This window comes from Zea mays, chromosome 2 (assembly GCF_902167145.1).
Source record: "Zea mays cultivar B73 chromosome 2, Zm-B73-REFERENCE-NAM-5.0, whole genome shotgun sequence".
In the NCBI taxonomy this organism is placed as follows: Eukaryota; Viridiplantae; Streptophyta; class Magnoliopsida; order Poales; family Poaceae; genus Zea; species Zea mays.
The window spans coordinates 7858541-7910832 of record NC_050097.1 but is presented as its reverse complement, the minus strand read 5'-3'; the positions used below and the strand labels follow the sequence as shown (position 1 = coordinate 7910832).

Here is a 52292-nt window from a genome sequence, read left to right as displayed (position 1 = left end):
CTAAGTGTCCATAACTTGGGTAGAACAATTCACTACTTTCACTGAATAGAATCAACGGTGAGCAGGGAGATCTGGGTGTCGATGATGGACGGTTGCGCGCCGCGCCAGCGCGAGAGCTATGTGGTAGACGAGATCGATTTACTTCTTGTTATGACAACAACATTTTCATTTTCATTTTCGGAGTAACAGAACAACAACACATGATATCAGTATTCTATATTTATTTTTATCTTATACTTCAGCTAAAATTGTTAAGAAATCACCAGGCACCAAACAATATAGAAGATGGGAACATTGAGAAGGTATATGCTCGTGCGTTGCCACGAGACGGAGAAGCGGGTGGAGCGGCGCCTAGACTGTAAATATAATTATTGTTTATTTTTAAACACTAAGATACATGTGGTCTCGTGGTTAGCCCCAAATTTCTAGAGCAAGGGACGTGGGTTTGAGTGCTCGTTCTGCACTATTTTTTGCGCGTGCTGCGCGGGCGCTAGACGTGGTGAGGGTGAAGCCGTGGTAGCACCAGGTGCCCACATTAGGTTCTTAATAGATAAGATAATGAGTTGCCCGTGCTAATGCTACGGCCTAATTTGATAAAACGTTAATTAAATACGTGATATATTATAATTGGTCATCGTGCTTCTCTCATGGTGCTCGATTTGTCTTGGTGCTAACTGCAATTCACCTCCCAAAGCTTTTATCAAGCCATTACTCAGAAATTGGCCAGCAGGTAGTCAGACAGCTCATCTGAGGCGGCTTCGGCCGCGGCGGCTGGGAGGGTGCCGATGTGGATGACGGGCGCGTTGACGGGCAGCCCCGAGCGGAGCTGGTACACGACGGTGCCGGTGTCGACGAAGAAGGCGAACTCGAAGGGTGCCGCCGAGTCCGGCGACGCGCGGAGTGGCAGGCGGTGGGAGACAATGACGCGGCGCGGCGGGGCGGGCGCGGGCGGCGAGGTGGGCGAGGCCAGGGACGCGACGGACATGACGCGCGGGAAGCGGAGCGGCGTTGGCGACGGCAGGGGCACCTCGTCCTCTTGCCGACAAGCCTAAAGAAGAAGCCGTCGGCACGGAGACGTCCATGCCTTGCAAGTGACGGCGCAGGGGATGTGGAGTGCGCGTAAATAGGCGGCACGCTAGGGTTCAGCACCAGAGGCGGAACCAAGCATGGGTGGGCGCAACGGACTCCGCGGCGAAGGCGAATCGGAGCTGCGGAGGGTCGGGGACTACGGGGGAGAAAGAGGAGGCGTCGGCGTGGTTTGCGGCGGACATGGCTCTCGCGGAGGTTTGCGGAGGCGGGGTTTGCAGAGGTCGGGCGGGCGGAGGCGGGGCGGGGGCAGTCTACAGTAAGCACTTACGGGCAGTAATTCCAATAGGTTCTGTTGATGGCAGCACAACTAAGCAGAACCCGGCAAGTGCCCCCTGTAACATAAATCGGCACACAAGATGATCAGCTGCTAGCCTGCTACCCAAAAAAACCATGTGACTACCTATCTACAACTATGTAAGGCCTCGATCATAAAAGGATCGCTCATTAAATCCCAAGAACTTGTATCTGAATCCCCTCTCCAAACAGGCCGTCCAAAACTAACTAAAGCATTTTTTCTAGGGGTATATGGACTAACGAGTCATGCAAACTAACTAAAGCATTTTTCAGCACATACTTCAAAAAAATGGCAATATGAGTACTTATGTTAGCAATGTTGTGCATGTATGCTTTAAATGTAAAAACTCAGATCAAGTTATAATATATCAGTATGTTATGGATGCAAGCTCCACTGAGCCACATTTCCATTCGGGAGCTTAGATTTGAGTCACTTGACAGCAAAAAGGACACATTTAGTATTCACTTGACATGACTATCCATCATTCACAAATGATGGATTTCGAGTATGGTTATTTTTCCTTGCCCAACAAAGTGGATATACCTGTTTGTCATTGATAGTCGCCTAGAGGGGGGTGAATAGGGCGAAACTGAAATTTACAAAATTAATCACAACTACAAGTCGGGTTAGTATTAGAAATAAAATCGAGTCCGCGAGAGAGGGTGCAAAACAACTCGCAAGCAAATGAAGAGTGTGACACACGGATTTGTTTTACCGAGGTTCGGTTCTTGCAAACCTACTCCCCGTTGAGGAGGCCACAAAGGCCGGGTCTCTTTCAACCCTTACCCTCTCTCAAACGGTCCCTCGGACCGAGTGAGCTTCTCTTCTCAAATCAAAACCGGGAACAAAACTTCCCCGCAAGGGCCACCACACAATTGGTGCCTCTTGCCTTGATTACAACGGAGTTTTGATCACAAGAACAAGTGAGAAAGAAAAAAAGCAATCCAAGCGCAAGAGCTCAAAAGAACACGGCAAATCTCCCTCGCTAATCACTAAAGCCTTGTGTGGAATTGGAGAGGATTTGATCTCTTTGGTGTGTCTAGAATTGAATGCCTAGCTCTTGTAAGTGGTTGAGAAGTGGAAAACTTGGATGCAATGAATGGTGGGGTGGTTGGGGTATTTATAGCCCCAACCACCAAACATGACCGTTGGTGGAGGTTGTCTGTCGTATGGTGCACCGGACAGTCCGGTGCACACCGGACATGTCCGGTGCGCCAACCACGTCACCAAAGCCGTTGGGATTCGACCGTTGGAGTTCTGACTTCTGGGCCCGCCTGGATGTCCGGTGGCGCACCGTACATGCACTGTAGAGTGTCCGGTGCGCCAGTATGGGCGTGCCTGACGCCTGCGCGCTCTGGCGCGCATTAATTGCTGTTGCAGGCGACCGTTGGCGCGAAGTAGCCGTTGCCCCGCAGTTACACCGGACAGTCCGGTGTACACCGGACATGTCCGGTGAATTATAGCGGAGCAGCCGTTGCAGTTTCCCGAAGCTGGCGAGTTCCTGAGGCCGCTCTTCCTTGGAGCACCGGACACTGTCCGGTGTACACCGGACAGTCCGGTGAATTATAGCGGAGTGCCTCTGGAAATTTCCGAAGGTGGCGAGTTTGAGTTGGAGTCCTCTGGTGCACCGGACATGTCCGGTGGCACACCGGACAGTCCGGTGCGCCAGACCAGAGGTGCCTTCGGTTGTCCCTTTGCTCTTTTGTTGAACCCAATACTTGGTCTTTTTATTGGCTAAGTGTGAACCTTTGGCACCTGTATAACTTATACACTAGAGCAAACTAGTTAGTCCAATTTATTTGTGTTGGGCAATTCAATCACCAAAATTATTTAAGAACTAGGTGTAAGCCTAATTCCCTTTCAATCTCCCCCTTTTTGGTGATTGATGCCAACACAAACCAAAGCAAATATAGAAGTGCATAATTAAACTAGTTTGCATAATGTAAGTGCAAAGGTTGCTTGGAATTGAGCCAATATAAATACTTACAAGATATGTATGGATTGTTTCTTTATTTTTACCATTTTGGACCACGCATGCACCACATGTTTTGTTTTTGCAAACTCTTTTGCAAATAGTCAGAGGTAAATGAATACGATTTTATGAAGCATTTTCAAGATTTGAAATTTTCTCCCCCTGTTTCAAATGCTTTTCCTTTGACTAAACAAAACTCCCCCTAAATGAGATCCTCCTCTTAGTGTTCAAGAGGGTTTTGATATATCATTTTTGAAATACTACTTTCTCCCCCTTTTGAACACAATAAGATACCAATTGAAAATACTCTTTGAAAAACTAAGTTTTTGAAATTGGTGGTGGTGCGGTCTTTTTGCTTTGGGCTCTTATTCTCTCCCCCTTTGGCATGAATCACCAAAAACGGAATCATTAGAGCCCTATCAAGTTACTCTCTCCCCCTTTGGTCATAAATAAATGAGTGAAGATTATACCAAAGATGGAGTCCTTTTGCTTGGTGCTCATGCTTTTCTCCCCCAAAAATGGAGAGTTGTTTGGAGTGACGGCGAAGGATGAGTTACGGAGTGGAAGCCTTTGTCTTCGCCGAAGACTCTAATTTCCTTTCAATATACCTATGACTCGGTTTGAAATGGACTTGAAAACACATTAGTCATAGCACATGAAAGAGACATAATCAAAGGTATATAAATGAACTATGTGTGCAATTTTAACAAAATAAGTTCCTAGAATCAAGAATATTTAGCTCATGCCTAAGTTTGTTAAAAGTTTGTTCATCAAGTGGCTTGGTAAAGATATCGGCTAATTGATCTTTAGTATTAATGTAAGAAATCTCGATATCTTCCTTTTGTTGGTGATCCCTAAGAAAATGATACCGAATGGCTATATGTTTAGTGCGGCTATGCTCGACGGGATTATCCGCCATCTTGATTGCACTCTCATTATCACATAGCAAAGGGACTTTGGTTAATTTGTAACCGTAGTCCCGCAGGGTTTGCCTCATCCAAAGCAATTGCGCGCAACAATGGCCTGCGGCAATGTACTCGGCTTCGGCGGTGGAAAGAGCGACCGAATTTTGCTTCTTTGAAGCCCAAGACACCAAGGATCTTCCCAAGAACTGGCAAGTCCCCGATGTGCTCTTCCTATTGATTTTGCACCCCGCCCAATCGGCATCCGAATAACCAATCAAATCAAATGTGGATCCCCTAGGATACCAAAGCCCAAACTTAGGAGTGTAAGCCAAATATCTCAAGATTCGTTTTACGGCCGTAAGGTGAGCTTCCTTAGGGTCGGCTTGGAATCTTGCACACATGCATACGGAAAGCATAATATCCGGTCGAGATGCACATAAATAGAGTAACGAACCTATCATCGACTTGTATACCTTTTGATCCACTGACTTACCTCCCGTGTCGAGGTCGAGATGCCCATTAGTTCCCATGGGTGTCTTGATGGGTTTGGCATCCTTCATTCCAAACTTGCTTAGAATGTCTTGAGTGTACTTCGTTTGGCTAATGAAGGTGCCTTCTTGGAGTTGCTTGACTTGGAATCCTAGAAAATACTTCAACTCCCCCATCATCGACATCTCGAATTTGTGTGTCATGTTAAATTCTTCACATGTAGACTCGTTAGTAGACCCAAATATGATATCATCAACATAAATTTGGCATACAAACAAGTCATTTTCAAGAGTTTTAGTGAATAGAGTAGGATCGGCCTTTCCGACTTTGAATCCATTAGTGATAAGGAAATCTCTAAGGCATTCATACCATGCTCTCACTACGAGAATTCTATTGACTCTCGTCGGCCAGATTAATTCCCGTCGGCCAGTGTAAAAGCCGACGGGAATTAAGTAACTCCCGTCGGTCGTCAACTAGCTGACGGGAATTATTTTAATTCCCGTCGGTCACGTCACCTAGCCGACGGGGTTAAGTAATTCCCGTCGGCTTTGTCCCTAAGCCGACGGGGGTTATTTAATTCCCGTCGGCCACGTCATAGGCCGACGGGGATTAATGGTTTTAAAGCCACGTCCGAGCCCGCGCGGACTCATTCTTCCTCCTCTCTCTCGTCTGAAACTGACGAGCCGCCATCGCCGCCGCCGCCCGTCCGAGCCGCCGCCCGCCCGTGCCCCAACGCCGCCGCCCGCCCGCGCCCCAACGCCGCCGCCCGCCCGCGCCCCCAACGCCGCCGCCCGCCCGAGCCGCCGCCGCTCGCCCGAGCCGCCGCCCGCCCGAGCAGCCGCGTGGCCGAGCTCCTGCGCCGCCGGGCCGCCGAGCCGCCACGCCACCGCGCCGCCGTCATCCGAGGCCCGCCACCCGAGGCCGGAACGGCGCCCCCGAGGCCGCCAACGCCCTCAGCTCGTCCCGGAGCGCCGTCGTCCGCCCGAACGCGGCTTCTAGCCCTCGTCGAGGTATAATCCTACCTATATGTAAATACATGTGATTATTTTCGTCGGTTTTTTATGGCCGACGGGAGTTAGCTTTAATGTGATTAGAGTGTGATTATTGTTTATTTTCGTCGGTTTTTATGGCCGACGGGAGTTAACTGTAATACGATTACAATTTGTTAGTTTAATATCACATGTTAATTTTCGCCGGTTTTAATATCACATGTTATTTGTTAGTATGATTTGACTTAAAATTGGATGTTGCAATATTGTTAATTAATTATTATCATGTTAATGTGATGAAGGTGATGTTATGTATGTATATATATATATATATATATATATATATATATATATATATATATATATATATATAGTTTTACTACTTACCTATAGATATATGTGTGACGTGTAGAAACATAAATGTCTCACACGCACTCTTTACTCGTACACACAGCCGCAATAATGGGTGATAGACGTGATTGGATGTATGAAGGTTTCAAGAAGGGTGGGTGTCATACAAGTGAATGGTTTGTCAAGACGCAGATGTTTCTGGACCATGCAGCTGCTTTGTCACAAATAGATAATATTAGGTGTCCATGCAATAAATGTAGAAATATGACGAGCCACACCAAGAGGCAGGTCACACTACACCTGTGTTCGCATGGTTTCGTGCCAGGCTATAAGGTCTGGTATCTCCATGGTGAAGATGTTGAACGAGCAGCAGAAGTAGAAGTTGATGATGGTGAAGATGATGTTGATAGGATGGACCAGATGCTTGAGGATCTGCAGCCTGAACTGGCACCAGATCATCATGATTCACCTACACCGGAGGTTCAGAAGTTCTTCGACCTACTCAAATCGTCAGAAGAGCCTCTTCACGGGCACACTGACGTGACCGTACTGGAATTCGTGACCCGGCTGATGTCAATCAAGTCCAAGTTTGCATTCTCAATTAATTGTTACAAGGAGCTTGTGGATTTGATTAGCGAGGTTCTTCCTACGGGTCACAAGATGCCCAAAGACATGTACCAGTCCAAGAAATTGCTTGAAGGTCTTGGTATGGAGTATGAGAAGATTGATGTTTGCCAAGACAACTGTATGCTTTTTTGGAAGGAACATGGCAGAGAACAGAAATGCTTAAAATGTGGGAAGTCGAGGTACGTGGAGCTTGTAAATGAAGATGGGGAGAAGGTGGTGACAAAGGTTGCACATAAACAGCTTCGGTACATGCCTCTCACTCCTAGAGTGAAACTTTGTTTCTCTCGAGGAAGACCGCTATGCAAATGAGGTGGCATAAAGATTGTACGGACAGACAAGATGGGTTAATGGTGCACCCGTCAGATGGTGATGCATGGAAGGCTCTTGACAAATTTGATCCAGATTTTGCCAGCGATGCAAGAAACGTCTGTATCGGCTTGGCAACTGATGGTTTCACGCCGTTCAATATGACCGCTGCGTCGTATTCATGTTGGCCTGTCATTGCCATACCGTACAACCTTCCACCTGCTCTATGCATGAAATAGGAGTTTATGTTCCTATGTCTTGTTATACCTGGGCCTGAGCATCCTGGCGTACGCCTCAATGTGATGCTTCAACCACTGATTGAAGAGTTAAAGAAGTTATGGCAAGGTGTGGAAGCCTATGACTGCTTCAAGAAGCAGAAATTCAATCTTCGTGTTGCATATCTGTTCTCGGTTCATGATTTTATGGCGTATGGTATTTTCTCTGGATGGAGCGTGCATGGTAGATTGACGTGTCCTTATTGTGCTAAAGATACAGATTGTTTTCGTCTTAGTGCTGGTGGCAAGATATGTTACTTTGATTGCCATAGATGTTTTCTACCCTTCAATCATCCCTTCAGAAGGCAGAGAAAGGAATTTAGGAAGGGCACCATTGTCACGAAGGGACCGCCCAAGCGACGTAGTGGGATAGAAATTACAGAAGAGCATATGAAACTTGTCCTAGACGAGAGTGGGAAAGGTATCAAGGTTTTGGTGAGGAGCATAACTGGACTCACATATGTGGCTTGTGGGAGCTTCCTTATGCTAAGTCATTGATTTTGATGCACAACATCGACGTCATGCATCAAGAGAGTAACTTTTGCCAAGCCCTCATAAATATATGCATGGATTTCCCTGATAAAACGAAAGACAATGACAAGGCACGCATGGACTTAGCAGTGATATGTGATCGTCCAACCCAAGTGCTTAGAGAAAACGGAGGCAAACCAAAAGCTGACTATTGTCTGAAATCTAAGCAACGGAAAGAAGTGATGAAGTGGATGAAGGATATTAAATTTCCCGATGGTTATGCCGCTGGTTTTAGAAGATCTGTGAACTTGAAGACAATGAAGATGAATGGACTGAAGAGCCATGACTTCCACATAATTATGGAGAGGCTCATGCCTGTAATGTTTCGTGGGTACATTTCCGAAGCTGTGTGGAAAACGTTAGCTGAAGTTAGCTATTTCTACAGACAGTTGTGTGCTAAAGAAATCAGAAGAGGGACCGCCCAAGTGGTGGTTATCTCTAAACACTTAAACTTATGTTTGAAATGTCGTACTCGTTGGTGGATGTTATGTTTCAATACTATGTCGTACTCGTTGTTTGATGTTGGTGGATGCTATGTTTGAATACTATGTCGTACACGTTGGTGGATGTTTTAATTATAAATGCAAGTGTTTATGTCTAAATGCATGTGTTTGTGGATGTCGTATCTCTATATGTGTTTGTAATGTGGCTGTTATATGTGATTATGTTTGATATATGTTATGTGTGCAGAAATAGTGACATAATTTAGTGCTGTTTTTGTAGCAGTATAGAGTAATTCCCGTCGGCCCAGTTAATTCCCGTCGGCTATGGTCGAATCGACGGGAATTAATTACTAACTCCCGTCGGCCCAGTTAATTCCCGTCGGCCACGCAGGGCCGACGGGAATTAATTACTAACTCCCGTCGGCCCAGTTAATTCCCGTCGGCCACGCAGGGCCGACGGGAATTAATTACTAACTCCCGTCGGCCCAGTTAATTCCCGTCGGCCACGCAGGGCCGACGAGAATTAATTAATAACTCCCGTCGGCCTGGGGAACTGACGGGAATTAATTATTAACTCCCGTCGGCCAGCAGAACCGACGAGAATTAGCCGTAATTCCCGTCGGCCGCTATCTAGCCGACGGGAATTAATTATTCCCGTCAGCCGCCGACGGGGATAACCTTATCCCCGACAAGGGATGCCCGTCAGCCTGCAACCGACGGGAATAAGCCCTAAACCGACGGGAATTACTTATTCCCGTCGGTTTAGGGCTTATTCCCGTCGGTTTCAGGCCGACGGGAATTAAGTGAATTCCTGTAGTGTCTTGGGGCTTGCTTGAGCCCATAAAGCGCCTTAGAGAGCCTATAGACATGGTTAGGGTACTCACTATCTTCAAAGCCGGGAGGTTGCTCAACATAGACCTCTTCCTTGATTGGTCCATTGAGGAAGGCACTCTTCACGTCCATTTGGTAAAGCTTGAAGCCATGGTAAGTAGCATAGGCTAATAATATGCGAATTGACTCAAGCCTAGCTACGGGTGCATAGGTTTCACCGAAATCCAAACCTTTGACTTGGGAGTATCCCTTGGCCACAAGTCGAGCTTTGTTCCTTGTCACCACACCATGCTCATCTTGCTTGTTGTGGAAGACCCATTTGGTTCCTACAACATTTTGATTAGGACGTGGAACCAAATGCCATACCTCATTCCTAGTGAAGTTGTTGAGCTCCTCTTGCATCGCCACCACCCAATCCGAATCTTGGAGTGCTTCCTCTACCCTGTGTGGCTCAATAGAGGAAACAAAAGAGTAATGCTCACAAAAATGTGCAACACGAGATCTAGTAGTTACCCCCTTATGAATGTCGCTGAGGATGGTGTCGACGGGGTGATCTCGTTGAATTGCTTGGTGGACTCTTGGGTGTGGCGGCCTTTGTTCTTCATCCTCCTTGTCTTGATCATTTGCATCTCCCCCTTGATCATTGCCATCATCTTGAGGTGGCTCATTTGCTTGATATTCTATTTCATCAACTTGAGCTTCATCCTCATTTTGAGTCGGTGGAGATGCTTGCGTGGAGGAGGATGGTTGATCTTGTACATTTGGAGGCTCTTCGGATTCTTTAGGACACACATCCCCAATGGACATGTTTCTTAGTGCGATGCATGGAGCCTCTTCATTACCTATCTCATCAAGATCAACTTGCTCTACTTGAGAGCCGTTAGTTTCATCAAACACAACGTCACAAGAAACTTCAACTTGTCCAGTGGACTTGTTAAAGACTCTATATGCCCTTGTGTTTGAATCATATCCTAATAAAAAGCCTTCTACAGTCTTAGGAGCAAATTTGGATTTTCTACCTCTTTTAACAAGAATAAAACATTTGCTACCAAAGACTCTAAAATATGAAATATTGGGCTTTTTACCGGTTAGGAGTTCATAAGATGCCTTCTTGAGGATTCGGTGTAGATATAACCGGTTGATGGCGTAGCAGGCGGTGTTGACCGCCTCGGCCCAAAACCGATCCGAAGTCTTGTACTCATCAAGCATGGTCCTTGCCATGTCCAATAGAGTTCGATTCTTCCTCTCCACTACACCATTTTGTTGTGGCGTGTAGGGAGAAGAGAACTCATGCTTGATGCCCTCCTCCTCAAGGAAGCCTTCAATTTGAGAGTTTTTTAACTCCGTCCCGTTGTCGCTTCTTATTTTCTTGATCCTTAAGCCGAACTCATTTTGAGCCCGTCTCAAGAATCCCTTTAAGGTCTCTTGGGTTTGAGATTTTTCCTGCAAAAAGAATACCCAAGTGAAGCGAGAATAATCATCCACTATTACAAGACAATACTTACTCCCGCCGATGCTTATGTAAGCAATCGGGCCGAATAGATCCATGTGGAGTAGCTCAAGCGGCCTCTCGGTCGTCATTATGTTCTTGTGTGGATGATGGGCTCCAACTTGCTTTCCTGCCTGGCATGCGCTATAAACCCTGTCTTTCTCAAAATGAACATTGGTTAATCCTAAAATGTGCTCTCCCTTTAGAAGCTTATGAAGATTCTTCATCCCAACATGTGCTAGTCGGCGATGCCAGAGCCAGCCCATGTTAGTCTTAGCAATTAAGCATGTGTCTAGTTCAGCTCTATCAAAATCTACCAAGTATAGCTGACCTTCTAGCACACCCTTAAATGCTATTGAATCATCACTTCTTCTAAAGACAGTGACACCTACATCAGTAAAGAGACAGTTGTAGCCCATTTTGCATAATTGAGATACGGAAAGCAAATTGTAATCTAATGAATCTACAAGAAAAACATTGGAAATAGAATGGTCAGGAGATATAGCAATTTTACCCAACCCTTTGACCAAACCTTGATTTCCATCCCCAAATGTGATAGCTCGTTGGGGATCTTGGTTTTTCTCGTAGGAGGAGAACATTTTCTTCTCCCCAGTCATGTGGTTTGTGCACCCGCTATCGATGATCCAACTTGAGCCCCCGGATGCATAAACCTACAAAACAAGTTTAGTTCTTGACTTTAGGTACCCAAACGGTTTTGGGTCCTTTGGCATTAGAAACAAGAACTTTGGGTACCCAAACACAAGTCTTGGAGCCCTTGTGTTTGCCCCCAACAAACTTGGCAACTACCTTGCCGGATTTGTTAGTCAAAACATAAGATGCATCAAAAGTTTTAAATGAGATGTCATGGTCATTTGATGCACTAGGAGTTTTTTTCTTGGGCAACTTAACATGGGATTGTTGCCTAGAACTAGATGTCTCACTCTTATACATAAAAGCATGATTAGGACCAGAGTGAGACTTCCTAGAGTGAATTCTCCTAGTTTTGCTCTCAGGATAACCAGCAGGGTACAAAATGTATCCCTCGTTATCCTGAGGCATGGGAGCCTTGCCCTTAACAAAATTAGACAACTTCTTAGGAGGGGCATTAATTTTGACATTGCCTCCCTGTTGGAAACCAATGCCATCCTTAATGCCAGGGCGTCTCCCTCTATAGAGCATGCTTCTAGCAAATTTAAATTTTTCATTTTCTAAGTCATGCTCTACAATCTTAGCATCTAGTTTTGCTATATGATCATTTTGTTGTTTAATTAAAGCCATGTGATCATGAATAGCATTAACATCAATATCTCTACAACTAGTACAAATAGAAGTGTGCTCAACGGTAGATGTAGAGGTTTTGCAAGATTTTAATTCTACAACCTTAGCATGCAATATATCATTCTTAGTTCTAAGGTCGGAAATAGTAGCATTGCAAACATCAAAATCTTTAGCCTTAGCAAGCAATTTTCCATTCTCAATTTTAAGGCTAGCAAGAGAAACATTCAACTCATCAACCTAGCAAGTAAATCAACATTGTCATCTCTAGGATTGGAAGTTGAAACATTACAAATATAAGAATCAACCTTAGCAGTTAATTTGGCATTTTCATTTCTAAGGTTGGTAATAGTGTCATGGCATGTACTTAGCTCACTAGATAATTTCTCACATTTTTCTATTTCTAGAGCATAAGCATTTTTAACCTTAACATGCTTTTTATTTTCCTTGATTAGGAAGTCCTCTTGGGAGTCCAAGAGATCATCCTTTTCATGGATGGCATTAATTAGCTCATTTAGTTTTTCTTTTTGTTCCATGTTAAGGTTGGCAAAAATGGTACGCAAATTATCTTCCTCATCACTAGCATTATCATCACTAGAAGATTCATATTTAGTAGAGGATTTTGATTTAACCTTTTTTCTTTTTGCCGTCCTTTGCCATGAGGCACTTGTGGCCGACGTTGGGAAAGAGAAGTCCCTTGGTGACGGCGATGTTGGCGGCGTCCTCGTCGTCGGAGGAGTCGGTGGAGCTCTTGTCGGAGTCCCATTCGCAGCACACGTGGGCATCGCCGCCTCTCTTCTTGTGATAACTCTTCTTTTCTCTCCTCTTGCCCTTCTTGTCGTTATCCCTGTCACTGTCACTTGATAATGGTCATTTAGCAATAAAGTGACCGGGCTTACCACACTTGTAGCAAACCTTCTTGGAACGGGATTTGTAATCCTTCCCCTTCCGTTGCTTGAGGATTTGGCGAAAGCTTTTGATGATTAAAGCCATCTCCTCGTTGTCGAGCTTTGAAGCGTCGATTGGTTGTCTACTTGGTGTAGACTCTTCCTTCTCCTCCTCCGTTGCCTTGAATGCCACCGGTTGTGCTTCGGATGTGGAGGGATCATCAAGCTCGTTGATCTTCTTTGAGCCCTTGATCATACATTCAAAGCTTACAAAATTCCCGATAACTTCCTCGGGAGTCATTAGTGTGTATCTAGGATTACCACGAATTAATTGAACTTGAGTGGGGTTAAGGAAGATGAGTGATCTAAGAATAACCTTAACCACCTCGTGGTCATCCCATTTCTTGCTCCCGAGGTTGCGCACTTGGTTCACCAAGGTTTTGAGCCGGTTGTACATATCTTGTGGCTCCTCCCCTTGGCGAAGACGGAAGCGACCGAGCTCCCCCTCGATCGTTTCCCGCTTGGTGATCTTGGTGAGTTCATCACCCTCGTGCGCGGTCTTGAGTAGATCCCAAATCTCCTTTGCATTCTTCAACCCTTGCACCTTGTTATATTCCTCTCTACTTAGAGAGGCGAGGAGTATGGTTGTGGCTTGAGAGTTGAAGTGCTCGATTTGGGCTACTTCATCCTCATCATAGTTTTCATCTCCTACGGATGGTACCTGTGCACCAAACTCAACAACATCCCATATACTTTTGTGGAGTGAGGTTAGATGAAATCGCATTAAATCACTCCACCTAGCGTAATATTCACCATCAAATGTTGGTGGTTTGCCTAATGGGACGGAAAGTAAAGGTGCATGTTTAGAAATGCGAGGGTAGCGTAGGGGAATCTTACTATACTTCTTACGCTCTTGGCGCTTAGAAGTGACGGACGCCGCGTCGGAGCCGGAGGTGGATGTCGATGAAGTATCGGTCTCATAGTAGACCACCTTCCTCATCCTCTTTTTCTTGTCCCCACTCCGATGTGACTTGTGGGGAGAGGATTTCTCCTTCTTCTCTTTGTGGTGTGAAGAAGATTTCTTCTCCTTCCCTTTGGAGGAGTCCTTCTTCTTCTCCTTCCTCTTGGTGCGAGACTCTTCCGGTGAAGTGCTCCCGTGGCTTGTAGTGGGCTTTTCGCCGGTCTCCATCTCCTTCTTGGCGTGATCTCCCGACATCACTTCGAGCGGTTAGGCTCTAATGAAGCACCGGGCTCTGATACCAATTGATAGTCGCCTAGAGGGGGGGGGGGTGAATAGGGCGAAACTGAAATTTACAAAATTAATCACAACTACAAGCCGGGTTAGTATTAGAAATAAAATCGAGTCCGCGAGAGAGGGTGCAAAACAACTCGCAAGCAAATGAAGAGTGTGACACGCGGATTTGTTTTACCGAGGTTCGGTTCTTGCAAACCTACTCCCCGTTGAGGAGGCCACAAAGGCCGGGTCTCTTTCAACCCTTACCCTCTCTCAAACGGTCCCTCGGACCGAGTGAGCTTCTCTTCTCAAATCAAAACCGGGAACAAAACTTCCCCGCAAGGGCCACCACACAATTGGTGCCTCTTGCCTTGATTACAATGGAGTTTTGATCACAAGAACAAGTGAGAAAGAAAAAAAGCAATCCAAGCGCAAGAGCTCAAAAGAACACGACAAATCTCTCTCGCTAATCACTAAAGCCTTGTGTGGAATTGGAGAGGATTTGATCTCTTTGGTGTGTCTAGAATTGAATGCCTAGCTCTCGTAAGTGGTTGAGAAGTGGAAAACTTGGATGCAATGAATGGTGGGGTGGTTGGGGTATTTATAGCCCCAACCACCAAACATGATCGTTGGTGGAGGTTGTCTGTCGTATGGTGCACCGGACAGTCCGGTGCACACCGGACATGTCCGGTGCGCCAGCCACGTCACCAAAGCCGTTGGGATTCGACCGTTGGAGTTCTGACTTCTGGGCCCGCCTGGATGTCCGGTGGCGCACTGGACATGTACTGTAGAGTGTCTGGTGCGCCAGTATGGGCGTGCCTGACGCCTGCGCGCTCTGGCGCGCATTAATTGCTGTTGCAGGCGACCATTGGCGTGAAGTAGCCGTTGCCCCGCAGTTACACCGGACAGTCCGGTGTACACCGGACATGTCCGGTGAATTATAGTGGAGCAGCCGTTGCAGTTTCCCGAAGCTGGCGAGTTCCTGAGACCGCTCTTCCTTGGAGCACCGGACACTGTCCGGTGTACACCAGACAGTCCGGTGAATTATAGCGGAGTGCCTCTGGAAATTCCCGAAGGTGGCGAGTTTGAGTTGGAGTCCTCTGGTGCACCGGACATGTCCGGTGGTGCACCGGACACTGTCCGGTGGCACACCGGACAGTCCGGTGCGCCAGACCAGAGGTGCCTTCGGTTGTCCCTTTGCTCTTTTGTTGAACCCAATACTTGGTCTTTTTATTGGCTAAGTGTGAACCTTTGACACCTATATAACTTATACACTAGAGCAAACTAGTTAGTCCAATTTATTTGTGTTGGGCAATTCAATCACCAGAATTATTTAAGAACTAGGTGTAAGCCTAATTCCCTTTCAGTCATTAAATGGCAAGATAGGATTAACAGCTTGCAAGCTCTTTGAAAGTCGCCTAGAGGGGGGGGGTGAATAGGGCGAAACTGAAATTTACAAATATAAACACAACTACAAGCCGGGGTTAGCGTTAGTAATAAAGAAACAAGTCCTCAAGAGAGGGCGCAAAACAAATCCCAAGCGAATAAGCAAGTGAGACACAGAGATTTGTTTTACCGAGGTTCGGTTCTTGCAAACCTACTCCCCGTTGAGGAGGCCACAAAGGCTGGGTCTCTTTCAACCCTTCCCTCTCTCAAACGATCCACGGATCGAGTGAGCTTTCTTTTCTCAACCACTTGGAACACAAAGTTCCCACAAGGACCACCACAAGATTGGTGTCTCTTGCCTCAATTACAAGTGTGTTTGATTGCAAAGAATGGATCAAGAAAGAAGAAAGCAATCCAAGCGCAAGAGCTCGAAAGAACACAAGCAAATCTCTCTCTCTAGTCACTATGGCGTTGTGTGGAATTTGGAGAGGATTTGATCTCTTTGGTGTGTCTAGAATTGAATGCTAGAGCTCTTGTAGTAGTTGGGAAGTGGAAAACTTGGATGCAATGAATGGTGGGGTGGTTGGGGTATTTATAGCCCCAACCACCAAACTTGACCGTTGGCTGGGCTTTCTGTTCGATGGCGCACCGGACAGTCCGGTGCACACCGGACAGTCCGGTGCCCCATGCCACGTCATCACTGCCGTTGGATTCGACCGTTGAAGCTTCTGACTTGTGGGCCCGCCAGGGTGTCCGGTGCACACCGGACATCTACTGTTCCTTGTCCGGTGTGCCGGAGTGGGCGCGCCTGCCATCTGCGCGCGCAGAGCGCGCATTAAATGCGCGGCAGAGAGCCGTTGGCGCGAAGATGACCGTTGCTCCGGAGTCGCACCGGACAGTCCGGTGCACACCGGACAGTCCGGTGAATTATAGTGGACTAGCCGTTGGAGTTTCCCGAAGCTGGCGAGTTCCTGAGGCCGACCTCCCATGGCGCACCGGACACTGTCCGGTGTACACCGGACAGTCCGGTGAATTATAGCGGAGACGCCTCTGGAAATTCCCGAAGGTGGCGAGTTCGAGCTGGAGTCCTCTGGTGCACCGGACACTGTCCGGTGTACACCGGACAGTCCGGTGCTCCCAGACCAGAGGGCCTTCGGTTGCCACTTTGCTCCTTTTGTTGAATCCAAAACTTGGTCTTTTTATTGGCTGAGTGTGAACCTTTTACACCTGTATCATCTATACACTTGGGCAAACAAGTTAGTCCAAAGATTTGTGTTGGGTAATTCAACCACCAAAATTATATAGGAACTAGGTGTAAGCCTAATTCCCTTTCAATCTCCCCCTTTTTGGTGATTGATGCCAACACAAACCAAAGCAAATATGGAAGTGCATAATTGAACTAGTTTGCATAATGTAAGTGTAAAGGTTGCTTGGAATTGAGCCAATATAAATACTTACAAGATATGCATGGATTGTTTCATTCTTATATAACATTTTGGACCACTTTTGCACCACATGTTTTGTTTTTGCAAATTCTTTTGTAAATCTATTTCAAAGTTCTTTTGCAAATAGTCAAAGGCAAATAAATAAGAATTTTGCAAAGCATTTTTAAGATTTGAAATTTTCTCCCCCTGTTTCAAATGCTTTTCCTTTGACTAAACAAAACTCCCCCTAAAAGAGATTCTCCTCTTAGTGTTCAAGAGGGTTTTGATATATCATTTTGAAATACTACTTGCTCCCCCTTTTGAACATAATAGGAAACCAATTGAAAATTTGGTGGTGGTGCGGTCCTTTTGCTTTGGGCTCACTTCTCCCCCTTTTTGGCATGAATCGCCAAAAACGGAGTCATTAGAGCCCTCGAAGTGCTATCTTCCCCTTTGGTCATAAATAAATGAGTTAAGATTATACCAAAGACGAAGTCCGGTCTTTTTGCTTTGGGCTCATTTCTCCCAAAGACAAGGTCCTTTTGCTTTGAATTCTCCCCCAAATGATGGAGAGAAGCGCGGAGTGACGGCGAAGGATGATTTACGGAGTGGAAGCCTTTGCCGAATTCCCTTTCAATATACCTATGACTTGGTTTGAAATAGACTTGAAAACACATTAGTCATAGCATATAAAAGAGACATGATCAAAGGTATACAAATGAGCAATGTGTGCAATTTAACAAAAGAAGTTCCTATAATCAAGAATATTGAGCTCATGCCTAAGTTTGTTAAAAGATTGTTCATCAAGAGGCTTGGTAAAGATATCGGCTAATTGATCTTTGGTATTAATGTAAGAAATCTCGATATCTCCCTTTTGTTGGTGATCCCTCAAAAAGTGATACCGAATGGCTATGTGTTTAGTGCGACTATGCTCGACGGGATTGTCGGCCATTTTGATTGCACTCTCATTATCACATAGTAAAGGGACTTTGGTTAATTTGTAACCGTAGTCCCGCAGGGTTTGCCTCATCCAAAGTAATTGCGCGCAACAGTGACCTGCGGCAATGTACTCGGCTTCGGCGGTGGAAAGAGCGACCGAATTTTGCTTCTTTGAAGCCCAAGACACCAAGGATCTTCCCAAGAACTGGCAAGTCCCCGATGTGCTCTTCCTATTGATTTTGCACCCCGCCCAATCGGCATCCGAATATCCAATCAAATCAAATGTGGATCCCCTAGGATACCAAAGCCCAAACTTAGGAGTATAAGCCAAATATCTCAAGATTCGTTTTACGGCCGTAAGGTGAGCTTCCTTAGGGTCGGCTTGGAATCTTGCACACATGCATACGGAAAGCATAATATCCGGTCGAGATGCACAAAGATAAAGTAATGAGCCTATCATCGACCGGTATACCTTTTGATCCACGGACTTACCTCCCGTGTCGAGGTCGAGATGCCCATTAGTTCCCATGGGTGTCTTGATGGGCTTGGCATCCTTCATCCCAAACTTGGTTAGAATGTCTTGAGTGTACTTCGTCTGGCTGATGAAGGTGCCCTCTTGGAGTTGCTTGACTTGGAATCCTAGAAAGTACTTCAACTCCCCCATCATAGACATCTCGAACTTTTGTGTCATGATCCTACTAAACTCTTCACATGTAGATTCGTTAGTAGACCCAAATATAATATCATCAACATAAATTTGGCATACAAACAAATCATTTTCAAGTGTTTTAGTAAAGAGTGTAGGATCGGCTTTACCGACTTTGAATCCATTTGTAATAAGAAAATCTCTAAGGCATTCATACCATGCTCTTGGGGCTTGCTTGAGCCCATAAAGCGCCTTAGAGAGCTTATAGACATGGTTAGGATACTCAATGTCTTCAAAGCCGGGAGGTTGCTCAACATAGACCTCTTCCTTGATTGGTCCATTGAGGAAGGCACTTTTCACGTCCATTTGATAAAGCTTAAAGCCATGGTAAGTAGCATAGGCTAATAATATGCGAATTGACTCAAGCCTAGCTACGGGTGCATAGGTTTCACCGAAATCCAAACCTTCGACTTGAGAGTATCCTTTGGCCACAAGTCGAGCTTTGTTCCTTGTCACCACACCATGCTCATCTTGCTTGTTGCGGAAGACCCATTTGGTTCCTACAACATTTTGGTTAGGACGTGGAACTAAATGCCATACCTCATTCCTAGTGAAGTTGTTGAGCTCCTCTTGCATCGCTACCACCCAATCCGAATCTTGGAGTGCTTCCTCTACCCTGTGTGGCTCAATAGAGGAAACAAACGAGTAATGTTCACAAAAATGTGCAACACGAGATCGAGTAGTTACCCCCTTATGAATGTCGCCGAGGATGGTGTCGACGGGGTGATCTCGTTGGATTGCTTGGTGGACTCTTGGGTGTGGTGGTCTTTGCTCTTCATCCTCCTTGTCTTGATCATTTGCATCTCCCCCTTGATCTATGCTGTCATCTTGAGGTGGCTCATTTGCTTGATCTTCTACTTCATCAACTTGAGCCTCATCTTCATTTTGAGTTGGTGGAGATGCTTGCGTGGAGGAGGATGGTTGATCTTGTGCATTTGGAGGCTCTTCGGATTCCTTAGGACACACATCCCCAATGGACATGTTCCTTAGAGCGATGCACGGAGCCTCTTCAATACCTGTCTCATCAAGATCAACTTGCTCTATTTGAGAGCCGTTAGTCTCATCAAACACAACGTCACAAGAAACTTCAACCAGTCCAGAGGACTTGTTAAAGATTCTATATGCCCTTGTGTTTGAATCATATCCTAGTAAAAAGCCTTCTACAGTCTTAGGAGCAAATTTAGATTTTCTACCTCTTTTAACAAGAATAAAACATTTGCTACCAAAGACTCTAAAATATGAAATATTGGGCTTTTTACCGGTTAGGAGTTCGTATGATGTCTTCTTGAGGATTCGGTGTAGATATAACCGGTTGATGGCGTAGCAAGCGGTGTTGACCGCCTCGGCCCAAAACCGATCCGAAGTCTTGTACTCATCAAGCATGGTTCTTGCCATGTCCAATAGAGTTCTATTCTTCCTCTCCACTACACCATTTTGCTGAGGTGTGTAGGGAGAAGAGAACTCATGCTTGATGCCCTCCTCCTCAAGGAAGCTTTCAATTTGAGAGTTCTTGAACTCCGTCCCGTTGTCGCTTCTAATTTTCTTGATCCTTAAGGCGAACTCATTTTGAGCCCGTCTCAAGAATCCCTTTAAGGTCTCTTGGGTTTGAGATTTTTCCTGTAAAAAGAATACCCAAGTGAAGCGAGAATAATCATCCACAATAACTAGACAGTACTTACTCCCGCCGATGCTTATGTAAGCGATCGAGCCGAATAGATCCATGTGTAGGAGCTCCAGTGGCCTGTCGGTCGTCATTATGTTCTTATGCGGATGATGAGTGCCAACTTGCTTCCCTGCTTGGCATGCGCTACAAATCCTGTCTTTCTCAACATGAACATTTGTTAATCCTAAAATGTGTTCTCCCTTTAGAAGCTTGTGAAGATTCTTCATCCCAACATGGGCTAGTCGGCGGTGCCAGAGCCAACCCATGTTAGTCTTAGCAATTAAGCAAGTGTCGAGTTCAGCTCTATCAAAATCTACCAAGTATAGCTGACCCTCTAACACTCCCTTAAATGCTATTGAATCATCACTTCTTCTAAAGACAGTGACACCAATATCAGTAAAAAGACAGTTGTAGCCCATTTGACATAATTGAGAAACGGAAAGCAAGTTGTAGTCTAAAGAATCAACAAGAAAAACATTGGAAATGGAATGGTCAGGAGATATAGCAATTTTACCCAATCCTTTGACCAAACCTTGATTTCCATCCCCGAATGTGATCGCTCTTTGGGGATCTTGGTTTTTCTCATATGAGGAGAACATCTTTTTCTCCCCAGTCATGTGGTTTGTGCACCCGCTGTCGAGTATCCAACTTGAGCCCCCGGATGCATAAACCTACAAAACAAGTTTAGTTCTTGACTTTAGGTACCCAAATGGTTTTGGGTCCTTTGGCATTAGACACAAGAACTTTGGGTACCCAAACACAAGTCTTGGAGCCCTTGTGCTTGCCCCCAACATATTTGGCAACTACTTTGCCGGATTTGTTAGTCAAAACATAAGATGCATCAAAAGTTTTAAATGAAATATTATGATCATTTGATGCACTAGGAGTTTTCTTTCTAGGCAACTTAGCATGGGTTGATTGCCTAGAGCTAGATGTCTCACCCTTATACATAAAAGCATGATTAGGGCCAGAGTGAGACTTCCTAGAATGAATTCTCCTAATTTTGCTCTCGGGATAACCGGCAGGGTATAAAATGTAGCCCTCGTTATCCTGAGGCATGGGAGCCTTGCCCTTAACAAAGTTGGACAATCTTTTAGGAGGGGCATTAATTTTGACATTGTCTCCCCTTTGGAAGCCAATGCCATCCTTGATGCCCGGGCGTCTCCCATTATAAAGCATGCTACGAGCAAATTTAAATTTTTCATTTTCTAGGTTGTGCTCGGCAATTTTAGCATCTAGTTTTGCTATGTGATCATTTTGTTGTTTAATTAAAGCCATATGATCATGCATAGCATTAACATCAACATCTCTACATCTAGTACAAATAGATACATGCTCAACAATAGATGTAGAGGGTTTGCAAGAATTAAGTTCAACAATCTTAGCATGAAGAATACCATTTTTATCTCTAAGATTGGAAATGGTAGCATTGCAAACATCTAGTTCTTTAGCCTTAGCAAGCAAGTTTTCATTTTCATTTCTAAGGCTAGCAAGAGACATGTTTAATTCTTCAATCCTAGCAAGCAAGTCATCATTATTATCTCTAGGATTGGGAATTGAAACATTACAAACATGTGAATCAACCTTAGCATTTAAACTAGCATTTTCATGTCTAAGGTTGTCAATCATCTCATGGCAAGTGCTTAGCTCACTAGATAGTTTTTCACATTTTTCTACTTCTAGAGCATAAGCCTTTTTCACTTTAACATGTTTCTTGTTTTCTTTAATTAGACAATCCTCTTGGGAATCCAAAAGGTCATCCTTTTCATGAATAGCACTAACTAATTCATTTAATTTTTCCTTTTGAGCTATGTTAAGGTTGGCAAAAAGGGAACGCAAATTATCCTCCTCATCACTAGCATTATCATCACTAGAAGACTCATATTTAGTGGAGGAGTTGGATTTAACCTTCTTCCGTTTGCCGTCCTTTGCCATGAGACACTTGTGGCCGACGTTGGGGAAGAGAAGTCCCTTGGTGACGGCGATGTTGGCGGCGTCCTCGTCGTCGGAGGAGTCGCTTGAGCTTTCATCGGAATCCCATTCCCGACAAACATGGGCATCGCCGCCCTTCTTCTTGTAGTACCTCTTCTTCTCCTTTCTTCTCCCCTTCTTGTCGTCGCCTCGGTCACTGTCACTTGATATAGGACATTTAGCAATAAAATGACCGGGCTTACCACATTTGTAACAAACCTTCTTGGAGCGGGACTTGTAGTCTTTCCCTCTCCTTTGCTTGAGGATTTGGCGGAAGCTCTTGATGACGAGCGCCATTTCCTCATTGTCGAGCTTGGAGGCGTCTATTGGTTGTCGACTTGGTGTAGCCTCCTCCTTCTTGTCTTCCGTCGCCTTGAATGCGACGGGTTGAGCTCCGGATGTGGAGGGTTCGTCGAGCTCGTTGATCTTCCTTGAGCCTTCGACCATGCATTCAAAACTAACAAAATGCCCGATAACTTCCTCGGGGGTCATTTTAGTGTATCTACGATTACCACGAATTAATTGAACTTGAGTTGGGTTAAGGAAAATAAGAGATCTTAGAATAACCTTAACCATTTCGTGATCGTCCCACTTTACGCTCCCGAGGTTGCGCACTTGGTTCACCAAGGTTTTGAGCCGGTTGTACATGTGTTGTGGCTCCTCCCCTTTGCGAAGCCGGAACCGACCGAGCTCCCCCTCGATCGTTTCCCGCTTGGTGATCTTTGTGAGCTCGTCTCCTTCGTGCGCGGTTTTGAGCACATCCCAAACTTCTTTGGCGCTCTTCAACCCTTGAACTTTGTTGTACTCCTCTCTACTTAAAGAGGCGAGGAGTATTGTTGTCGCTTGAGAGTTGAAGTGCTCGATTTGGGCCACCTCATCCTCATCATAATCTTTGTCCCCTATAGATGGTACCTGTGCACCAAACTCAACAACATCCCATATACTTTTGTGGAGTGAGGTTAGATGAAATCGCATTAAATCACTCCACCTAGCATAATCTTCACCATCAAAAGTTGGTGGCTTGCCTAATGGGACGGAAAGTAAATGTTTAGATGTACGAGAGTAGTGCAAGGGGATCTTACTAAACTTCTTACGCTCTTGGCGTTTAGAAGTTACGGAGGGCGCATCGGAGTCGTAGGTCGATGTTGATGAAGTGTCGGTCTCGTAGTAGACCACTTTTCTCATCCTCTTTTCCTTGTTCTTACTCCGGTGCGGCTTGTGGGAAGAAGATTTTTCCTTCTTCTCTTTGTGGTGAGAAGAAGATTTCTTCTCCTTCCCTTTGTTGGAGGAGATCTTTTTCTTCTCCCTCCTTTTGGTGCGGGACTCTTCCGATGAAGTGCTCCCTTGGCTTGTAGTGGGCTTTTCGCCGGTCTCCATCTCCTTCTTGGCGTGATCTCCCGACATCACTTCGAGCGGTTAGGCTCTAGTGAAGCACCGGGCTCTGATACCAATTGAAAGTCGCCTAGAGGGGGGGGTGAATAGGGCGAAACTGAAATTTACAAATATAAACACAACTACAAGCCGGGGTTAGCGTTAGTAATAAAGAAACGAGTCCTCAAGAGAGGGCGCAAAACAAATCCCAAGCGAATAAGCAAGTGAGACACGGAGATTTGTTTTACCGAGGTTCGGTTCTTGCAAACCTACTCCCCGTTGAGGAGGCCACAAAGGCCGGGTCTCTTTCAACCCTTCCCTCTCTCAAACGATCCACGGATCGAGTGAGCTTTCTTTTCTCAACCACTTGGAACACAAAGTTCCCACAAGGACCACCACAAGATTGGTGTCTCTTGCCTCAATTACAAGTGTGTTTGATTGCAAAGAATGGATCAAGAAAGAAGAAAGCAATCCAAGCGCAAGAGCTCGAAAGAACACAAGCAAATCTCTCTCTCTAGTCACTATGGCGTTGTGTGGAATTTGGAGAGGATTTGATCTCTTTGGTGTGTCTAGAATTGAATGCTAGAGCTCTTGTAGTAGTTGGGAAGTGGAAAACTTGGATGCAATGAATGGTGGGGTGGTTGGGGTATTTATAGCCCCAACCACCAAACTTGACCGTTGGCTGGGCTTTCTGTTCGATGGCGCACCGGACAGTCCGGTGCACACCGGACAGTCCGGTGCCCCATGCCACGTCATCACTGCCGTTGGATTCGACCGTTGAAGCTTCTGACTTGTGGGCCCGCCAGGGTGTCCGGTGCACACCGGACATCTACTGTTCCTTGTCCGGTGTGCCGGAGTGGGCGCGCCTGCCATCTGCGCGCGCAGAGCGCGCATTAAATGCGCGGCAGAGAGCCGTTGGCGCGAAGATGACCGTTGCTCCGGAGTCGCACCGGACAGTCCGGTGCACACCGGACAGTCCGGTGAATTATAGTGGACTAGCCGTTGGAGTTTCCCGAAGCTGGCGAGTTCCTGAGGCCGACCTCCCATGGCGCACCGGACACTGTCCGGTGTACACCGGACAGTCCGGTGAATTATAGCGGAGACGCCTCTGGAAATTCCCGAAGGTGGCGAGTTCAAGCTGGAGTCCTCTGGTGCACCGGACACTGTCCGGTGTACACCGGACAGTCCGGTGCTCCCAGACCAGAGGGCCTTCGGTTGCCACTTTGCTCCTTTTGTTGAATCCAAAACTTGGTCTTTTTATTGGCTGAGTGTGAACCTTTTACACCTGTATCATCTATACACTTGGGCAAACAAGTTAGTCCAAAGATTTGTGTTGGGTAATTCAACCACCAAAATTATATAGGAACTAGGTGTAAGCCTAATTCCCTTTCACTCTTGTTCGCAGCAAATGTCAGGGTTATGGTTGGCACATCAGGCATCTCAAGAGGACTGCATGTAAATCACATATCAGTGAATTCCTTCAGCACAATCAGATAAATGAAACCAATACCCAAATGAAGCCACAATTTACCTAGCACTGTAGCAATATTTCCAGGTAGTGTCTTCATAAGGCACCCTTGTAGCATTCATTTGTTTGTCAAACTGAAATTTGTATGAAATTAGTACTGAAAAATACCCATCAGCAACCAGCTGCAAATGCGTGGATGGTCACCTCCATTGTGAAAGCCTTGTAAACGTCGAGAGGAAGAGAAGTAAATGATGTTCCACTATCGACTAAAGCCTTGAAGCTAGTACCCTCAAGACATTTATGTCCAATACAAGATTTGTCGACATTAACAGCATAAGTTTGACTGGAAAATTAAGAAAGAGTGTAAGTGAAGCTTTGAAAAAATGTTAAGAATCACTACAAAAACTGATTGCATTAGGTGATAAGTTAATCACTTTGAGCCACTCACAGTTTGCCATATAGAGGAACAAACAGTGTAGACTGTTGAGAGGGCACTCCTTGGTCTCCAAAGAAAATTCTCCCAGAACTATCTTCCTTAAAGCACATCGACAAATCTTGCTCTATAAAATGTTGATACACAACTCAAATAAATAAAGCACTATGAAATGGTCCTTGCTCCCACTACTATCATTTCCAAGAAACCTAGATCTGTACCAACCAAATCTGAAATGCAAATGGAAATGATGTGAAGAAATAGTGCTACATGACCCCATGCAAACAGTTAATCGCACCATTTTAGTAAGGTCCATCGAGCAAACACTACTGAGCAAACCACAATAAACCAATATCTTTCATAATTTGCCTCTGAAGGCCAACAATTCCTTGGTTATCTAACCCAGCAACTCTGCTCATGTCATCTGCCTTTTTACTCTGACCAAGCAGATCCTCCCTAAATTGGAAAAGAAAAAAGAGAACATATTCACACATTAGTTCTAACAAAAAAAAACATAATAATACTTACTTGAAAACTTGAATACAGTAAATTGATGTGTTTAAAAAATATATTAAGATTTATGAAGGATAAGTTCCTATAGAGATCATTACTGACACGATGGGCCTGTTAGCTGAAAAATATATTAAGTTTCCATTTCCAAATATCCTTTTCACAAGAAAGCTAATTTACAGGATTCTCCAGCTTCAACTGCTGCTGATAATTTACAGGATTCTCCAGCGTCCGCTGGAACGGCAGGCCGCCGAGCGACGACGACGTCAGCGGGAGGAGGTAATGGAGGAGCGGCCAGAGGTAGTGCTTGCAGAATCCATGGTAGAAGCAGTGGTGGAGGTCGGTGGGGTGGTACACGAGAAGGCATGAGAAATTGGCCAGCAGGTAGTCAGACAGCTCATCTGAGGCGGCTTCGGCCGCGGCGGCTGGGAAGGTGCCGATGTGGAGGACGGGCGCGTTGGCGGACAGCCCCGAGCGGAGCTGGTACGCGACGGTGCCGGTGTCGACGGAGAAGGCGAACTCGAAGGGCGCCGCCGGGTCCGGCGACGCGCGGAGTGGCAGGCGGTGGGAGACGATGACGCGGCGCGGCGAGGCGGGCGCGGGCGGCGAGGTGGGCGAGGCCGGGGACGCAACGGACATGACGCGCGGGAGGCGGAGCGGCGTTGGCGACGGCAGGGGCACCTCGTCCTCTTGCCGACAAGCCTAAAGAAGAAGCCGTCGACACGGAGACGTCCATGCCTTGCAAGTGACGGCGCAGGGGATGTGGAGTGGCGTAAATAGGCGACGCTAGGGTTCAGCACCAGAGGCGGAACCGGGCATGGGTGGGCGCAACGGACTCCGCGGCGAAGGCGGATCGGAGCTGCGGAGGGTCGGGGACTGCGGGGGAGAAAGAGGAGGCATCGGTGTGGTTTGCGGCGGACATGGCTCTCGCGGAGGTTTGCGGAGGTCGGGCGGGCGGAGGCGGGGCCGGGCCGGGCGGGGGCAGTCTACAGTAAGCGCTAGAGATGGCAACGGGTACAAACCCGTCGGGTTTTGCTATCCCAAACCCGTACCCGTGAAAAATATTTACACCCATTAAAAAACCCGTACCCGTGACGGGTTTGAAATTTTGCCCAAACCCGTACCCATCGGGTTAGCAGGTACCCACGGGTTACCCATGGGTTTTATCTCCAATATACTTATTCTTTCTATAATCAATAAGTATTGTAATGATTAATGAGATCATGGTCCAAAATTTATGTAATGAACAACGAGTTCATGATTTGGTAAAAAAATATTAGTAGAGAGAATTAAATACAAATAATAAGTTGTATAATCAAGTTACCTTGCACTAAGTTATACATCCACCACATATATAACGCTAGTAATAACTATAATAGCAAGCTAGCAACACTCTCACCAACTACTTATACATTCACTATTTGATAAAAAATAGGAAGTAAATAGGTAGATAACAAGTTTGTTGAAAATAAAATGACAATATACACTAGGTTTGGTCGGGTTTAAAAAACCCACGGGTTCACGGGTTTGGGTACTATAGGAACAAACCCGTACCCATGAACCCGTCGGGTATACATTTATGCCCATTAACAAACCCATGGGTATGAAAATTGACCCAAACCCGTACCCTAATGGGGTAAAAACCCATCGGGTTTCGGGTTTCGGGTACCCATTGCCATCTCTAGTAAGCGCTTAATAGTTAGTTTAATTGGTTTTGCCGAGTACCTGGCTATGACAGATTTCTCTCTGGAGTAGCACGTGTAGCTAGATGTGGGGCAGACCTTCATGACAATAAAATGACAAAAGTAAGTAAAAAATAGTTACTCAAACAAAGCAGTATTTTTTGGATATACTTTTATTAGACTTCGTTGTTTCTGCCCATGCTAAGATGGTACAAATGAGGAACCTAAAAATAACATCATACAAGTAGAGAATATACATTTAATTTCAGTACTACAATCCAATTCCACACATTTAGCAAAGCTTGACCTATACGTCAGCTGAATTTGAATTGAAAAGGAACTGGTGTGTCAAAAAACTCAGTGTATGAAAATGGGCTATTTATCTTTTGCATGCACCACTACTGTAGTGAGGTCCTTGCTCTGTCTTCCTTAGTGTAAAACTGAATAATCCCAGTGTCAAGTGACTGAACGTTTGGAATGTTTCATTCAGTTTTAACAACATTTTATCATTCATTTCATTTTTTATTTGTTACCATGAAGCATTTGTCTTGGTATGATTTGTAAATGTATCTGTTGTGGAAGGTACCATGAATTTAGAATGGGTAGAATGCAGACCTCCCTTTAAATTCAAATTAAATTCTAAAAAATACTGCTTTGTTTGAGTAACTATTTTTTTACTGCAGACCATGAACTGCTTTGTCTAAGAATGGGACTGTAGTGTGCGGAGGCAGTCTTATTACCTGTGTAGTTGAGGGCGTTGTAGTTCTCAAGTAGCACCCTCTCGTTGTGGAACTCGACGATCTCCTAGCGCACCCGCATGAGTTCCTCCTTAGACTCTCGCCCGGCCACCATGGCCACTCGGTCCTGCAGCTCTTGGCCCTGGCCACCTAGATCTGCTCTAAGGAGGGCGTTAAGCTGCTCCCTCAGCGTGGCAGCAGACATGGCAACTTGCTCGAGGAGCTGAGGCCGGAGTGGGCGATGGTGGCGTACAAAGTAAGCAGATCTGGGAGAAAATAGGGTTGGCCCGTGCTCGATTGTTGGACTCAGAACGACAGGCGGTCCCTCCTCGCGCGCTCGCGTTTACCGGCACGTTGTCGCCGGAGTCGGCCATGGCAGAGCAATCCGATGATGGAGAGTTTGCGAACGCCGACTCGTCGTGTCACTCCTTCCCGTGCTCTCGAACACGAGTTATTTGAATTTATAACATTCTCGTCGCGCGGCTTCGCTACTTTATTACTCCGCAGCGGTGCTTCGCCAGTTTGTTATTGTGGAGAAAACACCTGTGCCAGATTGGTACTGTTAATGTCCCACGCTCTGTAAGCGTCTGTTTTGTTGCGTTTGATGAAGCTTGTGTACATCTATGTACTAATTTACCCCTAGCCGCGAGAGAGGAGTGAGAGATAACAGACGGTAGTAGCTGAACATATGGTGCCCGCGCCGGAGACTCGCCCGCGCCGCCGTCTGCATTCCGCGCGGCCATCTGCCACATGGTGCCCACGCCCCCGTCTGAACAAGGATTTGGTGCCCGTGTGCCCCCGTCTGAACAAGGAGCTCGATCCACGCAGCTGCAGTCGCCGCTTTACTCGAAGCCAACGGACGTGCCGGAGAATCCAGGTCCCTGATCGCCGACTCCATCTCGCAGCACCTCCAGCAGTCGACCGACGAGGTAGCCCTCTTCTACTGCGACCTCCTGGCGGCGTTCTCCTCGCGCGGGCTCAAGGACCGGGCAACGGAGTTCCACTTGGAGCTACGGTCCATGCCTCCGCTCTCAGGGCGCAAGGCTTACGCGGCGATGGTCAAGTCCCTGTGCCTGCTGGGCATGCCGGCCGAGGCCGAGACAGCGCTCAGTGAGATGGTCTCGCGAGGGCACCGACCCGAGGCGGCCCAGTTCGGGGCCGTCGCGAGGTGCTACGGCAGGGTCGGCTCGCCGGCCGACATGGAGCGGGTCATCGCGTCCATGGCGGACGCCGTGCTGTCGTGCTACAGCGCCTGCCACGCCAGGACGCTGGCGTGGCTGAAGAGGATGCGGAAGCTGCGCGTCGCGGTAACCGCGAAAGGCTACAACTTGGTGCTCAACTCGTGTCCGTCGCTCGCTTCGGTGGTGCGGGAGCTGGGCCCTGAGCTTCCGCTGTCGACGGTCGGGCTGGTCGGGCGGCTCAGGTCTGCGTCGACAACACCGAAAGCGGAAGTGGAGGTGGTGCGGGAGCTCCTGGCGTCGTCGGCGTCGGTTCTGGACAGGGCGATGGAGTGGTCGGAGGCCGAGGCGAAGCTGAACCTGCACGGTTGCAACCTACGTGCTGGTGCTGGTGCTGCAGTGGGTGGACGCTGGGAGGAACGAGCACAGAGATATTGGCGGCGGCCTGGAAAGGAAAGAGAGTTAGGTTTTCACCGAGTACTCATTTTCACCAGCGTCGGAGACTCACAGCGTCTGGTAGAGGGTAAAATTGACTTTTACCGTAGCTAAGGGAAGGTTAAAGAGGCCGGTAGATTAACAGTACCAAACTGGCGCGGATGTTTCCTCCATAATACTAAACTGGCGAAGCATGGCTGCGGAATAATAAAGTAGCGAAGCCGCGCGACGAGAATGTTACAAATTCAAATAACTCCTCGAACACCTATGCATCCTGGTCGGTGTCTCCCTTTTTTATGCACGCAAGGAGGAGGGGGCAGCTGTCTTGGCGTGGGTCTCGGGGGCGGCTGTATCGGCAACGGGGGCGAGCATGGCGGCTGTCTGGGGGGCAGAGGCGGCACCGCGGGGTGTGGACCTCGTGGGCATCACAAGCTTGAGTGCGGGAGATGGGCAACACGCGAGGGAGGGGGTGGAGGTGGCTGTAACAGTGGGGGAGGTGGGCGGGGGCTAGAGCTGTCAAGGCTCGGAGTCGAGGGATGGCCGAGACGCACGGCGATGGAGGCGGGGGTTGTTGAGAGCGGGCGTAGCGGGTGGTGGTGGTGACGAGAGATTTGCGCGAGGATGGAGGTGGCTGAGAGATTTGCGCGTTCAGCATGCGGCTGCTGGCGGTCGTGCGGCCGGGGATTCGCCGCGGGTGGGAGGGGAATGGCGACGGAGGGCGGTCGTGCGTGCTGGGCTGCTGAGGCGGGGGCAGTCTACACTGCCCCCTTAATAGTTAGTAGAGAATGGACCCTCACATAAAAATATTCATAATAAATAAATTTAATATCAAAGTGAACATATTGTTAATGTACCAAATATTGAACTGGTAAAACAAATATTACACTTGATCTTAGCCAAGAGACTGAAAAATGAGTTGAAAAAGAGCCCCTACGCTCGAATTAAATTATAGTCAATATTTTGGCTTAGGACTTGGGAGCGAGAAAATGGTGTAGATATGATGGCCTAACCAAAATCATCATTGAGATTCCATAGGCAACGCATGCAAATTCATTTATGGTGATGGTTTAACAATTTTCTTTAAGTTTAACAAGACATAGAAAAGCACAAGTACGTCAATAAGATCATTCCTGAAATATCAAATACAATAAGTTTATCATCTAATGCTTAACACGCTTACTGAAATATATACTTGCTCTTGGCTTTAAAGTATCATATTAAACAACAAAAACATTTTCCGTTTTTATAGAGCATGTACTCATTTCCAATTCATAGTTAGTTTCACTTAAAATTCAATGTACACCAACAGAAGAATCGGACAGAGGTTATTGCGAAATGGATGGGGTTTGTTGCTAGAGCGATAGCTGCGAGAACGTAGGTTGATTTTAAAGAAATACAAGGGTTCTTTATAAAAACATGACACGGAACGACCGTTCAAACTGGTGCTTTAATATACTAGAGATAGAGAAAAAATAAAGTTTACGTATCTAAGGCTCACTCCAACACAACAGTCATCCAGCTAGGCAAAGCTAAAATAGCTGCTCTGGGGCCACTGTAGCAGTGCAATCCTTCTTCCAACGGAGCAGCTAAACGGGCCAGGCAGAATGGAAGACAGGAGAGAGAAAAGCCATATTGCCTGGTACTGTGACCGACAACTAAATTCTTCGTTCTTGACTGACCACTGGGCTCCAGCGTCTACTCCATTCCAGCTGAACGTATGGATGACTGTGCTGTTGAAAAGATCTAGCGTATGGTTGAACAGGTAAACTATAAACACCAGGCAAAAGTATAGATGGCTGCCCGATTGGCATGCCTCCCGTTGGAGTGAGCCTAATGAGCCATTTTTAGCTTAGGCTCTGTTTGGGTCCACGAGTTTCTTACAAACTGGTGTCTACACTTATTTTTTTAAAACTAGCTATTAGGAAACTAAACTATATAGAGGTGGCAATAAGCTATAAATTCTACACTATAAAACTTTAAGGATCATATCACATTAAAATTATTTTTATTTATTTCTGAATTAAAATTAATTAATGGTTTAAACTTAGTGAAAAAACGTTTGGATCATGATCAATTAACACCAGTTGAGTTGGCCGACATGGAATATCGAAATCAGTTGCACAACATGCACGATAAGAAATACCATCATTTTCTGCTAAACTGCCAAATGAAACTCAAAAATGAAGTTTTCATTGTTTCCTTCCATGAAATGTAAATGTGCAGTGCAGCATAAAGTCTACCAGAAATCCACTGCATAAATTTATTATATTGATTATAGACAGTGATTTAGGTAAAACAAAATCTGAAAACATATATCACAACCTACCGTTAAACTGTAGTAGCCATCCCGATGTTTCGCAAGAGAATAAAAAAAACAGAGCAAGAACAAAGTTACGTAAGAAACAAGCTTTAAAAGGGTGTTTGAATGCTAGAGTATGCTGGCTACTAAAATTAACTGAAAGACGTCCATACAGTCCAGCTTATACTTCAGTTATTAGCTATTTTTGCAAATTAGCTAATAGTTAGCTAACTACTTTCACTAGCAATTTTTTAGTCATCTAACTATTAGTTTTAGTGCATTCAAACACCCCTCTAGTGTAGCAAGCAAAGCGGTAAGTAGGCTGTGAATTGTTCAATGTTCATCAGCATCACCCTTGTTTCAGAAGCTAGAAAGTAGAAACTGGCTCTATTTGTTGTTCCTCAAAGACATTCATCCATCCATCCATCCATGATAATGGTATAGTTGCTTCACAGGCAATGCTTTCGATCTTGTTGTGCTGTCAAGGAATCACAATCACAAAAAGAACAGCCAGTCATGGCCCAAATAAGTGCTAAGGAGTAGAGATGAAGAAATACAAACATTTCAGAGGCTGCACAACTCAATGCAAGCTTCCGTGGCTACACATACTAACATTTAAGTTACAACCTGCAAAGTACAAAACTAATTTGGTGCATTGTTGCCATAAACCAGCAGATGAATTCTAGTTGGCAGAGAGAGAGAGAGAAAAGGTAGTTTCACATTCGAACCCACGATCACAATTAACATGACCCAAGTCTGCTACACCAAAAAGTAAGGAAAGCATGACAAGATGTCAGCACTCGTACATATGCTGCTCTCAGCAAAACACCATCACCTACACTGTACAAGTTACAAGAATTCTGTTGGGCATCACCTTTGTGGCCAAATGCGGCACAAACCAACACATTATATATCACATTACCATGATCCCTACAGCTACCTTCACCCATAATTCAGCCTAGAACGAAGGGACGGGCTTATGTGTGACGTCTTGGTATTCCAATCTCACAAGCATTCACCCTTGAAGCAAACCTCAACGAGCATATCGTCTCACCAACGGAGGATGCCTCCGGTGAAATGTTGACAAACATGAGAGCTTTCGAGTCACCTCCAAGGCAAGGCTGCAAAGTGAAGATATAGCTGAGATTGTCTAAAATGGACTACAACATTCAACTCTGCATAGACATGCACGGATCACTAACCTGCAATAGGTATGTAAGTTTTGAATTTCTGAACGGAACGTGGTCATCTCCTTTTGCGATCGCGAAGATTACATCGCTCAAAGCCGACAAGCTTTTATTGATTGACTGGAGCATTAAAAGTAATTTGAATATAACATTATAGAATGCTTGGAATATTGGAAATCTATGGTAAGCAAACACCCACCTGAGTTTCCTTCAAGCGATCACCTGTGGAGCCACTTTTAGCAAGACGCTCACTCCCAGCTAAATCAATCAAGTTAAGGACTCCTTGGACATTTTGGCCTGTGTTCTGCAAAAAAGAAAAAATGAAAGCGATGCTCTCTCAGGATACGTTATTAGCATGCAAAATATTTGTCTAAAAAGGGATCGTCGTCAGTCTGAAAGATAGCATAAGGACCACTATATTTTGGTAGATCTTGGTATGATAATTATGAAAATGTTCCATTCTACCTCGTTAGATCCAGATATCTTTAATGTGAATACAAAATGACTTCTGGACGACTGTTCATTCATCTGAGTCTTACCCACAGACCTATTGAAATGCAGATAACATTATCAGACCCAATAGAGATATGTAGTCACAGAGATATATGCTGAATTAGAAAGCCATTTTAGATACAATGTCAGATCTAACATTTATCAATTTTCTAGTAAGATACTAACCCATGCACATAATAGTAAATAATGAACCAGTGATAATCTATCCTATTTAGCAAAAAAGTACTGCTAATAGACATCATATACAATACTGAAATCAGAATGACTCACCTACTCTGGGATGCTTTCTCTAGTAGACTAGTCACATCAGCAATACCAAAGACATCAATAATTGTAAGGTCCGACACAATATTCCCATGAGGGTCATGCTTTATAGTGCATTGTTTACTAGACTCAAAACTGTTAGACCGACCAGGTGCTAACAAATCACGAATGGTCTCATTGTATATTTCCAACATTGATGCCTGCACAACGAACCAAATATGTCTTTACCAAATTAGCAATAACATAAAATAAAACAACAGTTAAGAAGCTAAATAGCTTTGAGATACTAACTTGCATGGAATAATTCCATCCTTGAGATTCTAGAAACCGACTGGTCTTGAAAATTTGCTCCAAAGAACGAGGTATTATCCCTTTTTGATCATTTCCTGGTTTACCCATCATTGTATAAGTTTTACCAGATCCAGTTTGACCATATGCAAATATGCATACCTGTATCGCAGACACACATAAACATGATATTACTATTACAAGTTGTTTGGGGAAAATTACAGATTGACATTACATGAGGCTGACAGAAACATGATTATGTGTGAACTATGTAATCAGTTTTTATACGATCATCACTTGTAAAGATGTTCAAAATAATCTTACCATGGTTTGTTTGTCACCATATGTCAAGATCCATGGAAAAAATCATAACACAACACTACAACAGTAATCAACTAAAAAAACATGTGCAATGTCTTGGAGGGCACAAAAACATAACTAAGGTACCCTTGTTGCTTGAAACTCAACTGGCTAATAATTCACACATAGTTCCCAGTGCCTTACTCATCATGTTGGGAATAAAGGACAATATTTTAACAGGTAAGATGACAATTCATACTTAATATACTATACATTAGCATATAATGTCATGCATAAGTTAGTACCTTGTACCCATCAAGGGCACTTTGGACTAGTTGCGATATTTCCACAAACACATCTTCCTGTGACGCACCATGGTCAAAAACCTTGTCATATGAGAAGGAGAGCTTTTGCCCTACACAAGGAAGAAAAAAGACAACACCTTATTAGTGTCATTATCCAAAACATAGTGGGCAACCCAACAAATAACAAGTTGAACATATCATTCACCTTGGTTTATCAAATCAATGCTACGTCCAGTAGACTCTACAGATGTTGGAAAAGAGATAGAGGCACCTTCCGGACCATTGGAATCACCCTCAAATCGAAGAAGTGGTCGAACTCTACAAAAAACCCTAATGTTTCCTTTCAGTTCCTGCAAATGAGGCCGATTGTTAACTAGAGAGCAAGTCATACAATACTTCAACCAATAATTAAATAACTCTTTCAGAAAAGAAAATCATACAAATAAATAACAAATTAATATATTAGCATATATATATATATACCAATATAGTGTTGTGCAGTTTTTTCCGTAACTCGTCGCCTTCAACAATTTGAGACTCTGCCTGTGCTAAACGCTCCTCAAGGTATTTTATTTTCTCCTTCTGTTCTTCATAACCAGTCATCGCCTCTATCGCAGTTACATCAGCAAGCTGCACAATTGAATAAGTGTATCAGTTTTGAGATGCCAAATAATGGAACAGTGCATATATTTGTAAAGACATAAAGAACGCTAGTAGCATATGCTTCAACTTCTAACCTTCAACTTCTCAGTCGCAACTGCAAGCTGCTTTTGAAATGTCCGAATCTGTTCTTGTTGTGTACTGCATGTTTCCTAACAATAGAGAGCAATTAAGCCCGATAGTTACCCAGAACAGAGATGAGTATAAACCTGAAGCTACAAACCTCAAGTTCAGATACTTTGGTGCGGAATCTTTCACATTCTTTTGAAGTTTTACCAATCTGTTCCTTGTAATTACCAAGTTCAATGTTCAAACTGTTCAGTTGAATAGCTGAATGATCACGATCATCTCTAACTTGCTTCAACTCAACTCTAAGGCACTCCACTTCTTTCCTGAGCTCTTCCTTCACTCTAATAGCTTCTTGTTGAGAAACCTAAAAGAGCATTAAAAATATCATATTTTTGTTAAAAAAATAACATATGTGACGCGTTGTGCAGTACACATGTGCAAAAAAGTTACGGCACAAAATCACTATCCAAATTCACTAAATAGTACATTGGTTTTCCTATGACAGCATGTAAAATTAAATAATTAGTCGATCAAATATATTTCATGGAAATACTCACTCTAGAAGATTCAAGCTGATTGCCCATTGAGCTGTTACACTCTCTCAGAGTAGCCATAGTTTCCATCATGGCACTCTTCTCTTTCTGAAGTTTTGAGATGGTCTCACCACTCTTCGAGGCATCAGCCTGAAGGTTACTGTTGTATTGTTGCAGGCTGGTGTTGTATTCTTGAAGCCTTTTATTAGTGTCTTGGACCATTTTTAGCTGGTTTAAAAATTCACAGCACATATTATGTTAACAAAGAGATGTCCAAGATACAAATCCATGTAAAAAATATATTCAATAATACTGTGTTCACCATTTCTCAAAAAAAAAACATTCTCCCAACCATTACCTGCTCGCTAAACCGCTTAGCATCATGAGTGACCCTTTCTAGGTCCACAGTTAGTACATCTCGTGAACTCTCAGCGGATTCCCTTTCCTGCTTTTCTTTCTCGTAGGACTCCACAGCGATCTGCCATATGTAAAATTGAGCATGTAAAACTTCAGACGGAAATATAGAAGTTACCACACAACAGCCAAACAAGATCACCCCTCACCAGTTTTTCAGACTTCTCCTTGTTGAAGCTCTCCTCTAGAGACTCACAACGCCTTGTCAAGTCCAAGTTAGTGGCTTTCAGCTCTTCAATAGCAGTGCTGAGCTGGGCCTCTGCAAGGAGAATATCAATTAAATACTGTGGCTCGGAGGTGCACTCAATGTATCTACTGATGAGCAATAATTCAGAATCTTCAGAGCTGAATAGTAGAGATCAGGGAGACGAATATAAATGTGGAGAGAGCGAGAGACGATTATTACCCAACTCGGTATGACGGGTGTTCTCAGAATCCATAGCACCTAGGAGCTTCTCCTGCTCAGCCAAATAGCCATCCTCCAGCTCCATGTACCACCGGATGCACGCCCTGAGCTTCTTGATGTAGTCGCTCATCTGATCGACTCTCCCCTGCAGAAACAGGACCAATTCAAGGGAACGCTCCCGACAAATCCGCATCAATAACACATCTTCGTCTTCAGTAAATAAAGCTCCGAAACCCCACCTTGAAATCGTTCTTGCTTTTGCCCTTCATTTTCTCGGCGAGCAAGCGCTCCACATCCTCCCTCCCACTGAACTCGATCACGGGCGCCGCCTCCGCCGCGCCGCCGCCGCCGCCGCCATCCGCCGGCACGGACGGCGTCCCCCCGTTGGCCTCGGCGTTGTTGAGAGCCGATAGCACGTTCCGGCGCGGCGTCGCCTTGTTGTAACCCATCTCCCGGCGCGCCGGCACCGCGTTCTCCTTCTTCTGCAGTTAACAACGCCGTAACGGCGGACACGTTTCGTCAAATCCCAGGCAGCTCGGAACGCGGGCTAGTGCTGACCCAAGAACAAGAACATGTCCGCTGCTGTGGTAGAGGGGGGGGGGGGGGGGGGGGGGGGGGGAGAGAAGGCGAGGGTGGGTCACCTGGTAGGAGCTGCGCGGCGGCAGAGACGAGGCCATGGTGGGATTACTGGTGGGGATTAGGGGTTATAGCTGCTAGGTTTTTCTTGTGCGCGGTGGGGGAGGTGGACCTTTCTTGGTGCGGGGGGGTGGGATGGAGTGAACTCGACGGCAAAGAATCCCGTGGCTTTGAAGCGCCGACGAACTCGCGCTTTGTTGGACGGGTGAAGGCCTCCCCCCACCGCGCTTCGTTGGGAACGAGTGCCTCAGGGAAATCGCGGAGCTCGTAATGGATGGAGCAGCCTCGAATTCGCATGGAACTGGAATTGTTCCGTTGGTCCGGATCCGAGCGAGAAGCCGAGGGGAGGGGGGGGTGCAGGCGGCGGCGGAGGCTTTTCGAAATATTTTGAACCGATGCGACAAAGGGTGGGTGGGTACCCGGGCCGACGTGTCAGGGCGGGTATATTTACTCCCCTGCCACTGCCAAGTGCCATTGTGCGGGGAAAGCTGGGGCCGGCGCGGCAGGTGGTGGGTGACGCGCCGGCCGGGCGCTCGTGACAGTGGGCGGGCCGGCCTGGGCCCCGCGTGGCGGTCTCGCCGCACGCAGCACACGGGGCGGGCGGGGGCAGTCCCGGCACACACATCGGACGAACGGTCAACTTCTTTCTTCCTCCCGGCTCCCGTGTCGCGGCGCGGCGCGGCGCGGGCCTTGGGATGGGCCGGGCCGGACCGGGCGTGTTGGGACGTTGCTCTCCGGCTGGGGCTTTATTTTTTCTTTTGTCCTGTCGACTGTCGTTGTTGGGCGCCGCGAGCGCGACGAGGCAAGTCCAAGTCAGCAGCGTGAAGACGCCGCGTCTCTGTCGTTTCGCTGCGCCGCTCTGCAACTGCCTGAAGGTTTCAGTCGATTCGACCACGACGACGAGACGCCATGGCTACCAGTGGCTTGTGTTTCTTTTTTTCAGATGGTTTCGCTCGCTGCTGGTGCGGGGAGCGACTGATTGATTAGGTATGTCTAGCTAGGAGCCTTCTGTGGGTGGGGTCTGCCTGTAACCTGAACGTTACCTCCCAGCTGCACTGCAACTGCAACGCAATTGTCGGCACGCCATTTTTTTTTCCGGACGAGCTTGTGCTGCCTGTGTGTGAGGCCTTATTTCTGGTGTCGCGTTGCATCGCCAGCAACAGCACCCACGCGCGGAAAGATGGTACTGATGATCAGTATCAGTAGTAGTGTTATGATGATATGAGGTGGCTTGTGATAATCAGTCTCAGTTCATTCAGGCTTTGTTTGGATAAGGAGGGATTAGTTCATATTACACTTCAATACACCTTATACCACCTCAATCCACTCCAATCCAAGATTATCCAAACAAGCCCTCAGGGTTTGCACATTCCCTGTAGCCAGCCACCTGTCGTGTGAGGAGAGTGGCCCGTGTCATGTCACCTCGCAGCAGAATGTACTAGCTAGCACGAGTCGTCGTGCCTCCTTTCCTCTCGTCGTGTACCGTGGCGGGTCGATCGGTAGAGAAAGTTCTTTGGGCTCCCACCTCGCGAGCCGCTGCGGTCGAAAGTCTGGGTGACGACTGACGAACACGCGCCACCTCGCGAGCCGCTGCGGCGTTTGGTCGCGGAAAGCGGCGTGGAAACCATCCGATCCAGCACTGCCGACACGCGAGGATGCGGTCGGGTGCGTCTCACGGCACCGGTCCATCCAGTCGGTGAGGGACGGCCGCGTGCATGGGATGCGACGGACTAACCCGCGGGTCGGTGTGGGGATGGAATGGATGCATCTACCATACCAGCGCGCGGCTGCCGGAGACGGTGAGGGCGACGGTGCTCCTAGTCACGGGCGTGGCGTGCTATAACGCAGTGGAGTACCGACCAGGATGAAAAAAACTTCCAGAGTTATGCGCCTCCTCGCTCGCGCCATCCACTACCACCGCATTATCATCGAATGATTGACGTTCGATTGACAGCGGTAATAAGTTTATATAAACCGGTATCAATTTTTAGTGTGGAATCTGATTACAGTTAAACTTCAACAAACACTATTTAACGTTATCGGTTACTCATCACGTTATAATTATATGAACCAAACAACACCTTATTTGTTTTGTAATTTTTATTATCATGCTTAGCTTGATGATAGATGTTGCTAGTTACCCGCATGTTTTTAGATCTCAATATATATATATATATATATATATATATATATATATATATATATATATATATATATATATATATATATATATATATATATATATATATATATATACTAGTTAGATGCCCGTGCGTTGCAACGACATACAAAATATTAGTGCACAACGATTATAGAAAAAACTGACATTATATATTACAGAAAACAGGTGTTATAAAGGAGTGAAATGACATGATGTTACGACCCTCCCTCCCGAAAGGTAAAAATCCATGACAATGGTATATGTAAAGGTGAGAAACAATTTACGAGCACACTGAATCCTATAATGTAGTGTATACTAATATCATGCAGACATTTAAACACATTTAAACTGGCAAGGTTAAAAGAACCCTGGCACTAAATTAATAATCACCCTTTGTCCACAAGCCAATATACCATCGCATAAGTGATACCCTTAAGCCCTGTTTAGAAGCTTTTTAATAAACCAGTTTTTATTTTTTAGCTAGGAGAGGCCAGTTTCTTGGTTTTTAAGAAACTGAGAATCTAATTTTTATAAACTGAGTCATAAACTGGTATGTTTGGAACCACCTTTATTTCTATAAATCGGTTTCTTAAAAACTGGGTGGTTCCAAATAGGGCCTTAGTCACTGAGAAAATAGGAAAGAGAGAATCAGGTTGAACAGGTCGGTGATCATACTTCCCCAACATACCGACAACAATATCTATTATGACATTTCTATCTTTATAAGCGCATACCTAGGGAAGAAACAAATGTAAGTGTTACACACAGCTACTATATTTTGCACATAATTTATGCAAGCGTAGTTGAATCATAGATTATCAGGTGAGTCCTACTTGTATTCCTAAAATTTTGTCGCTTCCCAACTCAAGCAGTTCTCAGTTTAGACTCCACATCAGAGTTAGCAGGTGAGTAAAAATCCACCGACTGAAGTTAACATACATGTGCTTTTCATTTCTTGTGTTCGTGCTTCGTCTCTGATCACAATCTGTTGTTTTTACTCTTTATTAGACATGTCGAGTTTTGGGAAGAAGGATGGGAGCGTGAAGGCCAGGTTGCTCTAATCGTGGCAAGGACTGAACAAATTAATGATGCAGCGATAACGTTTGAGACATTTGGTTTTGTTTTCAGAAACATTGCTGCTTCAGGAACGCAAAATGTGCAGCCCACGTGGAACTACAGCTCCCTCGTTAACAGCCATAATAATCTCTCAAGCAGAAGCAATTGCTATACCAACAAACAATAGATGGACAAGCATCAGCACAAATGCAGAAGCATTAAATTCCATTTTCCCAGTTTCCCACTACCGGGTAAGACTGATAATTTGATAAAAAGTACCAGGTACAAATTGCAAAATTCTTCAGGTCCCAATCATTTTCATCCTTCAAAGAGGGTTCAATCTGATGATGTCAACCACAACACCACAAATGAGTTCAATGGCTACCTCATTTCATGTCTATTTACATTACATGCATGTATGAAGCAAAATTGTATCACTTATAGTATTAATCCCTGCGCAGCTTCTGGCTTTTTAGAAACTTCAGCTGGTGGAGTGGCCGTGCTGGGCTCCTCATCTGTAACAGCGGGGACAGTCACGGTAGACATGGGAACATCTTCAGAGGTTTCAGAGACATGTATGTTTGCGAATTCGTTGTCCAACTCCGTGTGTGCTGCAAGGATCTCTGAGATGTTTGCTTGTCCAGGCCCACTGTGTTGCTACGAAATCGATATGATAAAATAGAGCAAAAAAATATGCATGTGTTTCCTCAATGTAGATTACTACATTATTCAGAAAACCAATTTGATAAGGGCATGGTACCATGCAGGGAAAACGGAATATGTACACACATAATGTGAGTACAATGTTTGGTTGAATATATACAAAATGCACATTAAAATCTTGTAGCCTTCCATGACTACGTGTGGGAAGAGTAACTGCAATAAAGCACATAAGAATCCAAAAAATGTGTCAAGTACAAAATAACCAAAACATCAAAGGAGAAAGGTGTCACTGTTTTAGAAATAAAACAAAGTCAAGTAGCTAGTACCACCAACAGAATTTGTTCCACAACCTCCCCCTACATAACAGAAGTGACATCAAGTGCACGTCTAAGACTTGTGTAATGAATCTAAAATGGTGGGGAGAATATGTGAACAGACACATTAGTGCCAGGAATGCAAACATTTATCCATGAGATTCTTGTTCCTAACATTTGACATTATAGTGCTTGTCAACCAACAAAACATATTTGCTTATACCAAGTTAACAGAAAACTATACTAAAGTTGGACACCAGAAAAACAACTGTAATTATTCAGCATTGGTAAATAGTGACAAACAAAAGCAAGCAAATGCATAATATGACAGACATAATAGCAAAATGAGTAAATGAATTGTTCCTGACCAAAAAATGAAACACATATTAGGCCTACAATGCTGCAAATTACATATAAACCATGAAACATCATCATTAGAATAAGGTGTAGATCAAGTTACCCAGAATAGCTTGTACGAACCGAGTGGGATGTTTCCCCATCATGTGTTGATCGATGTTAGTGCTTCTGCAAAATCCTCTTCATCCTGCAACACTGGTGACCTTGCTGAAAGCACCGGTTACCCATGCTGCTCCGGTGAGAACATACTGACAGTCAGCAGATTTGGGAAGCATTAGGAGCCGCCCGTTAAGGGTCTGGCAGCGCCTGGACGCCGTTCGCCGCTGGCCAAGCCGGCTGCTTCGGCGCGGAAGCAGCTGTCCCCCGTCAAGGAGAATCCCAAGCGACGGCTTGTCATGGAGGAGGTCCGGATCTTGAAGTGCGGCGAGGAACCGCCCGCTCCAGCTCCCTCGCTAGCCTCGACACTGGTGATAGCAGCGCCCCTCGTGGCGCAAGCCGCGGCGTGCTCCATTGGTCGGATCGGGACGCAGGCGCCCGCCCTGGTGCCGACGAAGAAGATGGTGTCGCCCCCCGCTGCATCTCCAGCAGAGGGGGAGGCGGGTTGGGGGATCCGCGGCATCCGCTTGCGCGTTGATGGCGGGGAGCAGAGCGGGAGGAGGGTGGGGGCGGCGGCTTGTCATGGAGGAGGTCTGGATCTTGAAGCGCGGCGAGGAATCGCCTGCTCCCTCGCCAGCCTCGACGCTGGTGATAGCAGCGCCCCCCAGGGCGCAAGCCGCGACGGTTGACCAGCGCGCCATCTGCTCTACTGGTATAGAGAGGGTAGATAGAGCGTTGATGGCGGAGGCGAGCGTCTCACGGGGTAGCGCCTGTCATGGCGGTGATTCTGGCGGGCATGCGCAGGGTGGGGCGGGGGCGTGGTCGAGCGGGGCACGCGGAACCTTCCATCCGCGGCCCAGGCAGAACCGTGCACCAGTAAACTGTGGACGTCTACACTGTGCTCTTAAGGAGTAGTAGATATATATATATATATATATATATATATATATATATATATATATATATATATATATATATATGTTATTGTGCATTATTATCTCTCGGTCGGTCATATCTATAAGGCCCCGTTTGTTTCCTTTCATTTCGATGAATTGGAATCTTACTAATGGAATAGGCTATTTTTTAGAATATGACATTCCACCACTTTTCAAAGTTATCATATAAGCCTACCTAAAATTCATGGGGTGAGAGATGGAAATTGATTCTATAGATTTACATGTTATTTTTCCGATGTATAACTTATAGCACATTCTTCTACTTGTGCCTCTATAACATAAATGTAGTATATAACTATCTCTCTCATATAATTTAGGATAATATACAAATATATTACATATATAAATATATAAACTTAATTAATTTTGTCTAAATTATAATTATTAAAATGGAATTCAATTCCAACGAAACAAACGGGTCCTAAAGGTTTGTCTCATATTGTACGGGTTGACAACACTTGTCAATCATATTAAGATGTTCCGGTGCAATACATTATACATATGATTGTTTGCTCTATTATTACGTGTACACCTTGTTTAATTATGCTCAATAGAGAAAGATTCATTATACTCGATTTCTTTATTAGAAGTTTGTTTGATATCTACATGTTTAGACTATTTGAGAACAAGTAGACAATATGGCGTGTAATTGACTCTTTTACTAAGTTAGATTGGATTGTTTTGTCAGCTTGAATTATCGATTTTAGGCTTTGGTATTGAAACATCTAGGTTCCTAGCTGGTTTTAGTGGTTAATGACAATATATGATTATTGTGACTAACGTATATTTTGCACACTACACGGTATGTTAAGTCATAATACAGGTAGTTGGACTTCAACAAAATACCTCGGCTGATGGAAATTAGAGAGATGGTTAAGAAGGATGTCTCAAAGGTCAAAGACAGCTGGTTCTATGTGTCGAATGAGTTGTTGTATACTTAGATTAGAAACATGCCTTATTTTATTTTTAGTCGTACTATAAAGGAGGGTTTTGGGTGAGTAACTTGACCTATACTTGTCTCATGTATCGTGGTAGGTTACACATGCATAAAACTAGTGCTAGATATCTCACTTAAGTCCACGAAAAAAGTTAGAGCGAGACCAATTTAAAAATTCACTTAGAATAGTGAAGAAGGACCTCTGCTGGGTCACCAGACCAGACCATCCGGCCAGACATACCACTCTTGTTCCCAGTCTGGCAGTGAGCACTGGACCGCTCTACCAGAGAGCACAACAGACAGCGCCTACCAGCCTGGTGCACTAGACCGATCCGGGCTGGCACTGGTGGCACGCCGTATCTGGTCTGTGCATCGACTAGTTCTGACAAGTAACCATTGACGACAGCCTGCACAATAACTAGTTTTGGGTTGTTGGTTATTTATACCTCCTCCACTAGCCACATTCATTGTCTTACTGCCCCAACCATATAACACTCGTTGCATTGAGTTTGCAATACCCTTTTGCATAGTGAGATGATTACTGAATCATAATCACGTGATTAGTGCCTCGTTAGTGCAAGAGAGAGCCACCAAGACCACCCACCACTCACATTAGGCTTGTCATGGTCAAGTGAAAGTTTAGAGTTTGTTACTCTTGGTAATCGGCATCGCATAGACGTCTTGGTGGCAATTGGAGCTTGTTGATCACCTCGGAAGCTTTGTTGGTGACCCGACTCGGCGATTGTACGCGGTCGTGAGGCGCGCCGGAGAGGCAATGGATCATCTCATACTGAGCACTTGGTCCTTATGAGGACTAAGGGGGAGCTATACCCTTGCGCGGGTGCTCCAACGAGGACTAGTAGAGAGTGCCGACTCTCCGATACCTCAGGAAAGTTTGGAGGAGTCCTCTTGTCCTTTCTTTACATTCTGCAGTTACTTTGAGCAATTTACTTTGAGTGTTTACATTCCTAGTATTCGCCATGATGACTTAGGTTTTTTAGCATTCCCTTGCTTTGTGATCTAGCTAAGTAGTTGGGTGAAGTTGGGCTTAAGATTAGGGTTTAATATTTTGCAAGAAATTTAGAAAAGCATGATTCACCCCCCCTCGGGCATCGTGATTCTTTCATGTATCGCATGGTTTTAGATGTTCAATTATATATGTTTGGCATTCTTTGGATCTTCGTTATTTCGGTTATGCAGTGAATGTAAGATAAGCGTGGAATTATCACTATGAGCATGCATAAAAGAGGATTTTATGCCCATCGATATAGAAGTATCTACTTATGACACTCGACTTCATTTAGTCGATGTCGACTTCATACTGACTACAGATGTCCTTTATCGTCGAACCATGCATTTGATATTTTGTTTTTGTTTGTAGGGTGATTCGACGATCAATCACTACATCATTCCTAGCTAGTTGGATAAGTCAGGTGGCACGACCGTAATTGCATCTAAGTGTGCTAGAGTTAAAACTATATGCTGGAGAGACCATTATAGTAGCAACGAGATCTTCTAGATCCTCAAATGTTGGTCATCGATTGACTATCAGTCGTTTTTCTGTGATAGCACATTTTTGGTAACCCTGTGGGATCCCCAATATGACAAATGTCTTGACCATGCCTGATGATTTCTCTAAGAGCTTGATGGAGGAAGCTAGGAAATCGACCACCTACGAAGACCTCGACGAGCTTCATAGTAAGGTTTATGGTGAAAATGTCGCTGAGTTCAAGACCAAGACCATTGGTCGTTTGAGCGCACTCACAAGAAAACATATAAAGTTCAAGGGTTATACACTAGAAGGAGCTCTTGATGGTGTTGAATTGGCTACACCATCGGAGCAATACCATGAAGCTCTAAGATAGAAGATCCACTACTGTCGGCGTTTCGAGACCGGGGGGTCCCTAAGCCGACGAGTGAATGTCGCCGCGTGCCCCAGCCCAGATGGGTCGACGCGAGGCCGAGCGCGAAGGGGGGAAGTGAGGTGGCCGGAGACAGGCGTGAGAGAGGTGGAAATCCCGCGGCCTTCGTGTTCGTCCCGCGCCCAGGTCGGGTGCGCTTGCAGTAGGGGGTTACAAGCGTCCACGCGGGAGAGGGAGCGAGCGGCTTCAAGCGAGCGCCTGTCTTGTCCTCGTCCCCGCGCGGCCAACCCTCTCTAAGAGGGCCCTGGTCCTTCCTTTTATAGGCGTAAGGAGAGGATCCAGGTGTACAATGGGGGGTATAGCAGAGTGCTACGTGTCTAGCGGAGGAGAGCTAGCGCCCTAAGTACATGCCATCGTGGCAGCCGGAGAGATTTTGGCACCCAGCTGGTGTGATGTCGTGGCCGTCGGAGGAGTGCTGGAGCCTGGCGGAGGGACAGCTGTCGGAGCTGTTGAGTCCTTGCTGACGTCCTCTTGCTTCCGTAAGGGGGCTGAGAGCAGCCGTCGTCACAGAGTATGCGGGGCGCCATCATTGCCTATCTGGCGGAGCGAGCCAGATGGGACGCCGGTCTTGTTCCCCATGGCCCGAGTCAGTTCGGGGTAGGGTGATGATGGCGCCTCCTGTCGACGTGGCTGGTCTGCGCCCTATGTTGGGCGATGTGGAAGCTCCTCCGAAGTCGAGGTCGAGTCTGTCTTCCGTGACCGAGGTCGAGTCCGAGCCCCTGGTTCGGGCGAGGCGGAGACCGTCGGCTGAGGCCAGGGCGGAGTCCGAGCCCTGGGGTCGGGCGAAGCGGAGTTCGTCGTCTTCTGGGGCTGAGCCCGAGTCCGAGCCCTGGGTCGGGCGGAGCGGAGTTCGTCGTCTTCTGGGGCTGAGCCCAAGTCCGAGCCCTGGGTTGGGCGAAGCGGAGTTCGCCGTCTTCCGGGGCTTAGCCCGAGTCCGAGCCCTGGGTCGGGCGGAGCGGAGTTCGCCGTCTTCCTGGGCTTAGCCCGAGTCCGAGCCCTGGGTCAGGCAGAGCGGAGTTCGCCGTCTTCCTGGGCTTAGCCCGAGTCCGAGCCCTGGGTCGGGCGGAGCGGAGTTCGCCGTCTTTCGGGGCTTAGCCCGAGTCCGAGCCCTGGGTCGGGCAGACCGGAGTTCGCCGTCTTCCGGGGCTTAGCCCGAGTCCGAGCCCTGGGTCGGGCGAAGCGGAGCTTCCTATGGTGCCTGCGGCCGGGCCTGACTGCCTGTCAGCCTCACTCTGTCAAGTGGCACCGCAGTCGGAGCGGCGGAGTGACGACGGTCACTTTGGCTCTGTCGGCTGGGGGGCGCGCGTCAGGATAAAGGTGTCAGGCCACCTTTGCATTAAATGCTCCTGCAATTTGGTCGGTCGGTGCGGCGATTTGGTCAGGGTTGCTTCTTGGCGAAGACAGGGCCTCGGGCGAGCCGGAAATATGTTCGCCGCTGGAGGGGGGCCTCGGGCGAGACGGAAATCCTCCGGGGTCGGCTGCCCTTGTCCGAGGCTAGGCTCGGGCGAGGCATGATCGAGTCCCTCGAATGGACTGATCCCTGACCTAATCGCACCCATCAGGCCTTTGTAGCTTTATGCTGATGGGGGTTACCAACTGAGAATTAGGAGCCTTGAGGGTACCCCTAATTATGGTCCCCGACAGTAGCCCCCGAGCCTCGAAGGGAGTGTTAGCACTCGCTTGGAGTCTTTCGTCGCACTTTTTTGCAAGGGGACCAGCCTTTCTCGGTTGCGTTTTGTTCCGGTGGGTGCGAGCGCACCCACCGGGTGTAGCCCCCGAGGCCTCGGAGGAGTGGTTTGACTCCTCCGAGGTCTTAATGCCTCACGTAATGCTTCGGCTGGTCTGGTCGTTCCCTCATGCGAGCTGGCCGTAGCCCGGGTGTACGGTCGGGTCCCAAGTTCTCGGGCTGGTATGTTGACGCTGTCAACGGTTCGGCCGGAGCCGGGTTTGCGAGAGCAGCCCCCGAGCCTCTGCATAGGGCGAGAGGGCGATCAGGGACAGACTCGACTTTTTTACATACGCCCCTGCGTCGCCTTTCCGCAAGGAGGAGGGGGGAGAGCGCCATGTTGCCCTCGATGGGCGCCGAACATGGTGTCTCCGGTGAGCTGCAGGCGGGTAATCCGAGTGGACGTTCGTGCCCCGTTCGTTAGGGGTCGGCTAGGGGCCCAGAGGCGCGCCCAAAAGTACCTGCGGGTGATCTGTCAGACCCGGTCCCCTGGCGACGGGGTCCGAGGGCTCGATGCCTCCCTCTGATGGGATTCCGTTACAAGATCGTTCCCGCTGGTCTCGGAAATGTCCTAGGGTACCTCGGGAGCGCAGCCCGAGCCTTGGTTATGTATCGAACGTACCCATGGTCATCCCTCGCTCTGTGTCTGAGGCGGCTGTGAACCCTTCGGGGGCCAGCCTTCGAACCCCTGATCAGTAGTGGGCGCGGAGCCCGAGTAGCTTGAGGCGGCCATTGAACCCTTTTGAGGGGCCGACCTTCGAACCTCTGACCAGTAGTGGGTGTAGAGCCCACGCGATCTGAGGCGGCTATCGAACCCTTCCGAGGGGCCAGCCTTCGAACCTCTGATCAGTAGGGAGGCTCGGAGCCTGGTTCCTTCACGGGGAAGGATCCTTTTCGGGGTATCCCCCTTTCCCGGTCCCTGTTGCAAGAGAGAGAAAGAGGAAAAAAGGAAAAGGATACGAAATCGAACGACGCGGCGTACCTTTTTTGACGCGGTCATTATGGCGAAGGCGAAGCGTCGCCCGCTTCTCCTGCCAGAGGCGCCGCCTGTCCCGCCGCGGAGTTAATGCGACGGGGCGAGTGGTTCGCGAGGCGACCATTGCGCGTGCGCGAGCCGTTCGAGGAACGGAACACGGGCGCGTTGTCTTCACGCCGTGAGAGAGGGTTCTCTCATTGCCCCTGGATGGGACGTAGGCTGGGCTGACGACGTGACCGCTGCTCCTGCCCGCCTGCCACCGCCATTACTGCCGGCCCATTTTTGGCCATATTGACCGTCGCGCCAGGCTGGCGCTGCTGGGTCGTGCGCTGGGTCGCCTCGAGTCGCGGTATTGGTTCTGCAGTCGAGGAGGCGCGGTGGTGGCGCAAGTGGCGGTGCAGCTGCATGCACGAAGCATTCGGCGCGCCGGTCGCATGACGCGTGGGCCTGGGTCTCCATGTCAGGCGTGTTGGGAGTCGGAGAAGTGCGCCCATTTGGCGCGGTTGCATGCCGCCTGCATGGCTGCTCGCCCTCCCGCCCGTTGGTCTGGGCAAAAGTGGAGAGCCGCTTGCAACCACTGGGCGGTTGCACGCACCGCGCGCGGCGGTTTGGCTTCTTCTGCTCTAAGCCGGCTTGCATGACGTGTGGGGCCCAGCTCCCGCACCGTAGGGGAGGACCTTGGAGTGTGTTGGAGAAGACTCAGCCCACGACGACTGGGGACGCAAGTAGGGAGAGTCGCCTTTAAAAGGAGGGTGACCCCCTTGGAAGGCGACCATGTCTTCGCGCTCCCTTATGTATCGTGTCTTTCCACCTTCCAAGCCCCCGGATGGGGGATACCCACCGTCTTTCCGCCTCGTCGTTGGAGGAATGCAACTCCGCGGGAGTTGGTACCTTTCAGCCATCGTTCGGCTTCAAGGATTTTCATCATGCAGCCCGGTTGCACCCCTCCACCGGCGGTCACCCAAGATGGTGACCTCCAGTTCGACGGCGGGGGAAAGCAAACCGGGCCGCGGCCTCTGCCCCTCCCTCAGCCTCAAGGATTTTCATCACCAGGGCTGGGGAGGGGAGTGTGCCGAGTTGGGGTCGGCCCCTGTGTGGGCGGCGGCCCGCTCCTTCCCTCAGTGATCGGGGGGAAGGGCGGCTGTTGTCCGTGGCGCTGGCAGCTGCCTCGTGCCTGGCTCTCGGACGCGAGTGGCTTCGGAGCCGCTCTCGGCGTCGGTTTCTGCCACGGCAGCTGGAAGAGGTTCTTCCACCGACGAGATAGCCAGGGCCGCCCACGGACCGACCTCCAACTCTACGGCCTTCTGCCCGTCCTTGCCTCACGAGTTTGGGCATGGGCGGGGGGCTCCTGGCAGCAGCATCCGCCCTGAGGTCATCGCTGCCGCTGTTTGGCCCCCCGGAGCAGAAGTCGTCGTCGTCGCCGCTGCCGGAGCGGGTGACGGCGCGCCGTTCGTCGGTCTTCTGTTGCTCCATAGGCCCCCCCATCGAGTGGGGTTGTTCGTACCTGCGGAGGTGGAACCGGAGTTCCGTTTGTAATGGCACTTTGAATGCCAGTGTTTTTGTTCATTGTGGCTGTCGGGGCCTGAACATGTATGTATTTTTTCCTCATTTTCGAGCACTAAGACACGCCTGTTGGTTGTCTGAGCCGCTTCACCAAGCGTGAGTCGCCCCATGTAAAGGTGACGAGTGAGGTATCCGTATCCCGGAGGCGTAGGAGTCCCTCAGCTCGGTCAGCCTTGTTGTCCGAGGCTTCCCTTGCTTAGTTAAAGGAACCCCTCGGCCGCTCTTTGATGAACCGAGGACAGGGGTAGCAGTGTCAGCGCGAACAGAGGCGGAGTTGGCTCGAAAAGAAGACCTGGTCGGCCGGAGCCTGGCCGGGTCGTCCGTTAGCGGGACCGACGCCGGAATTGACCTGCCGAGGCCTCGGGTCGGGCTGATGTCCTCGGGGGACAGCTGGCCGAGGCCCCGGGGTGATCGACCGAGCCGCCTGCTCGGGCCGGATCCTCGGGGAAGACCCTGGCGGCAACGGCCCGGGCTTGGTGATGACGCCATCCTTCAGAGTGGAGGTCTTCGGACCGCGTCGCCGTCCGAGGCTGGGTCAGACTTCGCCGAAGGTGTTGTCGACGCCGAGGGTGCTGCTGCTCCCTTCAAGCGTCAAGATTCGAGCCTGCAGGATCGGATCGTCTTGTAGCGTGTGTTTCCTACGGCCGCCGAGGCCAAAACACACCCTCGCCGTGTTGTGAAGCTGCGTCTCTTTTCCTCTTGCTTCGAGTACCCGGACTTTTTTTTCGGTAACAGATTTGTTTGTGCGAGCGAGAGCTGCTTCTCACGGAAGGTGATGAGTGAGGTATCCGTATCCCGGAGGCGTAGGAGTCCCTCGGCTCGGTCACCGTTGCCGCTTACGCGCACTCTTACCCGTCCATGGGGTTCTGTCACCGACGTAGTCAAGAAGGCTCGAAGAATCGCTCTGGCAGAAGAGCTTCCGAACGTGAAGACTTGTTCGGTCCGCGGAATCACTTATCCGAACGTGAGTTACTTATCGCAGAAGGTGATGAGTGAGGTATCCATATCCCGGAGGCGTAGGAGTCCCTCGGCTCGGTCAGCCTTGGCTGCTTACGTGTACTCCGTCGTTTTCAGGATCCACTTTCGAAGTAGTCAAAAAGCACGAAAGACATTCTGGCAGAAGGGATCTTTCGAGGAAAAAATTCGACGCAGAGGGGGTTCCCCCCTTTTAGCCCCCGAGGGAGGGTCGGGCTTTGCCGAGGCGAGGCTGACCCTTCCTTGATGACTAAACTTTGCGTGGGAGCGAGGTATATGAACAACTTGAAAACATCTTAAGGGTAGAAGCGATGTAGCTGTTGGATGTTCCAAGCGTTGCTGTAGACCTCGCCTTGACTATTGGCCAGCTTGTACGTTCCGGGCTTCAGAACTTTGGCGATGACGAACGGCCCCTCCCAGGGGGGCGTGAGCTTGTGCCGCCCCCGGGCGTCTTGCCGTAGCCGAAGCACCAGGTCGCCCACCTGGAGGTCTCGGGACCGGACCCCTCGGGCGTGGTAGCGTCGCAGGGACTGCTGGTACCGCGCCGAGTGTAGTAAGGCCTTGTCCCGGGCCTCCTCCAGCTGGTCCAACGAGTCCTCTCGACTAGCTTGGTTGCTTTGGTCGGTGTAGGCCCTCGTCCTCGGGGAACCGTATTCTAAGTCTGTGGGCAAGATGGCCTCGACCCCATAGACTAGAAAGAACGGCGTGAAGCCCGTGGCTCGGCTCGGCGTTGTCCTCAGGCTCCAAACCACCGAGGGGAGTTCCTTCATCCATCGCTTGCCGAACTTGTTGAGGTCGTTGTAGATCCGAGGCTTGAGCCCTTGT

General features: G+C 47.4%; 2 protein-coding genes and 2 pseudogenes across 2 annotated transcripts; 1 reads left to right on the top strand and 3 right to left on the bottom strand.

Annotated features, from left to right (window-relative positions):
* Positions 1-15351: 15351 nt before the first annotated feature.
* LOC103648374 (aspartic proteinase-like protein 1) lies at positions 15352-28662 on the bottom strand. Its single transcript, XM_008672856.3, has 7 exons — positions 28282-28662; positions 27585-27640; positions 25365-25805; positions 25121-25259; positions 24980-25050; positions 24846-24897; positions 15352-15396 (listed from the first exon to the last, which is right to left on the bottom strand). The coding sequence occupies exons 3-7, from the start codon at positions 25460-25462 to the stop codon at positions 15352-15354; spliced, it is 405 nt and encodes a 134-aa protein (XP_008671078.1). The 5' UTR covers positions 25463-25805; positions 27585-27640; positions 28282-28662.
* Positions 28663-29084: 422 nt separating this feature from the next.
* LOC103648375 (pentatricopeptide repeat-containing protein At2g17033-like) lies at positions 29085-29939 on the top strand (annotated as a pseudogene).
* Positions 29940-30620: 681 nt separating this feature from the next.
* LOC111590963 (uncharacterized) lies at positions 30621-30807 on the bottom strand (annotated as a pseudogene).
* Positions 30808-32890: 2083 nt separating this feature from the next.
* On the bottom strand, positions 32891-38072 carry LOC541860 (kinesin-related protein 6). Its single transcript, NM_001319765.1, has 17 exons — positions 37771-38072; positions 37369-37611; positions 37130-37274; positions 36873-36982; positions 36668-36787; positions 36334-36537; positions 35931-36140; positions 35785-35859; positions 35531-35677; positions 35253-35397; positions 35048-35157; positions 34446-34604; positions 34161-34354; positions 33843-33924; positions 33577-33681; positions 33393-33497; positions 32891-33311 (listed from the first exon to the last, which is right to left on the bottom strand). The coding sequence occupies exons 1-17, from the start codon at positions 37804-37806 to the stop codon at positions 33168-33170; spliced, it is 2334 nt and encodes a 777-aa protein (NP_001306694.1). The 5' UTR covers positions 37807-38072; the 3' UTR covers positions 32891-33167.
* Between the last annotated feature and the right edge of the window lie 14220 nt (positions 38073-52292).

What these genes read in the sequence shown, in the direction of transcription:
- LOC103648374 (XM_008672856.3), bottom strand. Translation starts at nt 25,462, where the DNA reads ATGTGCTTTAAGGAAGATAGTTCTGGGAGAATTTTCTTTGGAGACCAA. An exon ending in GTTCCTCTATATGGCAAACT is followed by an intron (nt 25,260 to 25,364) that starts GTGAGTGGCTCA and finishes TTAATTTTCCAG; the next exon opens with TCAAACTTATGCTGTTAATG. An exon ending in ACAAGGCTTTCACAATGGAG is followed by an intron (nt 25,051 to 25,120) that starts GTGACCATCCAC and finishes TACAAATTTCAG; the next exon opens with TTTGACAAACAAATGAATGC.
- LOC541860 (NM_001319765.1), bottom strand. Translation starts at nt 37,806, where the DNA reads ATGGCCTCGTCTCTGCCGCCGCGCAGCTCCTACCAG. An exon ending in CCAAAGTATCTGAACTTGAG is followed by an intron (nt 35,860 to 35,930) that starts GTTTGTAGCTTC and finishes CTCTATTGTTAG; the next exon opens with GAAACATGCAGTACACAACA. An exon ending in CATTGATTTGATAAACCAAG is followed by an intron (nt 35,158 to 35,252) that starts GTGAATGATATG and finishes TTCCTTGTGTAG; the next exon opens with GGCAAAAGCTCTCCTTCTCA.